The 71,518-nt window shown below is 47.1% G+C and overlaps 2 protein-coding genes across 4 annotated transcripts in view; one reads left to right on the forward strand and one right to left on the reverse strand.

The window, feature by feature from the left end:
- Positions 1 to 7,754: 7,754 nt before the first annotated feature.
- Positions 7,755 to 60,326, reverse strand: LOC113626158 (nodal modulator 1). 3 transcript variants are annotated; one of them, XM_027117279.1, is made up of 31 exons: positions 60,056 to 60,326; positions 56,894 to 56,983; positions 55,127 to 55,172; positions 52,119 to 52,219; positions 51,320 to 51,426; positions 49,082 to 49,154; positions 47,094 to 47,246; positions 45,847 to 45,984; positions 45,428 to 45,517; positions 42,827 to 42,932; positions 42,485 to 42,635; positions 37,858 to 38,032; positions 36,367 to 36,508; positions 35,213 to 35,344; positions 34,011 to 34,147; positions 32,392 to 32,479; positions 29,304 to 29,367; positions 28,643 to 28,738; positions 25,341 to 25,559; positions 25,160 to 25,242; positions 24,156 to 24,315; positions 23,887 to 24,013; positions 21,996 to 22,109; positions 20,976 to 21,103; positions 19,759 to 19,900; positions 15,710 to 15,793; positions 14,405 to 14,515; positions 12,968 to 13,069; positions 11,290 to 11,409; positions 8,694 to 8,786; positions 7,755 to 8,313 (listed from the first exon to the last, which is right to left on the reverse strand). In XM_027117279.1, exons 1-31 carry the CDS (start codon positions 60,218 to 60,220, stop codon positions 8,182 to 8,184), a joined length of 3,669 nt encoding a protein of 1,222 aa, XP_026973080.1. In that variant the 5' UTR covers positions 60,221 to 60,326; the 3' UTR covers positions 7,755 to 8,181. The 3 variants fall into 3 exon arrangements, with proteins under 3 accessions (XP_026973080.1, XP_026973081.1, XP_026973082.1); XM_027117281.1 differs by lacking the exon at positions 7,755 to 8,313 and adding an exon at positions 12,281 to 12,360 and having other exon boundaries at positions 8,693 to 8,786; positions 60,056 to 60,297; XM_027117280.1 differs by lacking the exon at positions 11,290 to 11,409 and having other exon boundaries at positions 60,056 to 60,297.
- A 2,754-nt stretch (positions 60,327 to 63,080) lies between these two features.
- The window catches only part of ABCC6 (ATP binding cassette subfamily C member 6), a 55,790-nt gene continuing 47,352 nt past the window's right edge, over positions 63,081 to 71,518 (forward strand). Inside the window, exons 1-6 of the mRNA XM_027117285.1 lie at positions 63,081 to 63,120; positions 63,992 to 64,174; positions 65,611 to 65,736; positions 65,890 to 66,018; positions 69,114 to 69,239; positions 70,478 to 70,539. Of these exons, the coding sequence (XP_026973086.1) occupies positions 63,085 to 63,120; positions 63,992 to 64,174; positions 65,611 to 65,736; positions 65,890 to 66,018; positions 69,114 to 69,239; positions 70,478 to 70,539 (662 nt within the window). The 5' untranslated portion in view covers positions 63,081 to 63,084. The remainder of the gene's footprint in view (positions 63,121 to 63,991; positions 64,175 to 65,610; positions 65,737 to 65,889; positions 66,019 to 69,113; positions 69,240 to 70,477; positions 70,540 to 71,518) is intronic.

Raw genomic sequence — 71,518 nt, forward strand, 5'->3', positions numbered from 1 at the left:
CCACCCCCATCAATGGGGTGATTTGTCTTGTTTTGCTTAGTGCTTCTGAGACAGGCTGGGACCCTTTGCTGCAGTGCTTGTACCTGGACAATCCTCCAGCAACAAAATACAAAGAAACTATGAGGGACTAAAAATAGATGTGTGCACGCACAGTTGGGGCAAATTATGGACAACAAGATACAAAAAGACCAAAAACCCAACTGCCACTTCTGAAGAGCCAGAGGCAAAAACAGGGTGTCGGGAGCAAAAGCAGGGTACTGCACATGCCCCCTGCACACACCACCAAAGGGGTGGGCAAAACACCTAAGCCAGCCCTCCTGCCCAATCCCTGGACACACCCCCACCCTCACCCCATATAAGGAACCAGCTCCCCCCACCTCAGAGAGCAAGTAAGGGAAACTGTTACTTGTTTTCGCTCTCCAGCTGCTGCAGCAGGGGCCCCAGTAAAGCTCCGCCTGAATTTCTTGTCTGGGCTTTTATCAATTTCTATTGATTAAGGAAGGCCAAGAACCCTGGTCGGTATCACTTCCTTACTTTCTGACACTATACGATGTTCCCAGCTCATCTTTTATATTTCCCACCCGAGTCCTAGAATCAGACATTTCTCCACCGAGCCCGGGTGCCTTTTATTGGAGAGGGGTGTTATTAGAGAATGGAGATCTAGGCACTGGGTGTTTGTTGCTACTAAGCTCTCATTGCTTCTAGCCCTGCTCCGCTGGCAGAGCAAGGAAGCATATGTGTGTTACTAGCCTGTGTGTATGCACATATGTATAAATATTTCCATATGCAGCCATCTGTGTCTATATGAAATGTGAGTTCATACTGATGTCTCCAACTCTAATCTATCACCACAGGGATCATTCTAGTCTTCCCTCCTTTGCTTACTTGTATCCTTCCACTCCAACAATGAGAAACCTGGCTCCCATATCCACTATCCATTTACTTGTTTAATTTCAGTACGCATGTGTAATGGTTGGTTAGTCAATCATTTTGACCTATAAAAATGGCAGTTTCATACGGTTCATCCTAAACAGAAGACAAGTGTGAATTGGTGACGTGGTCTCCATATGAGTCATGGGATGGATCATGACCAACATTATTTCTAATGACCAGTCATTCATTCATCCATCAATGAATGGGTAGAGCGTTGACAACTGTTTACCCAACCACCCTATCCTGGGTTCCCCCACCTCACTGGCCATTTCCGCTCAGTCTCTCTGGCAGCTACCCCACACCGTCCAGGGCTTGACCTCCTGGCTCTTCCTCAGACCTGTGAAGCTCATTTCCTCCTCAGGGTCTTTCTAATTATTGTCCCCTCCACCCGGGCAGCTCTGCCTCCCGACCTCTGCCGAACAGGGCCCTTCTCTAATTCGGGTCTCAGCTCAAACGGCACCTCCTCAGAGTGGCCTTCCCTGACACCAATCACCCTCTTCCCCGTCGCCCTCTTCCCCTCTTTTTTTTACAACACGTTCTCATCCAGGAAGTTCTCACTCACCCCTTTCATGTCCCTCTCCTCCGTCAGCATTTTGCTTCCGGAGAGTTGAGGCCCGGCCGCATGTTCTCACCACTAACACCCAGTACACAGAGCAGGGCCTGGCACAGCACAGATGCTCAACTAATGCTTGTTGAATGAACTAATGACTCTCCCCAAAATCAAACTTTACAAAGTACCCAGTAGACTAGAGGTCAGCAGACCTTTTCTATAAAGGGGCAGATAGTAAATAGTTTAGGCTTTGTGGGGCATTACAGTCTTTGCCACAGCTACTCGTCTCCACTGTTGTAGGATGAAAATAGCCACGGACAATTTGCAGATGAATGGGTGTGGCTGTGTTCCCATAACGCTTTATATACAAACACAGTGGCAGACCAGATTTGGCAGGGGTGGGGGAGGCATAGTTTTGGGGTTTGTTTTTTTTTTTGGCAATTTGTAATTTTTTTTAATTGAAGTATAGTTGATTTACAACGTTGTGTTAGTTTCATGTGTACAGCAAAGTGATTCAGTTATATATATATTTTTTCACTATAGGTTATTACAAGATATGGAATATGGTTCCCTGTGCTATATAGTAGGTCCCTGTTTATCTGTTTTTTATATAGTAGTGTGTACCTGTTAATCCCAAACTTCTAATTTATCCTTCCCCCACCCCCCCTTCCCCTTTGGTAACCATAAGTTTGTTTTCCATGTCTGTGAGCAGCTACTATGGAGAACAGTATGGAGGTTCGTTAAAAAACTAAAAATAGAGCTACTGTATGATCCAGCAATCCCAATCCTGGGAATATATCCAGAAAAGATGAAAACTTTTCAAAAAGATACATGCAACCCAGTGTTCATAGCACCACTGTTTACAATAACCAGGACATGGAAGCAATCTGAGGGTCCATCAACAGATGAATGGATAAAGAAGACGTGGTATATATGCACAATGGAATATTACTCGGCCATAAAAAAGAATGAGATAATGCCATTTGCAGCAACATGGATGGACATAAGAGATTATCATGCTAAATGAAGTCAGACAGAGAAAGGCAAATATTATATGACATCACTTATATGTGGAATCTAAAAAAAAATGATACAAGTGAACTTATTTACAAAACAGAAATAGACTCTGGGGGCCAGAGTTTGCTGACCCCTGCCATCAACCAGTGTCAGTCTTAGACCTCATCTTCATATGTGATCAGTTCTTTGCCATCATTAACTGAGTATCAGTCATCACTTAGGTGAGGCATTCTCGAAACTGTACAAGGGAAGAAGCATTTTTAGTAGGCAACAAAATGTTCTTTCTCTGTATTCCCGCCCACCCCAGCCCATGAAAAGGAAGCAAGAGAGGCCCATCTCGAGTTTGATCACTCAGCGGCGGTTAGCCATCTCTCCTCTCGGCTCTAAGAGCAGTAACAGGATAAAAATGCAGCAGCTGTCAGCTTCCCTCCTCTTGCCAGCCACCTCCCCTGCAGAGACTAGGCAGGGAGGGGTAGCCATCAGTCCTCAGAGGAATGGATTCCACACAGACTTGGGGACCACTTGTTCCAATGCATTCATCTATTTTACAGAATCTTCAAATTCCAAAAAGCAAATGCAAGATGGGCTGCTGTTTCATCCACAGGGTGGAACAGTGAAACAGTCACTCATCCGAAAGGGTATGTAAGCGGGCAGCATCGTAAACAACCCCAGGTGTGGGGACAGCAGGGCTGTAGTGACAATGGTCGTTATCCATCCAAAATCCTACCACTGTATCATGAAGCATAAACGCTCCCACTGAGAAGGGGGGAGGGAGGGGGTCCCCTCACACCTTCCCCCACTCCACACAGTAGGCCCACAAGAAGATGAGTTTCTCCCCTCCCCTAGGCATGTCATGATAAGGTCACAGTTATTTGCTAATGAAAAAATAAAGCCAAAAATGGTGGGTGACTTCGACCAGGCCCTGTCATCAAGTTTTGAAGGGAGTGGAGCTGACTTCTATTGGTTTTGCCCACCCGGGATCCCTTGTTTCTCTGGGAAACACAGCGACCCCCTGCAGGAGCTTCATATGGCATGGACGGAGGTGTGGCTCAGGGCTGGCCAGGGCCCCATGAGCAGTTTGCCCATCACTCCTTCACCTTCCCCAGATGGACACAGGGTCTGTGAGATGGAAGTTCTCTTTCTGTTCGGTCTGCAAATTGGGATGACACAGGCCCAACGCTGCTGGGTGACCATCTTCCACAGAAGCAGAAAAATCAGAAGTCAAAAGTCAGTTTTCCCAAATTCTACTCACAGTGGAATCCATTCCACATCTGCCCCTGCCACTGCCTCAGGCAGAGCAGTGACTGAACAAATAGAAAAGGACCGGGTTTCAATGTCTGTCAGTTTCCAGCAAAGGGGTCTTTAAGAGGTAATCACTGAGAGGTAGCATAGAGCCTTGATGGGCGGAAGAGCATAGTCAACACACAAAGGGAAGCAGAGCCGGGAGGCTAAGACATGCCCTAGATCCAGCCATGCACGGAGCCAGACACTCCTGGGTTTCTCAACTACATGGGCAGTGAAATGCCCCATTTTGCTTAAGCTAGTTGGAGTTGGGTTCCTGTCACTTGAACCAAAAGAGCCTTGACTAATACAAGTAGAAATGCATCGATTTACTGGGAGTCTCTCAGTCACTGTCCATTCATGACAGACCTTTAGTGAGTACTGTTCCTGTTACCTAATGTCCCATACCTAATGTTACCTAATGTTGCATAACCCCAAAACTTAGAGGCCTAATACAGTCATATATCATGTTCCCAGATTCTGTGAGTCAGGAATTTGGGGAGAGCTCAGCCAGGCAGTGTCACCTGGGGGGTCTCTGAAGCAGCTGCAGTTAGACGTCAGCTGGGGCTGCAGTCAACCAAAGGCTTGACTGGGGCTGGAGGATCCACGTCCAGGGCTCCTGAAGCGCATGGCTCTCAAGCTGGACTGCCTGCTGTCCAGGGACCTCAGCTCTCCGAAGGCTGTCTGCGTACCCTCACGCAAGGCGGCTGGCTTCCCCCAGGGCCAAAGTGGGAAGTGCAGTGCCCTTGAATTTTTTTTAATTGAAGTAGAGTTGATTTACAATGCTGTGCCAATCTCTGCTGTACAGCAAAGTGACTCAGTTATACACATACACTACATACATTCTTTTTTTTATATGCTTTTCCATTATGGTTTACCACAGGATATTGAGTATAGCTCCCTATGCTACACAGTAGGACCTTGTTGTTCATCCATTCTAAATGGAATAGTTTGCATCTACCAACCCCAAACTCCCAGTGCATCTGTCTCCGCCCCCCCCCATGGCAACCACCAGTCTGTTCTCTACGTCCGTGATTCTGTTTGTTTCATAGATAGGTTCATTTGTGTCATATTTTAGATTCCACACATAGTGATATCATATGGTATTTGTCTTTCTCTTTCTGACTTACTTAGTATGATAATCTCTACTTGCAGCGGTGTTGCTACAAATGGCATAATTTTGTTCTTTTTTATGGCTGAGTGGTATTCCATTGTATATATACACCACATCTTCTCTATGACCTGTTGATGGACATTTAGGTTGTTTTCATGTTTGTGCAATGCCCTTTATGACCCCGCCTGAGAAGGCACACATCATCACTCACATCTGAGTGCCAGCCCTGACTCAGCACGCGAGGGGACCACACACAAAGGCAGTGGGGATCATCAGGGGGATGATCTTGAGGCTGGCTCCCTACCTCAGGCACCCGCCACGTGTGAGGGACTGGAAATGCAGATGATTGAGACACAGTCCTCACTCCCAGTGAACACTCAGCCTAGACAGAACGGAATGCAACTATGCAAACTTTGTCCGAAAAATCCTTCCCAACTCTCCTCATCAGGTTGCTCCAGCTTTTGAGGAAAGGGGAATCTCACCCACTGGATTTGGATTTGTGTTTAGGGAATTGGATTTAAGCATTTAGTCACATAACTCTGGCTCTGGAAACAATGCTGACGGAACAGTTAAAAGGTCCTATGGCCCGATGCTCCATTGCACACATGGCTGCATGTCACTGTGCCTTGACTAAATTTATCACAGCTTATGCCCACATCTCTGGCAGATGACATTCACTTTCTAAACCCCTGAATTATTCCCAGACAACCTGGCACACAAATGCACCGACTCATTTTGTGCAGCAGGAGTGAGCAGAGCACAGTGGTCAAGAACTCTTGCACCTGGGTTCAAATCCCACCTCTGCTACTTGGTAGCTGCCAGATATTTAAGTCTCAGTTTCCTCCTCTGTAAAGCAGGGTTGAAAACATACCTGTGTCATAAGGTCATGTGGACAAAGCAGTTCATGCATGAAACGACTCAGCATGGCACCTGGCACATGGTCACCACTTGAGAAAGGCTAGTCTTTCCGCGAGTGCTCTTAACTCAGGGAGGTAGTCATTCACTTTTCCCTACTTTCACAAATCTTCTTTCCTTACAGACCACTGAGAGTTGGGCACAAGGACCACCTCTTCCCTCCACCTCTCTTGCAGCCACCAGCTCCTCCCCACTACACATTCCTCACACCCACCCCTTCCCAACCCCTACTTCAACCATCCTTGCTGGTTGGTTGATAACATTCCAAACAAGTAAACCAGGAAAGACTGAGGTGAAGCCAGCACCTTGGAAGGGCACTTCCCTGTCGGTCTGTGGGGTGTCCTCACTGAGGTTGGGGCTACTTTAATAAGCAAAAAAATGTGCAAGCAATGGAGGTCTTCAGGGACCCGCCATTTTAGACATTTTTCTCAGGGAAAAAAAAATCTGTCTCATATAACTTTTGCCCCGTTCAAAAGCCTCTAACTATTCATACTTACACCTCACAGGGGAATCAGGGGAGCTGTCCTGAGATTGCCAGCAAATGAAGACAACTACAGGCAACAGAGTAGGCCCAACTTCCAAATGGACCGAGAAAGACAGCAGCCTTTTCCAGGAACGGAGCCCTTTAGAAGACCCACCACCACCAAGGGTGACATGTAGCAGTGACAGGGGTAGACTGCCACTTAATGGCAGCGCCTGGAACTGGATGGAACATATTGACATTTAGTCGTATCTTTCACGAGCTCTTAACCTTTACACTGTGTCAATAAAAAGCCCCATTAACATTTAAAAGGGATGTTTCTGGGTGTCCATTTGGAATAAGAGTTAGAACACACTCCAAGAAATGGATTATGTATCTCAACTGTCCCAGATCTCTAAGAGTTTATTTCCTTTCATGGTGAAAAAGTAACACCCGTGAAATGGCCAACAGCTCAACAGCCGCTGGCTGGAAACACAGCAGCTCTTCGGGTGGCCACCAAGGGGCCGGGAACCCTCCAGCTGACTGTCTGCACTGGTCGTGGCACCCAACAAGACCTTCTGCCTTATTTTTCCTCTTTCCGTTCTGGGTCCTTCCAGAGTTGGCCTAAACATCATGCCTGGGAAGCTTCCCTAAGCTCTCAGGTGGGATCGGACCTCTGCTCTGTGACCCCTCGGCCATGTGAGCCTCCTCCACCAGGAGGCCTTCAGCTCTCCACACGGCCCTCGTCCACCTGCTGGCTTGTCTTCCACCCAACGATGGCTGGGTCGTGCGCTTGGGGGGGCGGGGCCCCGTGCCCTGTGCTTGTTCATTCCTGCAAGCACGCATGCATTCACTCATTCATTCCTTCTAGAATGCCTACTCCACACCAAGCGCTGGGGACACGATGAGGAACAAAGCAGAGGGGCCCTGTCCTCGTCCAGCTCCGTTTATACCGTCGTCTACTCTGCTCATCGCATACCCCGGTGCCTGTCACACATGGGACTCAATAAACATTGGATGGATGGATGTCCCCGCTTCCAATATAACTTATTAACTTAATTACTTCCTATAAGAATTAAACTAATGCTGTTCAAATGGTGAGCATTCCTGTGGATCCCTTATGCAAACCCGCAGCCTTCAAGCTTCACACATCCTACGTATGCATTTTGTTTGTCTCTAACATTTAAAACGTGGAAGAGTTCACATAAAACTGTCTTCCTGGCTTCTCTAGAAAAATGAACGCATGTTCCCGCAGGGCACCGGGGAGCCAGAGCCCCTGAGAACCTCAGGCTCCTTTAGATCAGGTGGGGGTGGGGCTCTTCGCTGTGCCACAACCCCTCCTCCCCTGTCTTCCTACCACCGCTGAGGCCAAAAGCCAGCTGCCGTGTGTCCTCTCGCCTTCACTCAGGACTCACGTGCCCCTCCAGGCGGCTTAGTCGGTGACCCCAGCATTAGCCCATGTCATCCAAGGACTACACCTGAGATGACCTACAACACAAACAAACGGGCAACTTTATTGAGTTTTACCTCCTAACACACCCTCCCAGTAGTAGACACGGGCTGTGTGGTTTCTAGCAGGGACCTCAACTGCACAGGGAAGTTAAGGGGAAGGTCAATCCAACAGGTGCTTGATTAGGGGGCCAGAGCCCCCATTTACTAGAACTCTTCTTGAAAATGAAGCAGAAGACTGAGGATTACATTCGCACACCACCGGCACAGCTTAAATACTTCTTTGACAAAAATAATAATAATAAATTATCTTCAACTCAGAAAATCAATTGTGCTCAGCAGAGTGACAGGAGGGTCCATTCACGGTATAGCACCGGGGCTGGGCGAGGGGCGGGTGGGGACAGGCAGCATGTCCTCCACGCCAGGGGCCTGTCCCAAGGGAGACTTCCTGGCCTCTTCCCCTCACGTCCGCCTCGTCTTCTGTTTCTTGGCTTGTCTCTTAGCGTCTTCCGGGCCACTACTGTCAGAGGCTGCCTGGCCGAGAGCTCGGACTCCCTGCAGGCGACTTGTCAGCTGCAACAGCAAGGGAATGAGCTGGAAAGAGAGAGAGTATGAGAGAGGGGGACGCCAGGAGAAGACTTCCGTCCAGTGGGACATCAGAGACCCTCCCCCATGCCGCTCCCTCCCAGGCCCCGTCACCACCTGCTCTGTGCTCTCAGGCAGATCTCAGTTCAGACCAGGGAAGGTCTTTGTACTAGAGACGGCCACCAGAGACCCAGAGGTACTCCAGGTTTAAAGGTTAGGAGAGCTGTTACAAGAGGGTTATGGCCTTGCAAGGAGGCCTTAGGAATTGGACATGACCTAAAATGCTGTAAACTCTGTAACAGTGGACGTTCTTCCACTGCCACGTCCCAGTCATGAAGGATCCCTCCCCCCGACACATCTGCTGCCCATGAGGTCTCGGGACCCCCTACCTTGTCGTGGTTGTAGCCAGCCAGCAGGATGAGCAGCGTCAGAGGCAGGGCGATGTAGGATCCCTGCGCGATGTCCTGCTCGGGCAGCTTCCTCTGCAAACATCGAGAGCACCGTCACCCCCAGACACCAGTGCTCCATCCACAGCCCTGATGTGCCCGACTTCTGAGCCGGCCCCCCCCCGGGACCCCCGGCACACTCAGTACCCAAAGTAAGGAACCGAAGCGACGCAGATAAATCTCAAGTGAATCCTCTGCTGCACAAACCCTCCTCACTTGCTCTCTGAAGCTCCGGAATAACCAGATTCCGATAAAAAGGTGCTACTCAGCCCCGCACCCTTCACTGTCTAAACTGACAGGACAAACAGCTGCGGGCCGCAGGGGACCCCTGTGGTTGAAAAGTAGAAGGGTCTCATTTTGTTGGGTCCCAGCCGCACACATGGACTCTTTCCTACAAGGAGGCATCGAGAACCCACTGTTCCAGGCTTAGGGACACAGTGAGCAGCAAGCTAGTCCCAGAGGTCATACCCATTGAGGAGGAGAGGCAGCGCTTGGGTCCCAGGGGCCATTCACGCTTCCTTCCAGTGGAAGGACTGACTTTCATCTGGGCCAGTCAGAACAGACCACATTCCCCAGCCTCCCTCGCAGCCAGGTGGGGCCCTGGAACCAGTTCTGGCCAACGGTACAGGAAGAGAAGTGACGGTGCAACACCCAGGCTGTACTCTCGGAGAGAAATGGTGGGCCCTCCCTCCTTGCTGGCCAGACAGCCTCCAGCCAAGTGCGCCATTTCGGAAGGTTGGAGACGTGCTGGAGGATGGCAGAGCCACGGGAGAGAAGGAGCTGCAGGCCCCGGCACCTTGGAGCTGCCATATGACCCCTGGACTGCTCACTCCTGGTGCTGACATAAGACAGAAACTTCCCTCTTGCTAAAGCCCCTGAAATGCTGGGTCTCTGTAACAGCAAATGAACCTATATCCTAACTAGCCCACTCCACCCTGACAACAGAAACAAATAAATTAAAAGATAACTTTCGGTTGACGATGAAACAGGTTAACGGGCCAGAGCACTGGTTCTCAAGATACAGCCCAGGGGCCTCCCTTTCAGGAGATCTGCACGGTCCAAACTATTCTCATAATAATACTAAGATATTACGTGCCATTTTCATGCTCTTACAAGTGTACAGTGGACTTCCCCAGAGGCTGCAAATGTGATGATGTCATGACTGTAACAGGTAATGGGACGTGTGACTTATGGATTCTTGTGTTTTCAGCATTTCTCAGTTTTAATTTCTAATATGATAAATATATATATAACCCATATAAATCACAGCTCTTTGAGATTCGCAACAATTTTTAACAGTGTAAAGGGGTCCCAAGACCAAAATATCTGAGAACACATAGGCTGGAGAATGACTGAGGGGCCTTTTGACCTGAGATGAGTGAGGCAGAGTGACATGGTCCCTTAATAAACAGAAGGGTAGGAACAGATTTCCATCCCTAACTGCCTACTTCAACATTTTTTGACATGTCTTAGATCCCAAACCATTTTCCATTAAAGTAAATCCTTAAGGAGAAGTTGAAGTCAGTGGGAAGTTACAGAGCGATTATGAGAAGAAGACTTGAGGACCGCGGTCCAGGCTCCAGGCCAGGTCTTCCCGTGTAATCTCGGGCAGTCACTTTAAGACTAAGTTGATTCAACTATAAAATGGGGATAATACAGACAACACCTACTGCAGGCGAATGTTGTGAAAGTTCAACAAGATGAGGTGTGTGGGGCGGTCAGCAGTGCGTGAAATACTGGGTCAAGCATCAACAACGTGGCTGTCGGTACTGACATTCAACACGGGATAAAGCAAAGCGCCCTTACGGCCCTCATAAGCGTATAGCAATGAGCTGTCCAGCAGACGGCTGGAACGCGGTAAAACCCGGATCTGCTGACCACTCCCAGGTAAGTCACTCAGCCTCTCTGAGCCTCCATAAAAAATGGAAGAATGGTACCTCCCCATGGAAGGATTGTCGTGAGGACCAGCAGGACACCCCGCCAGGCCATCCCTTCCCTGGCACATGGCCCTACTCTCACCGTCTCAGATGTGGGACCACACTCCTGGCAGCAGCTACGAGGCCTGGCTGCTCAGCCCCCACCAAGTGGCACCTCTGTTCTGCCCAGGCCGCCTACGTGGCTCCCTGCACCGAGGGAGTGTCCTGGCGAGCCCTGGTAGGTGTCCCAGGCTGCAGCCCTAGCGCCGTCCATAGAGGCTCTCTCCCTCCCCTAGGGTCACCATGCACCTCCACTCGGAGACAAATAGTTCCCCTACGTGCTCATCTATTTGGCACTTTGTGACCGAGTCTCCGCTGAGCGGAACTGGGAGGAACCCTCTATTCAGGTAAGATCATGGGCCAGGTCATCGAGCACGAGCCAGAAACCAGCAGAGGAGCCACGTTCGAGTCCAGGCTCTGCCACGCACGAGCCCCCAGCCTTCTCTCTACATCAGGGATGATGACTCCCACCAACTTCCTACACGGGATGGGCTCTGAAAAGCACTCAGTGGTACCTGGAAGCATTCTTCACACCCTACACCCAGAAACTCCTTCCTCCTTACCGTGGGATTAAAGATCAAGGTGATGTGTTTATGATAGCCCACTGCCGTGAAGGACACTTGCGGCAGGACGTAGTCATACTGGGACCTGGGCAGCGTGGAGTCCAGAAGCACCACGTAATTCTGTGCACAGGGAAGAAGTTGTTGTTTTCATAAAGGACAGCTGGGGCAAAGCAAAAGAAAACTAACTCCTAACGTATGACTGTGATGTAAAGGACTTTATATTTCTAAAGAAATCCCCAAGTTTACACTTCCAAGCCTAGGTTGCTAACTCCCAAGGGGCGGCCTCAGCAGGCTATTCCAGCACTGACAGCCGTGCGTCCCTGACATCTCTGAAGAGGCGCTCAGAGCTTGTTTTTACAAGCGTATCCAACCACTGCACCTACGGTGGTCCTTGGAGAATCTGACTTTATGAAACACATACAGTTCTGATGAGTCAGTTCTGATGAGGGGGGCACATGATCAAACTGAGGAAGACTGTTTTTAATCTAAAACGAGGTTGACTTTCAAGGGACGATACTTAAGTGGCTCATTAGCTGGCGAGTTCTAAGACGCAGCGTCTCTGCAGTGGTTCCAGTGACGGTCATGGTCCTGGTGTGCTGAGCCCCGACCAGGGGCCCGGTGCCATGAGCACATTAGGCAAATGCCTGTTCTGCTCTCAACCACTGACAAGATCAGGATTATTGCCCCCATTTCACAGATGGGGAGAGCGAGGCCTGAAGAAGTGAAGCATGACGTGCCCAGGGTCTCTCAGCTGTAGGGTACCGAGCAGGCTGTGAGCCCAGGGGAGTCTGTGTCCATGGTGTTGTGCTGCCGAAAGTGGCTTGATTACAAAGGGCACCTGGAGAAGTGGGGAGGAGGCCCCAAACTCCATCACAACCTGCTTCGTTATTTCACAGCCATTTCATGCTGAAAAAGGCCATAGAGTATCATCCCCGTGGCAAATGGTAAGAAGCCGGGGGAGGGACCACACACACACAGGCTCGCTACTCACACCCTCAGGCTAAGTCCCCCGGAAAGGGACCAAGTTCTCTGCAAAGTTTGCTGCCACCGCGCCAGCCACGATAGCTTGCTCTGCCCAATTAAAATGGATAGGAAACATCCTATAATCAGTAAGTGATGAACATTAAGGCCTCGGTTAAATAGATTATGGTATTTCCTCTATCATGGACTACTGTGCAACCGTTAAATATCATGCTATGGAAGATTTAACGATGGGGAAATTATTTGTGATATAGTTTTCATTGAAAAGCAAAGACTACAAAACAATGTACAAGCAAAGACTACAAAACAATGTACGAAAAAGTCCCAGCTTTCCATTATCAAAATAAATATATATGTGTATTTATATTTATACACACATGTGCACATGAATCAAAAAAAGACCAAAAGGAAACCTACCAGCACATTAACAGTGGTTACTTCTGGATGACGGGATTATGTCTGATTTCCACCCCCCTCCCCAATCTCCTGCCATGAATGTGTATTATTTTTGTAAATAGAAAAAGAGCTAATTCCAAAAAAATAATCCTTAGAGAGCCCCACCTCCTCTGATTCAGAAAGCACGACATCAACTGTGCCAGCAAGGTGGTATGAGGGGGAAATGGGAGAACTGTGTTTCCTTAGCTGAAAAGTGCAACCACTATGACAAAGACGGAAAGCAGAGTGGAGCGGGCATCACCTGGCCGTCTCTGAGCAGGGGCGGGAAGTGGAAGAAGAGGGATTGGCCCAGGGAGACCGTCTGGATCGGGTTGTCCAGGTTGTCACTTTTGTAAAGCTTTACCTGGAGAGCAGAGACAAAGAGGGCGTGCTTTTAAAACTGAAAACACGATAAACATTGCATTTCAGACACCCTCGGGTCAGCTTATCTCTTGTGGGGAGAGGATCTCTGGAAACATGGATCTTTGAAAGAGCAACCGTCCACCCCTGACAGGCCATTCCTAACGCATCTGAGATGCCAGTGACGTGACACGTGTCGAAATGTTAAGATTTTAAAATAGATTCTGATAACTTATGTTAACACTCAAAATAGTGTAGTGATACTATTGAAGAGAATAGCTTCTAACATGTCTATAACATGCCAGGCCTGCTACAGGCACTTCACATACATCGTCACCAACCTTGGCTATTAAACAGGCATGGTAGTCATCCCCATGGAGACTCAGAGAGCCTGCGTCACCTAAGGTCGCACAGTTATCGCCTGGTAGAGCCTGGGACCCAGCCCTCCTCACTGCTGGCCTCGCCCACCTGGCGTGGCCTCCCACATGCTGTATCCTCAACCCCACAGGTATTCCTTAAACTTGAAATGCATTCCCATTTTGCGTTTGGTTCTCTGGCTGCTTCCAGAAGCAATTCAGTGCTTTGTTGGTGGCCCTTCTTTCTCTCCAGCCCAGGTTCGCTGCCTGTTCCCACTACCATCTGCAATGGGGCGTGAGGCACGGGAGGTACAGCCCTGGCACCATACCCTCCCTCCAGTTTCCCCATCCCTGCCCAGGCCTCTTCACACTTGGGCATCACCCACCAGGCCCACAGACAACATGCCCGCAGCCCCTGAAGGGCAGCTGAGGTGAGTTAACCTAAGCACATGTTCTCACTCAAGTCAAATGCTTCATTGTATATATTACATGTGCCTCTGAAAAATACTTCCCCATGGCGATTCATTAACATCGTTCCAGGCATCACAGGGCACTGTACAGACACTTCTTCCTTAACTGCAGACATGCGGGTTCTGTTAGAGCTCCAGCAGGCCTTAAGAGGCCACTGAGTCCAACTCCGTGGTATCACAGAGCAGGGGACAGAATCTAGAAAGTGACGAGGTGCTTTGCCCTAAAACCATCTTTCCGTTTTAGACTCCAGATTGTATTGCTCGTTCATTAGGTTTCTACTGTGATGCTTCCAAAGACACACACGGCTGGCAAAACAGTGATCTGAAACTGGACCACGTGTCTCTCCAGCAATCAGGAATCATTCCCCCAGAGGCATGCTGGGATTGAAGATTCTTAAATCTCAACCTCAACCCTCAGCTAAAGCAAGCGCTAGACAGGCCCGGATATCCTGCTCCCTCTCATCTTGAAGCCGGAAAGAACAGAGCACTTGAACCTTAAAAATCTGGCCTTACCCATAATGTAGGAAGATACTCGGATGAAGTGATCACATTTCCACTCAAGTCAAACTGATTTATCTGCCGGAAAACTATGATGTTCACATCATCAATGTCGTTATTCCCAACCTGAGAAGAGAGAAGGAAGACTGGGGTTGAGGACGCTGGAAGGGGGACCTCTACTCCAGCCGGGGGATCTCCTAGGAGCTATTTCCTAGCTGACTTCACTTTGTATTCAGGGAGCAAAGCTTGCCGTTCCAGCAGCCTGAGTCTATGGTCCCAAACTGACAGGAGATGGGCGACACCTGGCCCATGGGCACGCTTTGTTTGACAAGCACAGTTTTTTTCTTTTTCTAACTTTTAATGACTTGTCAACATTCAAAAAAAGCAATTTCATTTTAAAAAAGCCAGATTTCCCAGCTTTTCTTGAAAAAAGGGAAAGATGTTCTTGCCTGGCAGGGATTGGCAGGAGCCAAGCTCCAGCTGCCCCCCCGGGTGGGTGGGTGCCCCCGTTTGTGACCTTTTCATATGTGGGACCATAGTCCACATGGCTGCCTGTGATCCTGGTCTGAGTCCCCATGGCAGGGAAATACAAAATTATAAGACATAGCCATCACAACCATTTAAAATGCCAGATGCCATAAAGACATGAAGAAAACTCACTTTCTAGGCCAAAAAGTCCTAAATGGCCCATTGGCCTCCTAACCCCTCATAATCTTTATGCTTAATGCCACCTAATAAAGCCAGCAAGAGGCAGGCCCTCTCGTCCACCCAAGCCCTCTACTCTAGCGAACAAGACTTATTCTATGGAAGAAAACCTCACTGAAAATGATTCCAAGGCCACTTCCTGGGACCTGGAAGGCTGCCTCTTTAGGGATCAATTAGCTAAGTTGTGATCCTAAAGATCAAGAGGCTCTCCTTGGTGGGAAAACAAGGTCATCTAAATATAAGAAAAGTGGGCAGCCCCATCACCAATTAAGCCCATGTTCTCTTTATTACCCTCCCTTGATTTGAAATGCTACTTAGCCCTTAAGATCCTTAACTTGCAGAATAATGATGGGAACTTGCAGGGGAAGTGGGGAAACAACAGCTGGGATTTCTTCTCTGTACGCACGACAGCGATGCTATTCATTAAAAGCCCAAGAAAATGCTGCTTGTGAAAATGACACTATTCCAAGAGGGCCCTTAATTAGGATTTAAAGCGCCCCCCGCACCCCGCCCCAGCCAAAACAGATGAAAGGCAGACAGCCACAGGAGTGCTGAAGGATTTTTGATCAGGGAAGCAATCATGCCACGATTCCACTGAAGAATTTCATGTCATACCGCAATGACCCGGTGGTGAGGCAGGGCCCGTTCAATGTGGTCGTTGCCTTCTGCCTTGAGCTGAACGTGGTATACACATCCCGGCTGCAAACAAAAGCAGGAGTCACTTCTTTGGAAAGGGGCTTGTCACGAGACCTGATCTGAGCCTGCTCTGCCTGCAGGCCCCCATCAGAAGGGTGCCTTCCTGTTCCACCTCAGTTCCTAAGATGTGGCCTGTTAACCTTCTTAAGAGTTCCTTGAAAAAGCACCCTGATGCAGAAACATTTTCCTGAAGTTCTACAATTCCTTCAAACCCCATTCAGTTTCTCCTACCCAACGGAAATTAAATGTGGTTTCTGATTCCAAAACTGCAAGCATGATATGCTTATTCTGATAAAATTATTCTTCCCTTGCTGCCCAGCCCGCCCCTCTAGCTGTGTATGTGCACTGAATGGTATCTGGAATGACATTCCCAAAGGGGTATTATTTCTGGGGAGTGGGATTTGAGGTTTTCCCTTTTTTAAAACAAATTTCTTCTTTATACATTTTATTCTATTCCTCAAATGTATAGGCATATATGATGTTTACCAAAAAAAAAAACCCACACTTTTCTAAAAAAACTTTTTTTGTTGACACTGCACACATGAAGGATGTATATTATTTACTTAGATAATTTTTTGGCAGATAGCAGTAAAGTACTTTGTTCTAATAAAGCCAGCAGATTATGACAATTTTCCAATAGAGGGAAGTAAACTGCCTTAAAGAAATGAAGTTTTTTGTTTGTTTCTCACATTGCTGTATGGGCTAGTTGCAACTCTTAATAAAGAAAGATATGAGTTCAAGATATGAGCCTTCTCGGAAGGCTGCAAATCAGACAAAATTAGCTTTACGCAAGGCTTTAAGAGTATAAAAGAACCCACTGTTTGTCAACTTCTGAACTACTTTTTTTCTTACACACTTATTAAAAGAAAAGATCTGCATCTTTCTGCAAAGGATGACAGATCACTTATACTAGCGGGGTTTTAAAAACTTTTAAAACAACCAATTGCTGATCATCAACTGCACACTGGACCCGATGACACATTAGGATCTAGAGCCGGGGCCAAGTTCAAAGTTGACCGTGTGCATCCAAAAGGGGACAACCCTGAGATCGTAACTGTTGATCTATACGTTAGCAAGGATAACACGGCCCTGGTCTCCTAAAATCGTGTGCACTGTTACCTTCTTCTCTGTGTGCGGGCAGAGCAGTGTCCGAAACGGCATTCGCTCTACATTAACCAGGGGCCCTTCCAGGTGGTAGCTTAAGGGTGATTTTTTTTTTCCCTTTCAAAATTTTATCCTTTTTGATATGTTGCTTGAACTATTTTATAATGAGCACACGGGTACCTTTTCAGAGACAATAAAGCTATTATTAAAAAAACAAGAACAATCAAATTTATGATCACCAATGGTGATTGCATTAATTCACTTTATAGCTCAGTGAGGACTAGCAGCATTGGGTCTGGTTCAAAATATCTACCTGCACCTCAGAAAGGAAAGACATGCATAGCGATTTGTAAAGAAAAGAAGGGACGGGCACTGCTGAAGATGGGAACAATGGGCACTGCCCTCTCATGCCCATGCCCAGCCGGGCAGGAGCCCATCGGGCAGCTGCTCCCATCCTAACCGGCCCGACTCCTCGCTCCTGGCCGGCTGACTCTGGGATTCACCTTCAGCCTCTGGCAGCAACACCTAGGGATGCAGCTTCTCACCCAAGATGCCTTGACAAGTACACTGACCGGAAAGATCAACTGGGGAAATGAATTCTAACGGGGGTTGAAATCTTTGGGAAATGTTCAACAAGGGCTCTCCAGCCCGGCATCCTCTGGGAGACTGGAAAACTCAAATCTAAACCCTAGATGGGAAACGTCTAGCCTTAGGCTATTCCTCCAGAATCTGAGGCCTGGCACGTGAAAAAGGCGTGGGCTGCCACAAGGGGGCGACTCTAAACAACACTGAAACCACTAATGAATTAACACCTATTACAAGGAGGGTGTGGGGCAGCATCATTTAAAACGGAAATCTATTGTCGTGGAGAAGAAAACGATATTCGGTTTAGTTAAATAAAATGTGTTAAGTTGGTGAGTTTAGAGAAACATGTCTGGGCCACTAAGACCCTTGGAAGAACCAACACGGTGATGCGGAATCTGCATTCCTACAACCATAAGAGGGAGGTGAGCCTGAAACACCGAGTCCCCCCAGCCCCGGCCAGGGGAAGGCAGACTGAAGTGCACAGGCTCCTGCGAGGCCATCCACCTGCTGCTAACTTAGACCAAGAAAAGCTGCAAGCAAACACCTAAGCTGGCAGTTCTGGTGAGGACCACCTCAGGGGAAGGTGCTGTCTGTTCTTGCTTTTACCACTTACGGAGTCAGTGTATCACACACTGCTCCATGTGTTTTACGTGTATTAACTCACTTAATACTCACAGCCATCCTGGAAGGTAGACATTATTCTCATCCTCACTTTACAGATGATGAAACACATAAAAAGCATGAGACACTTGCCTGAACTTACACAGCTAAGAAATGACGGAGGCAGGGAGAAAGGCATTAGTGCAGCCCACGAAGGACTAAATTTCAAAGGCTGGGCCTGCACTGAAGGCAGGAGACAGAGAAGCTGGCTCTAAGGACCCGTCGCCCCTCCCGGGGCCCTGGCTACAGCCGGCCTGGGGGGCGGGGGACATCCATGCTGCCGCCACCACTCTGTGCTCTCTGGAACCACTGCTACGAGGAAGGAAAGCAGGCCTGGGGGACAGCAGGGAGCAGTGTCCCGGTGGCAGCATGCTCCACAGAGGGTGGGCCTCTCCAAGGGCAGAGGAGAGCGAGAAGGGAGCGTCGTGGTCAGGCCATCCAGACTCCTGCGGGAGCAAGAGCGCCGCTGTCTCGCCGAGTCTGAGGAGAAGATACTGAAGACGGGGAGTGGTGGGCAGAGGGCACAGGGAGCCCACCTGTGGGTGTGCATCCGGCTGGGCCATCAGAGCATACGTTCTCCAGTCCTCCCCAAGCCCATCTTCCTCCTTCAGCTTTTTGAACCCTCCTCACTCACCAAGCAACCTCCTGACCTGACTTCCCCATATCTGCGGGTGGGGATGGGCAGACAATGGACATGGATGTTCTTACCTTTGGGAAAGGACAGCATCGCCCCAACATACCTAAGTAAACTGGCAAACGGATTTGCACCTCAGCTCATGCGATTCAGGCAAACATCAGTCAGTTGCCAAGAGGTGTACGACTATCCCTGGGGTCAACTAAGAACATCCAGTTTGTGAATCTGAAAGGCTGAGGACCAAACCCTGGATCCAAGTGGCCCTGTCCAGTGGGTGCCATCAACCCACATTCTGGTTTGGTGACTCCTACTTAGTGTCTGCTGAATGAGCAAATGAATGCATGGATGTGCAAGTAAAAGTGAGGAAAAAGGCACCATAAATTCTGAACCAAATGTTGCAATTGAGCAGCCAAAAGGACAAATAAGTCAGTTATTTGGCCTGCACAGAGTTGTGGGTTGTTTTTTTTTTTTAATTGGTTGTTAACCTTCTAAAAATCAGAAGTTTTCACATTTTTACAAACTCAAAACGATCTGGCAACCCTGAGTCTGTCTTCCCACACAGCTGTGTAGAGCTGGAGCTGAGTGGCAGCTGCCCCCTTCTCGTGGGCCAGGCCCTCTCCAGGGCCCCGCAGTCCACACCACTCCCTACCAGGCACCCAGCATCCTCCAGCCTTTCACACTTGTCTTCTGGCGCCACAGGCATCTGGTTTGAGAGCCCTGGCCTGAGCCACACTACCCATGCTAGGCAAAAGGTGCCCCAAACCCATGGTTTTCCACCTTTATTTCACTACAAAACCCCCAACCCAGTACATCAGCTACATAAAAGGTAAGTATGTCAGCTACAATAGGGATTGGGAAGAGTTCCAGAACCTACGCCGCCCTGGCAATGCTCTCGACCCCATTCCTAGTAGTCTTGGGGGTACCACAAGGCACTGCTGAACCCGGTATGCAAAAATCCACTAATGAAACACGTCCAAAGGCTCACCAGCAATCCACGTAACCTGAACTTCCCTTCTTCGTCTGTCACGGTGTCTTCTCCATAAATACTGCAGTCGTTCTGGCCCACTGCTTCCACGGCAACACCCTGTTCTGGTTCTCCATTTAAGGAAGAAACTGTACCATAGCAACTAGAGGGACGAGAGAAGAAACAGAACATGACATTCTTGGGGTTTTCTGAAGCACACAAAAGATTTCAGGGGAAGTGTCCTGCATTTACTAACAATTTACAGTGCAAAATAGCTCAGTGGAGAACTGCCCCAAACGACCCAGACGACTCAGTTCTAGCTGTGTCACTTGCAAATCGAGCCTTCTTGCCGGAGGGCTCAGGCCAGCCAGAAGGCTGTCATCAATTTCTCTTCTCGTACATTCTAAAGGATGCTCCAGAAAATTGTAATTAAAAAAGGATAAGCTTTATTTTATTCCACTTTATTGTATTTTGTTAAGCTTTAATTTAAATAATGAAGCATCCAATAAAATGAAAATAAGTCACTTCCCCTTTCATTCCATTTTTATATTCGATTGAAAATGGTCCGTTTTTCTAAACCCACTCTTTCTGATTAATCGATCTTTGCCTCGAGTGCTTTTGTAAATGTGTATAAATATATTTATTAATATTTGTATAAACTGTCTCTGAAAGTATTCAGAAACACTGGAAAACCTAGGTAGCTCAGAGACCAGGATAGGAGGGAAACTTCACATTGTACAGACTCTTTCCAGCATTTCCAAGTTTCACTCAAGTGAATGCATTTCCTCCTTTTCAAAATGTAACTCCCTCAAGTTTCAGACTTTTTTAAAAAATGAAAATTTTTAGGAACTAAATAGGGTCTTTCAGGCCAATTTCAAAATAGGAACTTTGTGACTGAATCATTCGTTTGAAGGGAGTTCCCTGTTGGCCTAGTTGTTAGGATTCAGCACTGTCACTGCTGTGGCCTGGGCTCGATCCCTAGTCAGGGAACTGAGATCCTGCAAGCTGCCCGGCATGGCCAAAATTAAAATTAAGAAAAAAAAAGGGGGGGTGTACACTTGTTGGAGATATTAGAAGAAAACGGCAGCAGTCAGGAGCCTGTGGACCTCATATCTTATATCCCTTGTCTTCCAAATAAAATCAGTATGAAGACTGGGATGAGTTTCTAGAGAATAGAAGCGTGAGTGTGATCCCACAGCCCAGGCTTGGGAGAGGGGGGTGCAGGTGGGGCTGCCTACCTGTAGGCTGTGCGGTAGCCGGTGATGGTGATCTTCAAGTTCTGCCCCTCCTGCACCTCGATCATCTGCGAGGATGGCTCAAACCGGAATTCTTTCATCATGGGCTTGAAGTAATACTGGCCGGGGCTCTGCCGAGAGACAACCACAAACTGAGCCTCTGCTGCAAATCTAGGTATGGCTTCAAAGGGGGCGGCTGAAGTCATGATGGACCAGAATTAGGCCCAAGAGCTCCATGGCTTCCTAGACACCCAGAAATGGTAACTCTAACTCTACAATAAATCATTACAGTGACAGCAATTACAAGTCTAACAGCAGCTGTCATCATGGTGTGCCTACAAGAACGCTGTGGGGTAGAAATCATATGTGAATTTTATGAAGGAAGCAACTGAGGCTCAGAGAGGTCAAGTAACTTGCCTGAGATGACCCAGCAAGTAAGTAGCAGATGGAAGATTTGAAGCTGGGTGCGCATCACTGCACAGCATGTGATCTTTCGGATACACCCCACTGCCTGTTTGCCACATCCCTGTAACAGTCACTTTATTCCCAGGACTGACAAGATGGCCAATTGACGTGCACTCCTGAGTGCCCACCACTCAGGGCCTCATTGTACATCCCCAGTGAAAAATGGGTGCTATCCTCCCACCATGGGGCGTGTGCTTTGCAGAAGAAACACAAGCTCAACCCCCAAACGAGACTCGGCATTATAAACAGCACGATCCTGTGGTGAAATAAAGGGATGCCTGAGACAGGAGCCGCTGTGGCCGGGGTAATTAATTACACTGTCTCAGTGACAAGGGGGTGACCAGAAAACAAGAAGTCTGTGCAGAAGGGAACACGAATCAGCAGCATTAAGTTCTAGTGAGAGCAATCCTCTAATTACGTCTGGTCCCCGAAGAAACGTAAAACACTCCAGGCTGGTTTTCTGTTCTCACGTTGTCAAGCAACACACAAGTCACGGCCGCCGTGTCCCGGCACTCTCACGGGGGAGTCAGGCAGGCAGTAAACTACCAGACACCTTACCAGGTTTGAGAAGGTCAGAATGCCGTTGTCCTGAGTCAAGAGGTTGGAACGAAACACACCACCGCTGAGGGATAAGAGGACCCCAGGGAGGGGCTGGTCGTCTTCAGCTTTTATCTGGGGGTGGAAAAAGGAACCCCAGAGCAAGGTTAATTCATATTAACCATGAACAAGTCAAGAGGTAATCCTTAATGGGTTGTTTTTCTTTTACCGTTATTCACTGGGGGAGACAAAAGGTCTCCTCTTCATCCCCAGGGTAACCAATGTTAATAGTTTGGTGTGCAGCCTTCCAGAACTCTCTGTGCCCACACAAATCTTATCAGCATTATGGCTGCTGTTGACGGACTTCATAAGTGATCTGGTGGGGCTGGGGGAGGCCCCCTAAACTGTACGGTTCTGTAACTGCAAGTTGCTTTCTCTGCCCTCAGCCACTTTCCCGGCTGCCCTCGTCCACCAGTCCCCACCGATCAGCCTCGCTGCTTCGGAACAGCTGCACATCATTCTAAAGCAGAGGTCAGCCAACAATGGCACACAGGCTAGCCATCGAGTTTAGTGATGGAAAAGGAGAGACGATCTGAATGTCCCTGAGCGTGTGTATCCTTGTGCACTTAAGTTTTTCTTTTTCCGAACAGTCAATTCCTAGGAGTAGAATTGTCGGAAGTGTGCACTCGAAATTCAGAAAGAAACCCCCAAACTGCCCTCCATGGTGGCTGTAACCATTTCCAGCTCCAACAAATTACCTATGTGTGGGAAAATGCGTGCTCGCCAAGAAGATGGATATTGTCTTGATTACTGCAAATCTCACCCCAGACCCAGTGTTCCTTTGCATTTCCCCAGTGACTACCGAAGTCGAGTGTTTCCTGTATGTTTATGAGTGACTTGGATGATTTCCGTGAACTGCCTTTCATATCCTTGGTTCATCTTTTCTCTGTTGGGTTGTCTTTTTTTTTTTTTAATTTAATTATTTATTTATTTTTGGCTGCATTGGGTCTTTGTTTCTATGCACGGGCTTTCTCTAGTTGCGGCGAGCATGGGCTTTCTCTTGTTGAAGAGCACAGGCTCTAGGCACACAGGGTTCATTACCTGTGGCACACGGGCTCTAGAACGCAGGCTCAGTAGTTGTGGAGCACGGGCTTAGTTGCTCCACAGCGTGTGGGATCTTCCTGGACCAGGGCTCAAACCCGTGTCCCCTGCATTGGCAGGCAGATTCTGAACCCACTGCGCCACCAGGGGAGTCCCATGTTGGGCTATCTTTTTCTTATAGATTTTAGGAGACCCTGGTAAACAGGGAATGTTATTTATGGTACAGATATTTCTTCCCAGTTTGACTATCTTTCAGTTTGGTTTAAAATGCATTCTGCAATATAGAATTTTAATTTATTTGGCCTCTATGTTGAAAATATTCAGCCTCAAGATCTCCAGACTCACTCTGTCCATTAAACAGCATGCTTCTTCCCAAGAAGGACTGAGGCAAGAGAGAAAGACATTCTGCATCCTTCAACAGAGAACAGAGTCAAGGATGAAAGCTTAAAATACTTCCCAAAAGGTATGCACACAAGCTTAAGTCAACAGATCTCCTAATTACAAGTGAAAGAAGCCAGACCAAAAAAAGAGTACATCCTGAATGATTCCATTTATATAAAACTCTAGGAAATGCGAAATGATCCAAAGTGAAAGAAGGCAGATCAGAGCAGTGGGGAGGGGCAGGAGAGACGGGTTGCCAAGGGTATGAGGAAATTTTGGAGGGTGACGGATGTGGCCACCATTTTGACTGTGGTAGTGTTTTCATGGGGGTCATCATATGTCAAAACTGTCAAATTATACACTTTATGTGCAGCTTACTGTATGTCTATTATACCCCATAAAGCTGCTTTTTAAAAGCACACAGTGTTACCTCAAAGCTCACGCCTGCCAAGGCATAAGCCTTAAAGTCTCCTATGGTTCCTTCCACCGCAGTCAAAACGTAGCCCTCCTTCTGCGAAGACACGGTATACTCCAGGTCACTGTGCAGTGGCCCAACGCTGAGTAAAAAAGAAACACTGGAGATGGCTTTGCTTCAAATCCTGGAAGAAGCATCACCTGCCCCAAGGAAACCTGGCTCCCCAGTTTCTTTCTAGGCTCCCCGACTGATCCCAAGCAAATGTTTCTTAGTCACGGCCTTACCTATAGGCACCTTTGTCGTCAGTAAAGACTGTGATCAGGGGTGAACTCGCCCCCTTTTCACTGATGACAATCTCCACTCCTTCCAACTCTGGGTGGATCTGGCCTTCCAGAAATAAGCCTGCTTTCCCTTGTATCTCAATCAACTTCCCTGGGCAGCTTTCTAAAAAGGGAAGAGATAAACAGAAGACTAGGTTGGGGCTTCCCATTAAAGAAGGGCCTAAAACGGAGATATTGGAAGCCAGCTCCAATGAGGCTGCTGTCTGTACCAGAATCCTCAGTGACTACAAGTGGCCCAAGCCTCTCACCATTGACGAATGGCCTTGTTCAACTGCCAGGAATGTTAGCAGGTACAGCCTACAAAGCTGGCTTTCCCCTGCTCCTCTCCCTTGGCTCTCACAGGCCACAGGTGAGGAGAGAAGCCGTTACTGCAGGTCAGAGCCTGTGCGGCTGGACCTCAGAGGACCAGTATGGAAGGCTGCCCCGGACAGGCTGCCTGCTGGACAGCCACGCCCTTCAATACTCTCCTTCCAAACACAGAAACGTCCAGGGTTTAATGAACCCACGATGCTGGGAAAAGCTATTGGTAGCCTAAATATTCCACCAGCAATCACTTCTGGTTATCCAGTCCCCAAAAGACCCTCCCATAACCCCGACCAAAAAACATAAACATCACAAACAGTTCCGACACACGAAGACATTTCAGACGTTTCAACAACTGATGCTTTTGCTTTTTATCTCCCTTCTGGTGTCAACCTGATAACATCAAGGAAAACTGAGTCCTTTTCCAAAAAGATCCCCCAATTCTAATAGTGAAAGTTACGTTTACTGATTTAGACCTTTTGTTCATCCACTCACTCATCAAGTAGTAAGATCTATGTGGCAAAGGGGACTGAAGTGCCTTACAAAGATGGTTTCACTATAACAGCAGCACAGAATAAAATTTTAATTGCAGGGAAAGAAACACTTGCAAAGGTGTGTCATCGGCTCACTGAACTGACATTTACCTCCACTGACGGTGGCTTCCATGGAAGGAGGATAAAAGAGCAGCTCTTTAGACGAGGGTGTGACAGTGATTTTCTCCCCAGACCTAAAATAAGTAAGATACTTCAATGTGGCTGGTCTGTCCCCCCATGAGGAAGGACATCAGAACAGACGACCCTGCAGGGAAAGCCGGAGAGCGCTTACCGTGCCCAGTAGGAGAAGTCGTAGGAGAAGGGGCCCTGTAACTCGTCCACCATCTCCTGCACAGGGGGCTTGGTCCTTCCCTCAACCCCCTCCTCTCCACCGGTCTTCTCCCTCTCCTGCCTGCGGCTCTCGATCTCGGCCAGCTGCTGCTCCCTCCGCAGCTCCTGCATGGACCTCAGAGGGCCGAGGACCAGGGCAGGTTCGCTGTCGATGGAAGATCTGGAAGAAAGGAAGGAGCGGTCCAGAAGACGAAGTCACGTATCCCTGTAGTCAGTGGGAATCAGACATTTCTGCAAGCAGAGATCCAGCAGTAAAAAAAACCCAAGCACCTCATAAAGCCACCAACACATTCTTCTCCTGTTTTGAATAAACTAATAGCTTTTTAAAAACAAAAAACTGAACTTCTTTGCCATGGTGGACGTATCTGATAGATCTGGGCTGGGATGAAATACCACTGACTTTATGACTTGAAGGAAACATCAGATTTCCCGTAGGACATGGAGTCCTTCCCACACCACACCACCATCTTCTGTCTCTCTTTCAACCTTTATTGAGAACATACTCTGCAAGAGAACCAGGCACTGGGGAGACTGTACACAGGACAGACAACATTCCCCAACCTCATGGAATCCACATTCTAGTGGGAAGAGGCAGACAATCAACAGAAAAACGTTGTCAGGTGATAAGTACAATAAGGAAAAATAAAGCAGCGTGGAAAGATAAAAGAGCTGGTGGGAGGCAAGGGGCACTACTTTTTATTAGGGGCTGAGCCAAGTCCCTTCTGATAAGGTGACACCACTGCCACCTGAAGGAAGGGCGACAGAGAGCAAACCACTTGGCTCTGGGTGAGGCCTCAGGCAAGAAGGTGCCGAGTGCAAAGTCTCTCTAAGCCTTGGAGGCAGCTCCCTGCCATGCTCAAGGGACAGCAAGGAGGAGAACAGGGAGGCCTGGGCAGAGGGACCCAGGCAGAGCCAGATCAGGTAGAGCCAGATCAGGTGTCAGACTAGGGCTTGGAAAACCTTGGTGTGGACCCTGAGGGGATGGAGTTTTAAACAGAGGAATGACAGGGTCTCCACTTTTAAAGATCACTTGGACTTCCCCATGAACAACACACTGTTATAAAGCAACAGCCAAAACTCGGACGCCAGACAGGAAGCTGCGGCAACAATCCCAGCAAGAGACAAGGGTGGGTGGAACCAAAGTATAGAGGCCAGGTGCTAAGAAAGGACTGGATGACGGATATACAGTTGGCCCTCCATTTCCGCAGGTTCCACATCCGAGGATTCAACCAACCGCAGATGGAAAATATTTGGGGGAAAAGATATTCCAGAAAGTTCCATAAAGTAAACCTTGATTTTGCCACATGCTGGCAACTATTTACATAGCATTTACATTGTATTTACAACTATTTACATTGCATTTACATCGCGTTGGATATTATAAGTAATCTAGAGATGACTTAAAGTATATTTAAACTATACAGGAGAATGTGCATAGATTATATGCAAATACGACTCCATTTTATAAGGGACTTGAGCATCTGTGGATTTTGGTAACCACGGGGGGTCCTGGAACCAAACCCCATGGATAACGAGGATTGTACAGTTGAGGATTTGCAGATGGATCGGTTGGGTATGGGATGCAAGAGAAAGAAGAATCAAGGACCAACGAGAAAGATGGAGCTGCCATTTCTGAAACAGGGAAGGCTACAGAGGAGGTCTGTGGAGGGCGACCACCAGGAATCTGGTTTTGGATCCGGGAAGTACAAGATCCCCATTAGGGACCCCACCCCCGGCCATGTCCAGCTGGAAGATGCATTTCACATAATTTTCAGCAAAACCAAACCAAACAAAAACTCTTCTGAGGTTACAAAAATAAAGTTAATAAAGACTGAAAACAACGTAACACGGAGTCACTACTGGTAAAAATATGACTTTCTAGTCATACCAGTAATTCATACTTTCCAAGCAGGAAAATACTAAAAGACATTGCTCCAGCACCAGGCAAAGTGCCAGGCCCACAAGACAAACGCAGCAAGTCCTTCTCCTAGAAACCATGTCACCCTGGTGAATAGGTATCCCATCAATTCAGTCAGAGACCACGGGCTGCCCCTGACACTCCTCCCTCCCTGACCCCACGTGGTCAGACTGCTGCCGCGTCCCTTCAACTCAATCTCCCTGACAACTCTCCAACCCGTCCGCTTCTCTCCATCCCCACCGCCATCCGCCTGGCTGAAGCCCCATCCTCCCTCACCTGGACTCCTACAAGAGCCTCTGCCCCCACCTCGATCGACTTCCACTCTTGCGCCTCTTCTATCTGTTCTCCACTCAGCAGCCAGGGGGACCTTCTTGAAACAAAGAGAAAGTGATCCCTCTACTTGAAATATGTCAGAGTGTCCACGGGACACAGCTAAGACCCTTAACGTGGCTGGCCCCCAGAAGCCCACCTCTCCTGCATGGACCTCAACCCCCTGACAAGGTCAAAGTCAAAGCACTTATGACAGCTTTTATTTTACAGTTCTGTATGTGACTCTTGGACTACTGTCCGCTGCCCCCATGAGACTCTAAGTTCCACGAGGGCAGGGGCTATCACCTACGCCCAGTGCCTAACCACTGAGGATTCTCCATCCATATTTTCTTCACGGAAGGACGGGTGGACAGAAAGATGGAGACACTGCTGGAAAGGCAACTTCAAATAAGGTAAGCTGGGAGAAAGTTACTCAGATTTCCATTCTATTTGACAAAGATGGTCATATTGTCAAAATTCTTTCCTTTCTTGAGAAAATTAGGGTATCAGATGCACCCATCACACAGCAAAAATTCCTCTCAAAGGTGACATTCACACAAACCTGACCCTCAGTGAGGGACTGCCTTTCATACACTTTCTCTCATGACCCTTCTCATATAAGGTGTCATCTCTATTTCCCAAGCCTTCGAGAAAGGCTCTAAAGAAAAATAGGCAATTTTTTTTGAATTTGCTAAAACGCTTGAAATACAGTGAACAAACCAGAGATTCTTTTTTTCCTTAGCAAAGACAGGAAGTGTAACGAGTTCAAACAGAAATTTAAGACGCTGAAACGAGCTGTCAGGAGACTCTTCCTCATCCACAGTTAATTCCTGAGTCATAAAAGGAAAGGAACAGGCTGTTGTGAATTTACAGCTATGTCACATAAGTATAAGAGCGAAGACTGTTTGTACTACGCCTAGAGATAAGAAATCAAGAATAATTTTCAGAGCGTCCATTAGAGAAGGTCTGGTCCACCACCCTCCCGTGCTCAGCCCACCATGGAACACTAGCCTTACTTGATAGTCACGGTAACATCCATCATTTTGTCAGTGGTGATAGTTCCAAGGACGTGGTGGCGAATGGCTGTCAACGTCAAGATACTGGGTGAAGACCTATAAATTAGAGAAGTGGAAAGAAAACACCACATCACCTCATGGTTCTCAAAGGATCACAAACAACATCACTTATGGGCGACCTTCCTGACCCTGAAATATACTATGTGACACTGCTCTTAGCACTTCAGAACTCCTGAAATACATACAAGTGTCTTTAAGAGTAAACTGATTCTCCACACCAAAACTTTACACCTCCAATTCCCTGTGAAACCCACAAGCATTTGTAAAAATAGAAAAATGGTAGACTTGAGCTTGAGAAATTCTCATCAGTGAGGCTGGAAGATTCAACAAACATTGTATTTAAGCCACTTCCAAACCACAGCCTTCCGTCCTGGGTTTACAGAATTCTTGGGAAAGAGAGCTTTACCTTCATTTCCTCAGTAATTTACCCAACTGTCTTAAAATCCTTGTCTAGAAATTCTTTTCCATGCCTAACCTTACCGCTTCCAGAAAAAATACAAAAAACTCCCGTGTTCTCAGCAATGAGTGAAGAAGAGAGTCACGCTCACTCTCCTCCACAGGAGACACACAGACACCCCGGAGCAGTCGGCGCCCGGCTTACGTGTCATAGGTGTAGAACGCTTGCTCGAACCGGTGGCAGGAGCGAGGGGTCACCTTGTACACGCCTGCAGCCAGGAAATCAAAAGTAATTTTCAGAGAAGAGCGTCTATTATGCTGAGCAATTCCAACATCCGAAATCCAAAGGTGGTGCCTCTCACTTACAACCTATCATGGATGTGCAACACGGGATCAGAAATGCCTTTTCCGCTGCCTACGATGGCTTCTTACCAATGACCTGATCCACTTAAAGGCCCACTCACAAAGCAAGGATTTTCATTTTGCATAATTTAACAAGTCACAGCACTTGAGTCTACACAGACCAAGCTAACGGACACGTGCACGAGGAGGAACAGGAAGTACATTTCTACTGCGAATCAGACTGAGAATCTTCTACCTAATAGATTCTGTTAAAGATCCAAAAGACAGCCACAGCCTGGACTCCTTCCTATAAATATTCCTAAGAGGGGGCATGGGGCAGGGGAAGGCCCAGAAAATTATGCAACAACTGCAAAAACACTTTCATGCCATGAGCTCACGTGGGGTACACTCAGATTAGGGGCATATGATGTCATTTGCCAGAAGAATAGTTTCAGGAAGGAGCAAAGTGTAACAGTGGATTCTCCCAAATGGTCTTTAACCAACATTTTGGCCATATGACCGACCAAAACATGAAATTAGTTCAAATCACCTCTGCTGTTTCTGTCACACTGATCAAGCCTCAATGCAGTTACGAGTAGAAAAAAAATTACTAGGTTTCTTCATTCATTTTGTTTGTTCTTTCATTTGACGAACACTGACAGGGCAACACTCGGGCCGGGTATTGTGCCAGGTGTTGGTACACGGCGGGGACAGATACGGTCCCTGCCTTCGCGGGGCTTGCCATCTACAGAGAGAGCATTCGACAGCCACGTGCACACCAGGTGTGACGGGTATGGGCAGGGGAGGAACTGGGCACTGTGGACACGAGCACAGCAGGGAGCTCTCAACGACACTGTGGGGCCAGTCTCCCTGGGGAGTAACATTGGAACCGAGAAGTGATGAGCAGGCAGGCAGAGCTGGGTGAAGAGGGGGTGGGGCAGGGAAAGCACTGAGGTAGAGCACAGCATCTGAACCACAGGCTTGCTGGCTGTCTCCCTAACAGCTGTCCTTCCTGCTTACGTTTAGGGTGAAAATGCGCCCAGCCTCAGGCAGCAAATCCAACCTCCCCAGGCTCCCTTTCAGCTAAAAGTGGCCTTGTGACACGGTTCTTGCCGGTAAGACATGAAGTTTCCTGGAGGATGCGGCACGGAAAATGTTTGCCCGCCCCTCTCCTCATCTTCCTGCCTTAAACATAAGTTTTCTGGGGCAACAGTAGGCACTTTGAAAACACAAGGTAAGAAATACCAGGGAAAGAGCTAAAAGAATCACAAAGACACCAACCTAACATCTACCAGCTGCTGAACCCATGCCTGGTGCTGCCAGACTTTGCTACTGAGCCAAATTAACTCCGCTTGTTGGGGGCTGTCGTATAGATTTTGTTACCTGCAGCCAATGGCATCCTGATTAAGACACAGGACAGAGTGGCTGGAGCAGAGTGTGACAGGTAGAGCCAGATTATACAGGAGCTCAAGGTCTGATGAAGGGTTTTGTATAAGAGTACCCCCTATCTGTGGGGTATACGTTCTAAGACCCCAGTGGATGCCTGAAACCACAGGTAGTACCAAACCCTGTACATATTATGTTTTCACGTACACTAATAGGTGGGTAATGTATACAGCGTGGACGTGCCAGACAAAGGGACGATTCACATCTCCGGGCTGGACGGGAGCAGGATGGTGAGAGATTTCATCACGCTACTCAGAATGGCATGCAATTTAAAACTTATGAACTGTTTATTTCTGGAATTTCCCATTTAATATTTTTGGACCACAGTTGACCACAGGTACCTGACACTGTGGAAAGTGAAACCATGGGTGAGTGGGGATTACTGTATCTTATCTTGAGAACCAAGAGAAGTCACTGAATTGTTCATTAGGAAAATGCAAAATAAAACCACAATGAGATACTACTTTACACCCACCAGGATGGCTAAAAATCAAAAAGAGAGCAACAAATATTGGTAAAGATGTGGAAAAACATGAACCCTCAGGCATGGCCAGGAGGAACAGCAAATGGCAAATACAGCCTTTTCAGAAAACAATTTGGCAGCTTCTTTAAAAATTAAACATAAATTTATTATATGATTCCATTCCTAGGTATCTACCCAACAAATGTCCAAACCAAGACTAGTACACAAATGTTCACAGCAACGTTATTCCTAATAGCCCCAAGCTGGAAACAGCTCACATACCCACCGACCAGGGAACAGATACACAAACTGTAATATAGCCATGCAATGGGCTACTATTCAGCAATAAAAAGGAACCAATTATTAATACCTGCTACAACCTGGGTGAACTTCAAAAACATTACGCTAAGTGAAAGAAGCCTAAAAAATAACAGTATTGTATGATTTCATTATATGAAATGTCCAAAAAAAGGCAAATCCATAGAGACAGAAAATAAATTAGTGGCTGCCTAGAGCTGGGAATAGAGATCAAATGTAAACATGCAGGAAGGATATTACTGGGGTGATGCAAATGTTCTGAACTGGATTATAATGATGGTTGTAAAGCTAGGTATAGTTACTCAACATCACTGTACTGAACACATTTTAAATGGGTGAATTTTATGGTCTGCAAATTGCATCTCAATAAAGTCATTGACAGAGAAGCCACTGAAGGACTTTAAGCAAGGCGGGAGATGATCCAATCTTTATCTTAAAAAGATCACTCGTCAGGAGAGGTCATGGGCTGATGGTGCAATCCTTTTAGAAGTGAAAAGGGCCCAGTGGTCTGGCCCCAACTCCAACCCGAGAGCCTGCGAACACATGCCAGCCCCCACCTCTATTTCTTTGGGTAAAAACGCTGCTCCCTCCAGAGGAGCTAACCACGGCCAAAGTTGACAGCTTGATGCAAACTGAACCGAGATAGGGAAAAATGCCTTTAAAACCACCCTCTGGTGCCTTTCCATTTCTCTCACTCGTAGCACATCAATCCTTCCAGACTCACCGGGCTTGGACAGGCAGAATCGGTTGACGCCTTTGGAGAGGTTATAAATCCCCACGTTCTCAGGTCCATTTCCATCCTGATAAAATTCCTAAGGGACCAAAGCCAATACAATGACTTACTAGGGGACATGGAGACACAGCGATGATTAATAATATTTCTGTTTCTGAACCAGTCATCTGTTTTGCCCATTAATCATGTGAGCAGCTGGGTGCCACAGGAAAATCAAAAAGCTTCCAAAACTTCCAACAAAAACGTGATCTTTTTCATTCAATCAACTAATATTTATTGAGCACCTGCTATGCGGCAGGCTCAAGGCTGGGCCTTGGTTGCTGCCGTGGCTCTTATTTTCAGGGAGGCTTACATTCTAATATAGGAAGAGAGAAAACCCAGGTAGTCAACAAAGAAGTCAGTAGATTTCAGCTAGGAAGTAACAGAGCTTACAGAGAAATAAACAGGGAGCAGGATAGAGAGGGACCACCACAGAGGCCTGTTCAGCCTGGGCTCAGAACAGACCCCTCCTGAGCAGGTAACATTGGGGCTGCAGCCTGAGTAATGAGAAAAAGCAAATACACTCAGCTGTGCAGAAGACACGTCATTCCAGGCAGAGAAGAGTATGTGCAAAGGCCCAGAGAAGGGACCGAGCTTGGTGTGGAACTGGCCGAGGCGGCCAGTATGCCACGGCCCAGTGAGTGAAGAGGAGAGGGGTAAGGGGTAAGGTACGAGTTAACGAAGGGCTGGCCACTGTTAAGGAAGATGGATCTCCGTCTAAGGGAAATGGAAATCCACTGGAGGGTTTAAGGGAAGGAATGGTTTCCTAAATGTCTATTACTTATTCTCAACTGGATATTAATCAACCCATCTCTCGTAACAAAGCTGTTTGTTGAGCACTTGTAGTTAAGCGGTTAGAGCATTCAACTGGTGTTGGAGACACCAGTCTCACTGCCTCTGGTGTCTAATGTAAGTGGCCACTTAATTGCCATTTGCCTCTGTTTCTCCACTGGGACCTTACAGTGACATCTGCCATTGCTGGAAGTCAAAAAATTATATAAAGTTCATGACTGGGTCTACATAGGTGTACACAGGTGCTCCCTTTCCTGAAATCCACAGCGTACACTGCCAATCCAGCTTCAGTGACTACAAGAGAATAACCAACTCTGTCCTCAGCTGCACCTGTTCATAAACAATAGCAGTGTATGGCCAGGAAAACTTCAAATACGTAAGAGGGTTACTTAAACCTTACCATGCCCCTGGGGAGTGAGTATTATGATCTCAATTTTAGAGGAGAAAACTGAGGCTCACAAACACTAAATGAACTTGCCCGATGCTACAGAGCCCACGTGCTTTGCACTACGGCAACAGCTTCCCCAAATCACTAGTCAAAGTTAAAATTTAATGTGGAGCCAGGACAAGGAAATCTCCCAAACAAAGGCATCTTTCCAATAAGGGACTTAAAATGCTTCCTCATGGTGCTTTCCATAATAGGTGGGTGAGTCGAGGGGCAGAAAAGGGAATCCGCCTTGACTATCTATGCTGATAACACTCTTAGCATGCTAGTTCTTCTCGCTCTCCAAAAGGCGAGTGTCATTCCACATAAGAGAATCCTCAGAAGCTCCGCTTACCAGAGTGATGGCGTGAGACAGGGAGCATCTCAGCATATAGCCCGTCTGCCTGAACTCAATCGCTGACACATCGTCCTCCAGAACCTCCACCTCTAGACTCTTGTTCTTCCAGCACCAATCTTCATGCAGGATGCTGACTGCAAAGGACACAACACACACCCCCGTGGGAACAGAGCACACCGCCTCCCTGAATGCCCCCAGAAAAACAGTGCTAATGAATCCTATGTGTGGGCCTCTATACACATACATACCAACAAATATGTATGTGTGTGTGTGTGTGTGTGTGTGTGTCAGTATACACATAGAGCTAATCACACTGGGAATAAGTAACTGCTAAAGAAAAACTGAAACCAGTGGCCATTAAAATCACCAAGAAAGAAATTCAACTGGGCCTAAGAGCAGACTACAAGTAAGACATTCAGGGATTGGCAAACTTTTTCTGTAAGGTGCGAAAGAGTAAATATTTTCACCTTTGTGGGCCACATGGTCTCAACTATTCAACTCTGCATCTGCAGCACACAAGCAGCCACAGACGATAAACAAACAAGTGGGCGTGGCTGTGTTCCAATAAAACTTTATTCATAAGAACAGGCAGTCGCCCTCGGCTCATAGTTTGCCAAAACCTGACATAATAGAAAATATAATTCCCCAGAAAAATCAGCCTACTTTATAAGCCATTCACTGCCAGCAGCTCCCAGCTAAACTCTGACATAGCAAAAATACAAGCAATGGGAGCTTCTCAAGAAAGGCGGAGAAAAGAGACACAACATTCGCCAGCACCTTCTGCTTCCCAGGCCCTGTGCAAGGGGCTTCACATACTGGATTTCATGAGTCCTACATTCTGCAGAAAGGTTCTATGACTCCTATTTCAAAAGGGGAAACTGAGTCTCAGGGAGATCAAGTAAGCTGCCTCGCTCACACAGCTGCTAAGTGGTAGAACACTTCCGTGTAATTATTTCACACTCTTTTCCGGCATTTAGAAATAAAATGGCATGAGAAGAAGTGTGTGGGTCATCCTGATGAGGCGGCAGTTAGCTCATAAAGCCTCAACTTCTGCATTACTGCCCGAGGCTAAATAATGCACATTCAAGGTCAAGGGGTAAAGAAGAGTTAAACAAGTACAACTGTACAGCTGGGATGCAACTTAAGAGCAGGTTTCTAGAAAGTTTAGAAAGACAGGAAGTGCTGCCTTCGGTTCTTACTTTTGTATTTTCCGGGCAGCACGTTGTCAAACGTGAAAGTCATTGAGTTGACCTTGCCGGAGAGCTGGAGGCTCCGCTTCTCGCCCTGGCGGCTCAGGGACTGCAGGGTCACCAGCAGGTCACCGCAGGTGTCTGCAGAGAAAAGATGCGGGGGCCTCACTTGACTGCCTTGTGAACCATAGCACCCGTTCGAACCCTCAATCTCTGTGTGCTGCTTCCCACCCCTTAGCTCCTGAAGGACAGTGCCAGGAGGTTCCCTCAAAGCTAACATGCATCTACTTGATTCTAGGAAGTCTCCCCCTATGCTTGTCATCGGTACCAAACAATGAAGCCACCCAGCAATTATTGCATTAGGGGAAGTAATATCTATGGAGCATCAACAGGAGCAAGAGAAAAATAGACAGAGGTGATGAAACTTTATTGAAAATCCACTTCATACCAGGTATAGAACTGGGCCCTTTATCATCATCATAATAATATTACTAATAATGGCAAAGATTTATATGGCTCTTGCTGTGTTCCAGGTACTTCCAACGGCTATACATACAGTAACTCATTTGATCCTCACAACTACCCTGTGAGGTAGGTACCATTAACATCTCTACATTACAGATGAGGGACTCAAAGCACAGAGAGGTTAAGTAACTTACCCCAGGTCACACAGCGAATGTTCAAGCCCATGCGGTCTGGTTCCAGAGTCTAACATCTTAACCACTGTGCTACACTGCCTCTTGACATGACCGCATTTAAGCCTCATTAAAACCCCGAGAGCAGGAGTATTCCCATTTTACAGAAGAAAAACCTAGGCTGGGCAAGTACATGCTTACAGTCTCACAGTGGTAAGTGACAGAGCTAGGATGGAAACCTGGGCCCAACTACCATCTTCCTTTCAGAGTCAGAGGGCAATAAAAAGAAACCCACATGTTCTTCTGGGAGCCAAGGCAGCATTACTCAAAGAGAAATGTTATGGTGTTTGTGGCAATTATTCAGAAAGAACTGCACACGACACAGACTCTCAGACAGACACCACTCCCCTGGAGCAGCTTCTGCTTTTACCTTCAATGCCGCCCAGTGAGGAAAAGCTCACCAAAATCCCACCTCTCCCCACTTACTTCTTTGAACCTATCTGTTCTTGCTTTCAGTTGACATCTTACCCAAACAAGAGACTTTCCCCGAAACCGATGCCAAAAACTGCACGAAGGCCACGTCCATCACAGGCCTGTCAGTCACAGCCAGAAGCAGCATCTGAGGCTTCAACATCAGCCCCGCTCTGGTCTCCGCCTCAGGAACCATCACCTGTGGGACACACAGAACAAGGTCAGCGGCTGCATCAGGGCCGCTGCTCCCTGGCCGACGTGGCACCAGAACATCCACCTGGGCCCAAGGCTAAACGGATTCTGTAGGACGAAGGTTCATTCCTAGGCCTAGTTTTATAATCACAACAAATCTGCATACAGCCGGTGTGAAGAAAACGTATTTCTAGGCAGACATAAAGCACTAGCCTTCAGCAGCGCCAGGTGTACACAGAAGCCTATCAGGGCACGCAAAGCTGTCATTGATCATGTGCACCCAGGTGGAAACCATACGAAATCCCAGAACCTGATCCTGGCTTGAGGTCACTCGTGACACAAGCTGTGAACTTGTGGAGGCCACGTGGATGACCAACAGTGGAACTGGGCCATTTCTTCTTCCCTCATTTCTGTGTGCCTTTGTCAAGCTCACAAGAGGGACTGGGAGAGGAGGCGGTGCTCGCCTTCTTCATCCCTGGTAGAGATCACATTCTGGAATTGCCCTTCCCTGGAAAAGGGCCTGATTATGCCTCTGAAAGGGCCTCTAAAGGCTTGTCCGTGTGGCCAACGTCACAAGACACTGGCTGGCTGGTAAAGGAGCTGCCCACCCACACAGTATGCTGTTCGTGGAAGCAGGGGCAAGGCTGTGCGCCCACCCCATCTGCTTAGCGGGGGCAGGGGGGATCCCACTGGCCCTACAGGAGAGCAAAGTCTTAGAAGGACCCTTCCCAGTCCCCTCCCCTGCTCTTCCCCAGGGAGCAGCTGACTTGACGGGTGAGAGCCTGAGACCCCAAGGGGCCGGTGGCCTGACCTCCGCTTCTGTCTCATCTCTTGCCCACTGCCTCCACCAGTGCTCAGGCTTTCACCCTGGCGGTGAGACTACAAGCCAGGGTCTCCCCTGCTTCTCCACCTGCCTGGATGGAGAAATTAGGTGGTGCCTGCCCAGCGTCTTCAATTTACAGCAAGGCAGGAAAAGGGAAGCTCTGTTTGGCCTCAGGGTCCAGAAGCCATGCTCTGTGGATGTTACTGAGCTGCCATGGATAAAGAGTTCACTGCGATCTCCTTTGGGGACCCGTGGATATTCAACAGCAGCCAGAAGCCTGAGAAGGTGGAGGCATGACTGGCAGCCTGATACTAACCCCTAATAAACATCAGGACTGGAAAAGAGAAAGGCCTGTTGCATCACCTTCAAACCAGCTGCCTGTCTGCTCTAACTGTGACATGCAGGAATGTAAAGATTTCAAAATAAGAAGTTGGGAATGGAAATGCTCCTTCTCTAACCCCATTTTAAAATAACCCTTTTTAAATCATTGGTGTTTTTTTCAAATATCTTAAATAGAACAAAACTCGTCATACCTGGACTTTGTAGGTCCCTGGTTTTGCTTTAAAACAGAATGATCCCTGAGCATCCATCTCCACGGTGACCAAAGACTTGTCCTTGTCTTGAGAGGACAGGACAACTTTGTATTTACTCATCTGCTTGATAGTGTCGGGGAAGCGAATGATTGATATCTGGCCACAGACACTGAACCTGCAACAAGGGGACCGTTCATTCCAGCATGAGAACTCAATTATCACAGGAAAGGTGCTTAGCAACCCAAACTATGCATCCCTCTTTCAGCCCTCGTCCCTAAGACTAGTATGATCTTAATGAAGAGACAGGAATGTAGCCAAAATGACTCCAGTTTTAAAAGCAACCTTTAGAAAGAAGATTGGACCTCTTTCTGCATAAGGAAAAGGCAGAGCGAGGGCCCGGGGCAGGGCTGTTTGTATGTTCTGGGTGATATCTGGCCATCTCCCACTGCAGAGGCAATTTTCAAACAATCTGTGGATGATAAAAATGCTTCAGATAATTGGGTCGTGGATGGTGGAGCAGCCTCGAACTGAGAATGTGGACTAGTCCTTAAAAGCAAGAGCTGGGCTTCCCTGGTGGCGCAGTGGTTGAGAGTCCGCCTGCCGATGCAGGGGACACGGGTTCGTGCCCCGGTCCGGGAAGATCCCACATGCCGCGGAGCTGCTAGGCCTGTGAGCCTGGCCGCTGAGCCTGTGCGTCTGGAGCCTGTGCTCTGCAATGGGAGAGGCCACAACAGTGAGAGGTCCGCGTACGGCAAAAAAATAAAAAATAAAAAAAAGCAAGAGCTGTAAGCTGCCTATGAAAGTGTGGTACTACCCAGGGGATAAAACAAGGCAGGGTTATCAAAGACGCCTTCCTTGCCTGTGATTATATATAATGCACAGATAAAAGCAATCTGAGAGATCTGAATAGTAAAGGTAATTAAGTTAAACAAAAATGCAGAGCTAAAACTGAACTCTAGGAGCTAGGAGCCACAGAAGCAACTTATAAGTGAAAAGCCCTATTAAGGTAATGGCTCAGACTGGAGACTGCAATGAGCAGTGTGTAAAGTGCTACAAGGCACACCTCCAGAAGCACATGAAAGGCACATCTGCTCACTAATAAACACCAATGAAGTCCGGCGTCCGTGGAGTGACCGTCTTCATTTTTAGACAGTTGGTGCGTTTAAGTGTAATAATGTCCCACAGCTGGAGGCCACAATCGCTTCTTCAACTGCCTAAAGATAATATTTTCTAATCTTAAAGAGAATCACTTTAGATAAAAAATCAGTTGTGCCTTTTGACAGAAGGAGAATAAAAAATGCCGGATTTAGCGCTGGATAATTATGGGGTGCACTAAATGCTGGCACACCCACTATGCTGCAAAGAAAAAACAGCAGAAGGAACAAGAAGGCGGTGGTACGCTGTGTGTGTGAAGTCTGGGAGCGAAGGAGAGCACAGCTGTCTCCCTAAAGGGATGTGACCAGCCTGGCCATGGGGGCTCAGGCTGGACAGTGAGGGGCAAGACGCCACAGCCCACAGGCCAAGTCACACCAGCCACCTGTTTCGGGAGAGACCGTGAGCTAAGATGGTTTTCACACTTTTAAAGGGGAAAAAAAAAAATCAAAAGATTATTTCATGACATAATAAACGACATGCTACTATGACGTCAGTGTCCACACATAAAGTTTTCCTGGAACACAGCCAAGCCCGTTCATTTATGAACTGTCTGTAGCGGGTTTCGTCACAGAGACCTTATCAGCCCATGAAGTCTGAAATATTTATTCTCTGGTCCTTGACAAAGTGTGCCAGCCCCTGATCTAGATTCAAAGGTTTGCCTTTTGGTTCCCTACTGTGTACTATCAGAGAAAATGGATAGGAAGGGACTACTGACGGAATTATTCTCAAGGACCTTCCATATTCCCTTCATTTGTGCCCACGTCGGGGGGCAAGTCCCCTTATTCATTCCAAGTTGAACCTCTTTGCCTAAGTTTTAAATATTTTAACCATACAATCAGTTTTAGCTCGTACTCTCAATTAAAGATAAGTGTCCAATTACCCTAAACCTTAAATATATATTGTTTTAGTTTAGAAAAAGAACTAAAAAGCCAGTAAGACAATGTTTTGTTATACTGAAGCTCTTAAAAATTGATGTGTCAATAAATTATTTCATCAGCATTTAATACATTAATGAAGAGAAATCAGTAATTTTGGTGCATCGTAAGACAACTATATTCTCGTTGCCATTTAGACAGAAGCCAGAGTTTGATTTTCAAATAAATTAGCAAATAATTTTTTTAAAAGGGAAAAACAGAAAGAGTAAGAAATATCAATGAATTAAAAGGCAAACGGACCAAAAGGAAAATGATGAATTTTTCCAATTATGCTCAACAAATGTTGTTTCTCTTTCTTTGACCCAAATATTCCACTTTAAAGAAGAAAATAAATATAAAATTAAATTATGTTTCCTCATCTCCATGAATGGCACCTCCTCAATCTACCCTGATGCTCAAATAGGAAACCTGGGCTCTGATGCACAAAGCCTCCACATCACTCATCGAATCCACCGACGTCTCCTCCTTCCCCCACCAGCAGGGTCCCAGGTCCCACCGGTCACCAGCTCCTCCAGACAACTGTCACACCTCCCATCTACGCCCTCCACTTATACTCGGGCTTTCCTCCAATCCACTCTTCACACAGCAGTCGGGAGAAAAAAAAGACAAAAGAACCCCAAAACTTTCCAAAATGCCCTGATCCACGCGGCTCCCTTGATGAAAACTCATCAATGGTTTCCCACTTCACTTGGGGAGAAGCCCATCCCCACAAGATGGCTACAAGGCCACGTGGCCCTCCAGCCTCACCATCGCCCCCAGCCATGCTGGCTGTCCCCACCCCGACCCCAGAGCTCCTCTGTCCCCTCCAGGCCCTGGCACACGCTGTCCCCTCTGCCTGCCAAGCCCTCCACTCGGCTACCTTTCGGTCCTCCCAAAGGTCTCGGCTTCCACAGCGCCCCACCTAAACGAAGTCCCCTCGGAGTCCCCGAGCTCTTCCTGCACACCCACCCCAACTTACCGTCACTGACTCCTTGTCTTCAGTCTGCCTCCTGGACCCCTGCCTTTGTGACGTTAGCCTGGTTCCCTGTACACACCCAGCACTTATCATGGTGGCTCACCTGGAGTCGCTGCTCAGAACTGTTTATGAGGGAAGCAGGGAGAACTGCAGCCCAGGAGTCACTTCCTGAGGCTCCACCACGGCACACACGGCAGCAGGCTCCACGGGTGCTCTGCTTCCTCACCTGCCTTTCAACACTGAACCCCGGACCCGGACCCCCCGCCTGCCTACAGACAATGGTCACCTCCTCAGCGACCAAGCCAATAAAGCATGCCTTCAGGGCTCAGCTCCTGGACCTCCGAGACCGTCGGGAGGTCACACCTAAACCCCCGCCCCAGGTTCTCCTAAGGCCACCCCTCGAAGGCTGACATTCTATTTCCGGTCCACTGATCCACTTCTACCTGCTCTTACACATTCGAGGTTCTGGCTGCCACCTGCGGCCGCCGGCCGAGTCTTCCCGATTTACAATCTATCCAAGCACGTGGTGGAGAGCGCCACCTAGTGGGCCTATGGACCGCCACGGCCAAAACTGAAGCTTCATCCCCAACAGGCTCCTCTCCCCGTCCACAGCCATCCTGCCTCTCAGGCTGGGAACCCTGAGACATCTTCCCGATCTGTCCCTGACTTCCCCATAAGACAGGCCCTCGTCAACTCTGCTTTCAGGCCTCCCGCACCCTCTCCTGTCCCCTTCGAGGCCTTCCCCGCAGCCGTGGCACCACAGTGTCTCACTGAAGACAAAAATCTAACCACGTTACCTCCGTGCTCACACCGTTCACCGGCCCCTTGACTTTTCTCCCTGGTGGAGAAAATCCCCGTCTTCCAACAGGGAGTGAGGAGCCCCTCTGACATCTGCCCCCTTCATCCACCCAGCACTTTACACTCCAGCAACACCAAGTGCTATGCCCCCATCTGCACCGCGCTGCTCTGAGAGGCCTCTCTCCACGCAGACCCTGCTCACCAATCCCCACTCCGTTAAGTTACTGTTTAGTGAGCACCTATTGCCAAGGAGGGATAGCAGCCTCCCCATTCTATAGGTGACACACGGATAAGAGAAAGACCCAAACTCTGACTCCAAGGCCAGGGTTCTCTGCACTAGGCACTGTCACTACTTGGTAAAACTACAGGAATTCAACCACAGGATATCCCCTCACAACTCACAATAAGTACAAAGTGGGAAGAACTGTGACAACGACCCGAAGCATCTTACAGCAAACGTTCTCAACCAACTACATTATCTTCCAGTGAAGCCAAGGCAGGCCTCACAGATGTGAAGTCAGGCGTAACAGATCTTCTCCTAACTTGAACCCATTTTAACTTTGGAGCAAGATGACTTTCTTGAAGCAGCTAACAGTTAAGCACCTTCAGTTTATAACACTTCGCTCTGATCTTTCTAAAGAAGCCAGCCTGAGTTTCTCCATAGGTGTCTGAGACTGGATGTGGACCCTTGGCAGAAACGCACGGTCAGATAGAAGGTGGGCTTGTCCTCCGCTGGCCGCCAACGTAAGCACCAGCGCTTCCAGGCCCCGCACGCCCGCCTTACCCTGTGGCGATGATGTCAGCCAGCTGAGGCGTGTTGGGTGCGATTTTGATTGAGACGGTTTCAAAGTAGAGGTGCTCCTTCTGGGCGTGGATGGTGTACGTCCCGGTTGTTATGTTCTCCAGACGGAACGAGCCATCGGCTTTTGTTTTGACTGTAAAACAAAAACAGGCCAACAAAGGATGAGACAAAAACAACTGTGTAGCCCTCATCTACACAGGGATACTCGAGACCAAAAGCTGGCATGTTTTCATAGAGTCGTTAAGATTTTCTTTCCTTTCCATTCCTCTCTGTGAGCAAAACCCAGCCCAGACAAACAGGCCAGGGCCCAACGTGTCTGCCCACCTTTGATCTGGTTGTTCAGGGTGACCACCGCGTCTGGGACACCCTCTCCTTCAGGTCCGTTCAAGACCCTCCCAGTGACAGAGAATCCCATGACGTGGAACACAGGCTAGAAGATGAAGAACAGGGAGGAGGCTGTCATGTGCTTGAGCTGCAGAAGCCCCCCTCATGCCCCTCACGCCACCACTCAGCACCCCTGCCTACGCTGTCTTCTCCTGGTGCCCCATGCCAGCCAGCTCCCTCCCAGCTCACCCACCCGCAGCCCCTTCCCACGTCTTGTCTTCCGCTTGGTTTATGTGTCTGGGTCCTCCTCACTTGTGAGGGCCAGGGCTTGGCTCTCTGCACTCAGCTGGGCTCCAGCCACCCTGATCTTGGGTTCCTGCATGCTTTCCCCACGAGGGGCTTTCACACCAGCTGCTCCCTCAGCCTGGATCTCCTCCCACACCTGCAGAGGACTGGGGAGAGGCCGCCCCTTCTCGTCCTTCAGGTTTAGCTCAAACTGTCACCACCTCTGAGATGCTCTAACTACCCTTTCTCAGGAGCCCCTGCCTCACGCCCCAGCCAGTTACTGTCCATCACACTAACCTACTTTCTAGGCTTCAGCAAAAACCTCCCCAATATCTGGTATGTCCTTGTTTGATTTCTTCTAGTTTGTCTACCTCCCACTAGAATGTGAGCTTCATGAAGATAGGGACCTGTTCTGACTCAGTCACCTGCTACACAGTAGGCACTCAATAAATGACTCCTGAATGAATGGATGGATGCATGCATGCACACATATATGCAAGAGCATTTGACCTCTAAGAAAATAAAATGGCTTCCTCTTTAGCCAGGTAGCTCTTCTCCTTTTTTTTTTTTTTTTTTTTGTGGTACACAGGCCTCTCACCGCTGTAGCCTCTCCCGCTGCGGAGCACAGGCTCCGGATGCGCAGGCTCAGCGGCCATGGCTCACAGGCCCAGCCGCTCTGCGGCATGTGGGATCCTCCCGGACCGGGGCACGAACCCGTGTCCCCTGCATCGGCAGGCGGACTCTCAACCACTGCGCCACCAGGGAAGCCCAGGTAGCTCTTCTTCATCCTTCTAAAAAGGCGTGGTTAACCCACCTATTAAATTATATATTCACTCAACAATCACTTTTATTAGGCACCTACCACGTACCTGGCACTAAATCACGTGTTAGGAATACAGTAAGGAATAAGACTCAACGGTCCCGACCTCATACAGCTTACAAGCCACTCCCTGAAATTCCATTCATGTCTGTTTAAAACCTTGCATTTGGTTGTGATCTGGGAAATGTCTTTCCCCACTCACCTGCCCCCATCCTTCTGTGCAAGCCCCTTGAAGCACGAAGGACTTGACCTTCACCCTTCCATCCCCCCTCCAGGGCACAGCGCTACAGTCAAATGCTTTACTGAATCTTAAAAGGCAGAGTGAGAACCCCACTGAGAATGTGACCTAAAAGCTAGCTCCCACCAGTTTAAGCTACTTTAACACAGTACTTTCTAATGTAACATTAAAATAAAACGATTAAATTTAATTTTTTCAATAACTGTAACACTGGGTGGTCCACTTATGAAAGACTGCTGTTTTCTTTGGGGATCTGCTCTATCTAGCAAATTTTCTACAGTAACCATTTTCTACGTCTGTAATTAAAGATAGAACTATGATGAAAAACACATTTACCATCTATTTTAGGGCCTGTATCACCCCATCCATCACCCCACCTGTCATTCCACTGCGGGCTCTATCAGCTCTCACCTATTCAACTGGTCCCTCACTTCCACCTTGCCCCCTGCAGACTCTTCTCAACATGGCAGCTGGAGGGGACACACCTCTTCTTCTGCTCAGAACCTTTCAGTGGTGCCAACTGTTACCCAGAATGGCCCACCAGGACCTGCACAACCTACCCGACCATCTCTCTGACACTCTCTCCTCTTCCTCCCTTCTTCACTTGCTCCATTCCAGCCACCCTGGCCTTTCTGGGGTTCCCTAAACCTTCTGGCCACACTCCTGCCTCAGGACCTTTGCACCTGCCATTCCCTGTCTTAAACACTCTTCCCACAGATGTAAGTACAGTTCGTTGCCTCTTCCCCTTCAGGTTGTTACTCAAAAGTCACCTTCACCCTAAGGCCTTCCCAAGAACAACCTATGAGACCTCAACCCTATCTTAACCTTGAAACTATATAATCTCCTTTCTTGCTTTATGTTTCTAAAGAACAAAGACTTTCTCATATACTTTCTTATTTACTTATTTGTAAGTATATTGTCTCTTTCTGCCATTAGAACATGAATTCCACAAAAACAGGAACTTTTGCCTCTTTGGGTCACTGCTATATGCCCAGCGCTAGAATAGTACCTAAAATATATGTCATTGACACTTGGTAAATATATTTCATTGAATGAAGTAGATGTAAATAGGGCTCTGATTCTCTAAGATAAAGACATTATGTGAGAGAGGTGAAGGATCTAGTGGATCCCAGAATGAAGTGGAAGAGAGTACAACATTCTGTTTTTTCCAACAGTACTTCTAGATAAACTGATTTTTTTTTTAACACATTTGCAACACCTGTGCCCAGGGATGGGAACTCCAACAGAGAGGCCTTACCTCAATTTTCAGGCTGTCATGTTCCACTGTAAAGTCAAGTCTAGAAGGAGCAACGTCAAAGGTAATCCTCTCCCCTCTATAGAATGGAATCTGGAAGAAAAAGTCGGTTAATTACCAAGAGCCAATAACATGATTCAACCATCAATATTAACACTCAATCCAGCAGCCCACAAATAACTAGGGGTTCAAAGCAGGCAAAGAGACACTATTAATCATAACTGTTTCAGATTTGTGCAAGAGAAAGACTTGCACTATTCCCAGCTGTTACTGAGGGGACAGTTACATCTTCAGTAACTGCTAAATAAAATGTTTATGGAACTGCAGGCCAACCATTCAGTCCTTTGATATCCAAATGGCACTGACTTTTCCCGTTGATATGTGTCCCAAACATAAGCAGAACGGAAGTCGGCTTCACTCACCACAGTATAGCCTCCACTCGGCAACGAAGAGAAGGAGAAGGAGCCGTCTTCTTTGGAGACCGTGTGGCACAAATACACCAGACTCTCGTCTTGGGGTTGGAATCCAGGCACTGGGGAGATGTTGCAGCCCAGGACATCCTAGGCCAGGAGAAAAAACTCAAAATGACTTCCTTTTCCACTTACATGTTCTGATTATTATCAAATAGCCATGCTTTAAAAATACTTGTAGGGGCTTCCCTGGTGGCCCAGTGGTTGAGAATCTGTCTGCCAATGCAGGTGACACAGGTTTGAGCCCTGGTCTGGGAAGATCCCACATGCCACGGAGCAACTGGGCCCGTGAGCCACAATTACTGAGCCTGCGCATCTGGAGCCTGTGCTCTGCAACAAGAGAGGCCGCGATAGTGAGAAGCCCGCGCATCGCGATGAAGAGTGGCCCCCACTTGCCACAACTAGAGAAAGCCCTCGCACAGAAACGAAGACCCAACACAGCCATAAATAAATAAATTAATTTAAAAAAATACTTGTATAAGTTTTATTTCACAAAATATATGTTTCTGAAACCTAGGACAGAGCAGAGGACATAGTAGATTATAAAATCTTTACATTCAAGTTTGAAAAGTTAAAAATGGTCACCATCCTCCAGGTAAGAAACCGGAGTGGCCCAAGTTCACACAGCTGGTCAGCGGCAGAGCTGGGATTTGTCTGAACTTGGGTCTGTTTGATTTCAAAGCCAGTGCACTTTCCACTGAATTCCACTGCCTCCCAGTGCAGACATTCAATTTCTTGTGAGTCAACAGAGAAACACAAGGTTCTTAAATGCTGAAACTATAAATCAACCTTGACCTGCATTTTATTTTTTATTTAATTTTTTTTAAATTGAAGTATAGTTGGTTTACAATGTTGAGTTAGTTTCTGGTGTACAGCAAAGTGATTCAGTTACACATATATATATTCTTTTTCAGATTCTTTCACCATTATAGCTTATTACAAGATATTGAATATAGTGCCCTGTGCTACACAGTAGAACCTTGCTGTTTATCTATTTTATATGTAGTGGTGTGTTTATCTGTTAATCCCAAGCTCCTAATTTATCCCTCCCCACCTCCTGCTTTCCCCTTTGGTAACCGTACGTTTGTCTTCTAGTCTGAAACTGACCTGCATTTGAAACCGTGTATTCTTAGTCTGTGATCCCCCGTGCCCCCAGCCCTGCCCACAATCTCTCTTGTTCTTCACTCTTCTTTGCTTACCTCTTTGGTTACTAAAGAAGAGAAGAGAAGAAACTTCACCCCTTTCATGGGTTCCCCGTCACTGCGGACAGAGCCAGACACGTTGTAGCCAGCCACTATGAGGGGGCCCGCGGCATTGGCGTTGGAGGTCGTTACTCGTACAGTGGTGCTCGCCTACAAGAGAAGATGTCAACTTCCAAAAGAATAAACACAAAGCGTTTAACAACACGAGGACATGCTGACACTAAAATATTAACTGGGGGGAAGCAACATACAAAATTGCACGTGTAGTACCATAACAACTGTTTTTTAATTCGCAAAATGAAGTGAAGGGAACTGTGGCAAAATGGAGATGATGGTGATTTCGTCTAGATGGTAACAATTTACCTCTTTTACAGTTTTCCACCTTCCAGATTTTCCACTTCCGCTCCTTTATGCTCTTCTGTATGTTCCAATTTTTTTAATGAACATGCTTTATTTTTTTCCATGTTTAATGGTATGTATGTGTGTATTTTTAAGCTCTTTGTCAAAGTATAATTCACATGGGGAACACTGCACACAGTCTCAGCGTCCAGCACAGTGATTTTCCCAAACTCACCATGCATCCAACACCCAGACACAGAACAGAACCAGCACCCTAGAAGCTCCCCTCATGCTCATTTCCAGTCACTACCCCCCCAAAGGGCAGCCATTATCCTGACTTTTAACAGCCTGCTTTACTTTAAAACACAATTTTACATGAATAAACTCAAATTCCTTTATGTATAAAATTAACAGACAATGCAAACCTTAAAATGTATTCTATTTATAATGTGTAAGCTATGGAGTTTCAAATGAAACATTTTTCAATGTTGCCCAGAAGAGAAAAATCCTGAAAACAAAGTCATAAAAAGAATACAGACATATCTAGGTGTGAAACTATATCATCAATTATAAATGCGTAAAACTTACAAGGTAAAAACTGAAATATTGATGCTTCTTTAGCAAAAAAAGGAGACGCAGCCTCAAAACTAATATAAAAACTAAGCCTGTCAAAATGTTCTTTAAGTCTTAACTTCAATTTGTTTCTTCACAGTTATTACAGAACCTCGCTTAGTATTTTTCTTCCTTTTTTGATCTTTTGTTATAAACTATTTCAGTCAAACAAAAAATAGATATAGGGATCTATACCAAAGAACACCTATATAAGCTCCAACCAGCTAAAGAATAAAAGAGAAGAAACACAATTCTAGACCCTTGCAGATGCCCACGTCCCCTTCCTCCCTCCCTCTACAAACATCAGTACCATAATGAATATACTGTTTGCCATTCCCACTCACGTCTTTACAATTTTCTACATGTGAATGTATCCATAAGTGGTATTATCATAAGTGTTTTTAATGACTATATAAATGGTATCATATTTCCTTATCCTTCAGCAATTTGCCTTTTCCCTTCAACTTTATGTTTTTAAGCACAGTCATATTGATATGCATAGCTCTAGTTCATTCATTATTGCTGACATACAGAATTCTGCTGTGTGATGAAACCACAATCCATTCTCCTCTTAATGGACATTTAGGTTGTTTATAGTATTCTGTTACTACAAACAAAGCTGCAATAAACATTCTTATACATTCTCCTTGGGCACATGTACAAGAGTTTCTAAATTGTTAAGTATATTTATAGATTGCTATTACAGACTAAAAAAAGAACAATAAAATAATCTCATTGGGTCCTTCTGGTGTTGACTTGGCTTAAAATAGCTACAGTTAATAACAGACCAATTTCACAGCAGGATGACAATGTTGTTACCTAAAACTGAAACCAATATAAGCAACATCTGCTACATGGAGGGAGTTTTCCTGTATAAGTACCACCAAACTAATCAGCAGCACCATTGTTTTTTTCCATCGACTTCTAGAAGAACCATAAAATCATTTCATACCTAGAATTGAAAACCTCTACATTTGTCCCCAAACCAGCACACTGTTGGCATGGCCATCGGCATAACTGAAATAAATGCTCACCTCTTTCAATGGCCAGGTTGGATGAGTTGCAAGGATTTCATAATCTCCAGGAAGAACTTTAAAAAACGCAAACCTGAGAAATACAAAATACCACTTCACTTTCTGCCAACAACTCGAGCACTTATAATTTTAGGACAACTACTGGAAGCATAAGAAAATAATGTTTGAGTTATCACGAACTTGCCCTTAGCCAGTTAAATGAGCATAAATGAAATTCAATCCTTCACTGTACAAATCCTCATCAGACAACACTTATTGGGCACTGGCTGTGTGCAAGGAGAGGGGTTTGTGTGCTAATGGGAAGGAAGGCTCATGCTTCCCTTAACCCCAGAAATTTCTGGCCTAAAAACCAGTCCCTGTGGTTCAGCAAGGATCAGTCACAGAACATTCAAGTGTGTGTTGACAGAGTGAGAGGCATGAACAGGAGAGAAGGGAAGCATCCAAAGCAGAAGAAGTGGGAATGGACGAGAGGTGGATAAAGAACAGAGGACAGACCCAATAAGCTGAGACGGACGCTTACACAAGATGACACTAAGCATTAGGGGAGGGCAGGTGAAAATGAGCTTGACTCCTACCCCAGAGTTTATTAAGACCTGTTATCAGACACGAATAGAAGCCAATCTGGGTTCTTGCACAAAGCAACTGTGATGAAACCAGAAGCTGACAAAGATTATTCTAGCAGCTGTGAACACACCAAGACCAGAGTGGGATGAGCTGAGGATGCAAGCACCACTACCAGGATTCTGACACATTTAGCCCTTTAGATTTGCAAAGCATCAGACCATGAAAGGGCTAATTCCAGCAATATGAACTCCAAAAATTTCATGCAATTTCTTCTTCTGTGGTGGTATTTTATTACATCCAATGTTGCCTGTAATAACTGGATAGAGCTTGGAAATCAATTTGCTACAAAAGAGTTGACACTGCCACTGGATTTTGGCCTGGGTAAGATTCAGCCTCTACCTCACGTTCATAGCATCCCGGTTCTGCACGTTACTGTCAGTTTAGTTAGCGCACAGGAAAGAGATTTGGAAAGTGATTTGGAAAGTTCAAGTCACTTTTCCCAGCACGGTCAGCAGCAAATTACTGAAACTAGAAAAAATGCAAGTCCCACATTCAACCCCCTCCTCTGATCCTCTACAGATCAGGGGAGGGGGTTGGAGAGGCATCAATAAGTATTTTTCAAAACTGAAATATAATTTCAACAATCATCATTTAAAAATTGGATGATGTACTTGACAGACTCATTACAAACTTCTATTCTGCAGTTTAGTCATATTTGTGTATTGAAGTAGTCAGTGGTGATTTGCATGCTTCCAACATTATCAGGTGGAACTATTCTGATATTAATCTTGGCATATCTATTAACATTTACAACTCAACGATATAAATCCATTACATAAATGCTTTAAATATGACTCAGCAAGGTTAATTAAATAGTCATTAGTTCCAACTACAAAATGACTGTGATGTAATAGTGATAAAATGATTTTTTTTTTTTTGCGGTACGCGGGCCTCTCACTGCTGCAGCCTCTCCCGTCGCGGAGCACAGGCTCTGGACGCGCTCTGGACGCGCAGGCTCAGCAGCCATGGCTCACGGGCCCAGCCGCTCCGCGGCATGTGGGATCTTCCCGGACCAGGGTACGAACCCGTGTCCCCTGCATCGGCAGGCGGACTCTCAACCACTGCGCCACCAGGGAAGCCCGATAAAATGATTTTTAAAAATTGTAATTGAGCTAATCTGTATTGAGCTAAGTTCTTAAGCACATATTCTATGCCAGACAGTTTGAAGCGATAATATCGTAATTTAATCTTCTCAATAACCTTAAGAGGTAGGTTCCATGATTATCCTCATTTATAAATGAGGAAACCAAGGCACAGAGGCGTTAAGTAACTTGCTCCGGGGCAGACAGCTAGCAAATGGGGGAACCAGGATTCAAACCCAGGCTGTCGGGCTCCAGAGCCAGTCCCAACCAGTAAATGAAGGGCTACCATGTGCCAGGCCCTGCAGCAGGTGCTTTATTTATCTCACATTTAATCATTGCATCAACGCTAGATGTAATGGGTCAAATGACTTCCATTTTACAGATGAGGAACTTGAGGCCCTGAGGGGCAGGAACCCGACTGAAGTTAAGAGGCCGAAACAGGATTTGAACGCAGGTCTCCCTAAATCCAAAGCTCCCCCCACATCAGGGCCCGGCTCTAGCCTCGGGGCAGGGCGTAACATGCATGACTCACTTTCCGCCAGGCTGTGTGACTGTGGACTGGATCTTTGCTTCTGTGCCTGTGTTTCTCAGAGACACCTGAACTCCTGCGGGCCCCAGGGGCTGCCCTTTGCTGAGAACCTGCCGTGGAGACGGAGGAGTTAGGAGCCACCCAGCAGCAACGTCCTCCTCCCAGCCGCACGGTCCATCCTGCTCCCCACACGAAGCCCATGACCTTCTTTGGGTCAAGTTTCCTTGGAAAAGATGGTAGAGATTGTGGATACCCTTCCCAGGGAGGCTTGGGGACAGGGAGAGGGAACAGCAACAGTAAAATGACACTTTGTTTCATTGGCTCTAAGACACCTTCAATTAAAGATGCACAATTATTTTACAAACCACTGCGAAAGAATAAATACCCAGGGTCCCCATCTCTAACAAGAAACCCACACAAAAAGCCGAGACCAAAGGCCCTCACTCTCAGGGTCAAGGGAAAGGAGAATAAACCCACCATGAAGAAAAGGAAGGCAATAAATATGCACATCTCAGCCACGGTGCTGGGTGCAGGGAGGGGGAACTCTCCCCCGAGAACCTGTCCCTCTAAAAAGCCATCCTGGTATCTATACTCGGACAGGGGAGTGACCAGCAACCTAGACCCGGCCCCTAAAAACACCCGCTATGTTTTACATGCAATTTCATTGAGCTCCCAGGCCCTCTTGAAGCTTATCTGTGGGTCCCTTGTGGGCTCAAAGCCCCCAGTTTAAAAACATCTTGCTTTTTTAAAGGTAAGAGAAGACCCAGTATGTACCACAGAGCAAATGTGACAAATGCCAAACCTTTCCATTCACGGAGAAGCCCGTGAACACGAAGTTGACGTCCCCGCCCTTCGTGCAGATGTCGCTCACACCATCCACGTAGAGCTCCACGGTGGTTGGCTCTGCCCAATGACAGGGGGAGGGGGGAACAGGGTACAGGACACAAGAGCAAGCTGAGTTCTGCGACAGGATGAAACTGTCTGCGTAAAACACATTGAACTGTTTAACTGTATGCACTTTTGAGCCACTTACATGGCTTGAAATCCGAAGGCACAAGGAGGTACACAGGGAAAAGTCTCCTTCCCACCCCTACATCCTGACACCCACTCCCCCACCCCAAAGGGAACCAGAGTTTACGGTGTAATATACTTTTGTAACAGTCTTGCAGCTGAGCTGTATCTCAGAGTCCCATGGAAAATCCAGTGAGTGCCAAAGAGTTTTATTACTGAACGCCCACCAGAGACCAGGCGCTGAGCTAAGTACACTTAATCCTGACAACTATCTTAGAGGTAGGTAGTAACATCTGCAGCCGATTGAGGGGTAAAGTGGGGCACAGGAAGGTTAAAGAATCTCCTAAAATCACAGAGCTTGTGAGGGACAGAGCCCAAATTCAACCCCAAAAGTCTGGCTCCGCATCTGTCTCCTGACCAAGTACAGGAGTTCGGCCACATTATACCAGGACTGTAAACTCCAATGTCCATAGTAACCCGGTGGATTAGAAGTCAGCAGACTGGCCAAGTGCGGACTGCAGCAAATGGAAAAAGGGGGACAGCTTCTACCAACTACTGCCACGTGACCCAGCGCTGCCCAAGCTTCCACCTTCTCAAGAACAACTGGAAATCTGGATTTTATGTGCCGTGTCCTGATTTTTCAATATTAGCAACTAAGTCAAATTTAAAAAAAAACTGAAGAGTTCATTATAATAGGGGTTAAAGTTGAGTTTTTAAAAGGTTCGGAAGACTGTGAAGTGAGAAGCAGAGGAAAAACTGAACCAGTCAAGAGAATTTCTGGTAAAATGAAGAATGACGCACATACACAGGGGAAAGCACCAGTGAAAAATGGACAAAACCTTGAACAGGCAGCTCACAAAAAGACGATATCCAAATGGCCAGGAAACATATGAAAAAGTGCTCAATCTCATGGACCATCAGGAAATGCAAATCAAAAGCACAGTGCGAGGCCACCACTCCACCACCAGGACAGCTAAGATGAAAGAGACTGACAGCCAGAGGATGTGGAGGTCTGAACTCTTACACACGGCTGGTAGAGCAAAGTTCTGCGACATCAACCTTGGCTGTCCGGCAATCTCTACTAGGGCTGAACATGTAAAAAGTCTATCGCCCAGCAATTCCACCCGGGTATATACTCAACAGAAATGTAGACATGTGTGCACCACAAGATATGTACAAGGATGTTCACAGGAGCACTGCTCCTAGTGGCCAAAACTGGGGCTCAACCCAAATGTCCACCAACAGTAGAGGGGGTAAATCATTTGATATTCACACAGCAGTAGAATGAACTAATATACTAACACATAACAACACATAATAAGGACGAATTCTGTGAAAATTGTCAAGAGAGAGAAACCAGGCACAAATATGTACCCTGTGCGATTCTATTTACATGAAGTTCAAAACAGACAAAATAATCTATAATTTTAGGTCGGGTGGCGCGATTAGCAAGTGCCTGGGATGGGGCACTTCTGGGTGCTGGTCAGGTTCTGTCTTGTCATCTAAGTGGTGGTTACGTGAGTGTGTTCGTTTTGTGAAAATTCATCGCCTGATATCCCTGTGATGAGTACAATTTTCGGAAAGTATGCTATAATTTAATTTAAAAACTTATTAAAGAAAAAGAACTGACAAGAAGGGAGGGGATTCAAACAAAACACTCGTGCAAACCACCGATCTGTGACCTCTCTGGCCTATTTGTCGTCTCTCTGGCCGTGGGTTGGCTTTGACTCCCCTCCACTTTTCTGGACCGCACCAGCCAGGCACCCCCGGCCGTGAACTGAGAAAGAGCTTGTCGCCCAGATGCGAGTTGGCTGTCGCTGCCACTGTGACAGCAGGGACTCAGTTCTTCCCCCTCTAACTCACAGGCAGGCCTGGTAGGAACAACTGGGCCCTCCACGTCTCCCCACAAGCTACAGAACTGGGGTCACACACCCTCTACCGAAACGTCAAGGCTCTGCTCTCCAAAAACAACAGCCACGTCACAGCAGGACCCCTTCTTCTGATCCAGCCCACTCCCACTCCTCTGACTTTGCTAAAAGACAGTCACCTCAGGAAAGTCTGGAGCTTTTGTTTGTATGTGTGCGGAAAGACTGCTTTTAAGTGTTTACTAATTAATTGCCAATTATGTGCCAGCGATTCTGAACACATAACTACACTGGTCCATTAATCCTCCAGTAGCCTGTAAGGCGGGTACTACTACTCTCCTGACCCCTAGTGAGAAGACGGACGCCAACCCAGCGGAAGTAACTCGTCCAAGGTCGTCACAGAGCTGGTAAGGCCCAAGGTTGTCAGATCTTCTGATCTCTTAAGAGAAGTAAATCTGGATTTTTATGTCAAGTCTCACAATGTTTAATGTTGCCATTAATTCACTGAAAAAAATTTTTTTAAAACACTGAGGGGGAAAAAAAAAACAACAAAAAACAAAACAAAACACTGAGGGGGCTAAGAAAGAAGCTGTCCTGGAAGAGGAACCAAGTCCCCACTCCTGACCTCTATATTCATCAAGTTCTACTGACACTTAATGAACGAAGCTGCTAAGGTGGAGTTTTCTGAGGGGTACAAGAAAAGATGCCAACTGTAAGAAACGTGACAGAAAATCTTAAAGTAGGTCTAAAGTAAATCCAATCTACTCTAAAGTAATAGGGGCAAGGCGGTTAAAAAAAAACACAAAAAAACCCTCTTCCACACTAGAAAGGAATCCTTAATATTTTAACAATCTATGCATTCTGTCAATTTAAATTAATATTCAGCATATAACCTAATCCTTTACAGAGTATACCTGGTTATTTGTTAACTTACCAAAACTCCACCCTAGAGGAGGCTCAATCTTCAGAATGAAATCTCCCTACAAGGAGAAAAAAAAAAATCACTGCAAAGGACTAAGAACTGATGACTATTCAACTAGTTTAATTTAGTTCAGTGCTAGCCTATTATCTAGAATTTTCACACCTGAAATGGAATTCCAATCATAAACTTTGTACTTGTAAATGGTAGTGAGCTCTTGATTCCCTTCATGTGCTGCAATCTCAGCCCCCGAATCTCCCATTTAACCCATCAAACAGTTACAAAGACTCTGTATTCAGTGCTCTTGGTCTTCTGATTACATTCTATTAATCCAGTCTCCTGTTAACCCCTCATATGACTAAGGTTGCCAGTGCCAGCCAGATCTTCAGGAACTAAAGTCATTTCTTAAAACTAGATTTTACATACACCCTTGAGTGAAGGGTTCCTTGAGAATGTTTTAACAGTTTAAAAAGAAAAACAAAAACAGATTTCAAGACCCAACTAGTCTACCTCTAGAAATCAGTCTTATGTATTGTGCATAAAGATGTAAGTTCAAGAATATTTATTGCTGTGTGGTTAGTAATAATTTTAAAAACTGGGAAAAAGCCTCTGTGTCTATAGAGAAATTGGGAATAAATTAGTTTGGCCTGCCTCTGACATGCGTGCAGCCGTTAAAAGGAAGGTCCAGGGCTTCCCTGGTGGCGCAGTGGCTGAGAGTCTGCCTGCCAATGCCAGGGACATGGGTTCGTGCCCCCGTCTGGAAAGATCCCACATGCCGCGGAGCAGCTGGGCCCGTGAGCCATGGCCGCTGAGCCTGCGCGTCCGGAGCCTGTGCTCCGCAACGGGAGAGGCCACAACAGTGAGGGGCCTGCGTACTGCAAAAAAAAAAGAAGGTCCATACATGCTGATGTCCAAAGTGTGCCAAAACATCACCACAGGGAAAAAAAAATCACATTGCAGAACAATGCCTAGTGTTTGAGTCCATTTGTACTGTTTTTTAATCAAAAGCAAAACTACACAGTATATTAACTACTTTTGCAACTTCCTGTGAATCTATGTTTCCAAATAAAAAGTTGAAATGTGGGGAGAATGAGGGGTGGGAGAATGGGTATGCATGGATACCCATATATGTGCACATGTGTTTGTGTATCTGCATATATGTCCATGCATGTATATTCATGGATATCTGTATAACTCTAAATACAGAGAAAGCCATCTGCTAGGATACACACTGAAACTTTTATCAGAGGTTATCACTACAGAGGGAGGGGGTTTTGAGGGATAAAAGATAAAATTTACTTCATATACTTCTAAACACCTTGATTTTTTTCACAAAGCTCATGAATTCACATATTACTTATATAACTCTTTTTAACAATATTTTAAGCTGCTTGCAAGTAAAGGGTTCTATTAGATCAGGGTTTCTCAGCCTTGGCACTGGTGACATTTGGTCTGTCCCATATGGCATGGCAGGATGTTTAGCTCCATTCCTGGCCTCCACTGACGAGATAACTGCACCACTCTCCCTCCCTTACGGTTGTAACGACCAAAAATGTCTCCAGAGGTTGCCAAATGTCCCTGGAGACATTGAGAATCACTGCATTCAATCAAACCAGTTCATAAGCTTGGCCAGAATTTGGCCAGAATTACCATACTCCACTTACAACTTACAAAACATGAATATTTGCACATGTAGGAAAGCCACTCTCCTAGTTAGCGCAGCCCTGTGGGTCACACTGACAACTTCCCATCATAAAAGACTAAAGTACTCTCCCCTCTTACCTTATCATACAAGGGGATCATAAAGTAACCATTGTTAGGGGCACAGTCTGTCTGGTATTTCAAAGTCCCATGCTTGGTGTACAACTTTATCTAGAAAGGAAGGAAAGAAAAGAGAAGTCATAATATCACTGTTGAGAATTAGCTACATATAATGCACCTGAATGCATTCAGTCAAAATGCATTTGCTGAGGACCCACCATATGAAGCTACTAACACTAGGCATTAGGACAGAGGGAAATAAGACAAGTATCCCCAAAATAATGTGATTTGATATTTTTCAGGTTAGAAACTATCTCCCAAAGTCATTTTTTTCAATGTTTTTCAGTTTATTTTAGTGTCTGTCTCTACGTTGTTTCTGGGTCTAAAACAAATTTTCAAAGTTTGCTGTTAATAAGGGGCTTGTTAAAATGCAATTCCTGGGGCGGGTTGGATTGGAAGTTTGGGGCTAGCAGATGCAAGCTATTATATATAGAATGGATAAAAAACAGGTCCTACTGTATAGCACAGGGATCTATTTTCAATATCCTGTAATAAACCTTAATGGAAAAGAATATGAAAAAGAATATATATATATGTATAACTGAATCACTTTGTTGTACACCAGGAACTAAACACAACACTGTAAATCAACTATACTTCAATTTTTTGTAAAGTACCTTAAAAAAAATGCAATTTCTGAGCCCCACGTCTGTTTCTAAAATAGAAGGTCTGAGGTGAGGGCCAGGGATCTGTATTATTTACCCCAAAGAGTCCCAATGCTTGGAGTAACATCCATCTAGAAACTTTTAATGTTAATAATCTGTAACTATGATAACAGAATTGGGTCACACCAGCTAAGAAGATGTATAAAGCAGCAGACTCAGAACGTGCGCACTTAGGAAAGGAACACAGTGAAATTACGTACAGACTGCAAGCTCCCCGTGGGCGGTGACCACGGCTAACATTCCATGGCGCCTGGGTCAGTGTCTTATTTAGTGTAAGTACTCAATAAATACTCAAACTTGTTCACAGGCCATAAAGAAATTCAGATGCATGCACTGAAAGCAGGGACTGAAAATCCAGCTGTCCAGAGGGGCCATGGAAGTCCTATCAAGGGGCATTCACCTAAAGAGAGACAGATCGCTACTTAACCCAAGCCAAGTTTTGCAGCCCAAAGATCAGCTGGTTTTCCAGAGAAATCAGGAATGCAGTTTTTAATGTGAAATCTCCTGATTGTTAAAGAATTAGCAACCAATATAGTTTTTCTTTTTTAGGGATTTCTGTCGGCTCTTTTCACTGAACTGAATATCCCCACCAGACACAAGGCTTCTGCACATGCTGGGGCTCACTCAACAGTTACTGACTGAATGAATATGATGGAAAAACACCCAGAAGGGAAGAGAGCTGGAGAAGAGTGAAGGTAGTTTTACTGGGACACAGAAAACACAATCAAGAAATGATTGTGAAATATCTTACTTACATTTCTTTCATAAAGCACAGGTCAGGGTACAGAATGGCAATATACATTACACGTATGAAACACCTCATTTCACAATCGGAAATTAAGAAAGAATGAGTGTCTCAGACCACCTGGACAGGCAGCCCTAGGGCTCAGGGAACACATTTCATACCAGGTCACAAAACCTGCCCTCTGCTCTCAAGGTCACTATTAGTGTGTGGGGTGGGAGTGCCCCTTACTGCCTTCACTTCCCTCCTGGAGCCCCAGGAAACTACAAGTTGCAAAGCCTTTCCAGGCGGCTTCTGGAATGTCCTGCGCCCACAACCCAGGAGGTGGCATGGGCACCCAGAGATCCTAGGAGCCCTGCCACTGTCAGTGGGTAGATTCATTAAACGCCTGACTTCTTAAGACCAATCGTCTTGAAGGTGACGACTGATTAACTTCTTTAGAAAATACATGATGCTGGGTTCTGCTGCCTCTCACCCAACACCATCTTACAGGAATAAAAATTGGGACTTGGAGCAAGGTCAGGTCAAAGAGCTAGTGGGATGGGAATCTACTTCCTACCCCTCCCCCAATCCTCAGTAACCTACTTTGTAGAACACAATAGTCCAACCCTTGCAGCCATCCAGCTACCAGCACAGAAGCAGCTCAATGTGCTTTCAGACAGACAGCCTTTGGGGTCTTAGTCCCCTCTCCCTTCTCTTTTTCAGCCACTTCCTTTTTTCTCTCTCAAATTCCCTTTTCTGCCCCATCATCAGTAACCTCCTGAAACAGAGGCCAGCCCTCCCTCGGGTCCCTTCCCATCTGTCCTGCAAGTGACTTTCTATCCCTACCTCTATCTATCTCCCTTCTTCTCACAAGCTTTCTGGGTCATAATTCCACTAGGCTAATAATCATCTAACTGAACAGGGCTTTGCAACTTAATAAAAAGACTTCTGCACAAATCTCTAGCGTAATTCCAATAACTACCCAGTACAGGCAGCTGACAACTCTCCATTTTCAGAGGAAAAGGGGTCCCATGGGAGAAACCAGGGAAATTAAAAATACAGTTTCCCAGCCCCAGAGATGCCAAGAGAGATCTACTGGGTCAGGATCTCTGGGATGGGAATCCATGCTCTTTAAAAGCTCCCCAGGGTGGTTGGAGGAGCAGTGGATTAGAACTTTGCAGGGACTCTCTGTTGTGTGGGTAAGACTTGCTGTCTCTAGGTTCTGGAATATAGGTTTCAGAAATCTGAGTTTCAGGAAGTCTGGGTTCCTGGGAGTTTGAGCATCTGGGGTATCAGTCCTAAGGGGTCTAGGTCCTGCTGAGACTGGGTTTTAAGAGATCTGGGGCCTGGATTCTGCGGATCTGGAGTTTAGGTTTTGAAGAATCTGGGGTCTTGATTTGCAGGATCCTTAGTTTTGCGTGACCTAATAAAAGTTTTAGACCACCATCATCGTCACCAAAAATGTCCCTCACACCCATGTGCACATACCTTCGGGGCCCCGACCCCGCCCCACTCCGTAGCTGACCCCAAGATAAGAACCCCCACTCCAGCGCGCCTGGGGAGGAGATAGTGGAGATCCGCGGAGAGCGGCGCCTTTAAAAAGGAAAGGACTCCCAGAGTGGGGGGCTGGTGGCAACTGCCTGGTGTCAGAAGCGAGGCCACCGCGGCTCAGAGAGGTTGAGCGATTGGCCCGGGGTCACACAGCGAGCTCCGGGCCGCGGAGCGGGCGCTCACCTCGATGAGCGAGTAGTTGATCTCCACGTCCGACTTGACGAAGCCCCCGCAGCCCACCACGATGTCCTCGGAGCCGCGCGCCGGCCCCACGCCGCTCAGCAGCAGCATCACGGTGGCGACCACCACCACCGACCCCGGCGGCCCCACGCGCCGGCGCTCCCGCATGGCCCTGCCTCTGCTGCCAGACCCTCCGCAGGCCTCCAGGTCCCGCCCCTCAAACCGCACGCGGACCGCGGCTTCCTCCTCCGCCGGCGGCTGACAGCCCAGTCCCCGCCCCGACTCGGCCGCGCGTGCGCGATCCGGCCCCACGCCCACTCCCCCAGGCAAAAGAATTATGGCGCATGCTCAGCAACAAAACGAGACCATTTGTGCCCTCTGGAGGCCTGGAGGACTCCGCGCACCGTCTGGCAGGTGCAGTTGCAAGGTGTGTGCATACAGTCACAAACTACAAAGCTAAACCCTACTTTGGAATTCAGTAGCACTGAAACTGGAAAGGACGAGAGACTGTTGATCGAAGTATCCAACAACTTTCCCAAATCTTTTTGACGGTAAATTTCACAAGTATAATCTCAAACCCCTTTTAGGGATTTGTGTCAACTGATGTATTTTTCCGTGATAAATGATGAATTAGTTTTTTTTTTTAAAAGAAAAATATGTCATTTAAGTTCAGCATAATAGTTAAAAGGTATTTAAATTTTATTTAATCCCAGCTCTAATTACATTTGTATAGAAACAAACTTTGAGGGTTTTCCCCCAGTAAGCAAGAGATGCATGCAGTTTGATTTACTTTGAACTAGCTCCGTGAGACGATGCATGATTTGTCTGCAAATAAGTTCAAAAATCAGCACGTTATATTTTGTCCTAAGACTGAGTGTATAACATAGTGTAGATGAACTACAAGTCACCACATCAAAATAGACAAAAATTGCTTTTCTGACCTGATATTTGAAAGTCTTCCATTTTATTCCTGAAAACATCAAGTGCTTTATTTTGATAGTTTTTAATACTTTGTTTCTAAATGATGAGGTAAGAGAGAAGATTTCCCACTGAAATTTGCCATTGTGGCTAAAACTCAAGCAATATAATACAATTATGAATCACAATGATTTTAAACTACACAATCGTCAAAACCTTCACATTGGCTACAATGCAACGATACACCCAGTGAGGATTTCAATCATGAGCGCATCAGATTTCTGCTTCTCACTCTGCATTCTCACTACAAATACAGTGAGATTCTCAACTGTTCAATTATAAAGAGAAACTATTTAAATAATGGTTTTATTTTCTGAGGTTCATTATTTATCATTACAATGGAAACAGATGCCCTTTACTGTCCCTAACATAAATCCCTGGTTTGTCTTAGCAAATTACCAGGCGGGTGAAAGCCATCGATTAGGAAATGCTGGCCTATGGAATCCTCTTATCTTACAGAATGGTAAACCAAGGCCCAGAGAGGGAAAGGGACTTATCTAGGGCTCGGCACACAGCCATGTGTTGTTCAGAGAGCTGGAAAGCAGGCTTTGGGATGCCCGAGTTCTGTTCTTGGCTCACCTACTGATTTCCTCTGTGTTCTTCCTGCCTTCCTAACCATTCTCCCTCAAACTTTCACCATTCCCCTCAAATTCATCTTCAGGTATACAAAGAAATAAAGCACTAGGACTGTGGCAATGCCAACTGCAGCGGGGGTTTCAGGGAGAGGGGGCTCAAGCCTCCCCATAATTTCCATCAGCCTCCACCAAAACCACCTCAAATAAACAGACGTGATCTGAATGTAAACAGCAGACCATCCACACTCAGCCTCAAGACAGATCCTTGAGTTTCTGTGTCCCTGCTCTTCCAGAACTCCCAGGCAGGAGGACAGCTGAAGGCATACTGCCTAGGCCCCAGGCCAGGGCTGGAGAAACTCAGAAAAGGAAAGGGGAAAAGGCCAGGGAACCCATGCTGTGGAAGCCCTGCCGGAGGCACAAAAAAGAAGACAAGAAGTAACAGGGCAGCATGGAGAGCGCAAAGGATTTGAATTCTTCACTCAAACTGAGCACCTGTGCTTGTCGGTCTGAAAAAGCTGAGTCTTTCCTTCCTATTTTGAAAGGAATACATGCTCATTGCAGAAGGAAAGAAAATAGAAAAGAGAATGCAAGGAAAAAGGAAAATTAGGATTCCCATGACCACTGCTTTAGAGCATTTCCATCTTTTCATCTATGCATATATGTTACATAGAGTCATCTCTCAAAAGAACTCGTGGCTGGGGACACACCTTGCTTTAAGACCCAGAGGAAGAAGGTAAATGACTTGACTTCCTTCCCCACTTTCCCCAACTTAAGCATATACTTCTTTCCTTTGGAAACATATCACAGGCTATTTTGTATTATAATCTCTTTTTTTCACTTAGCATTCAGCAACCATATTTCCGTATTAAATATATTTCTGCAATGGCGCTTTGAACCACAGCTTAGTAACCTAGGGATGAAATAATACTACTAATGCTAATAAGAGCTAACTCCGCTTGCGCGTTTACTGTGTGCCTGGCACTGTGCTAGACGCTGTTAGTCATCTTAAAATCTTCCCCCCACCGTAGAGGCAGACAATGTCCATCCCACAGGTGAGGAGACTGCGGCTCTAACTAACCAGGCAGTGCCCCCATCCCCCGTGCCGGTTGTTGGACATGTGCACACCTGTTGGGTTCACTTATCAGGATAAATTCCTGGAATTGTTAGTCCACAGTATTCGGGAAGCTTGCGATGACATTTGTTCCAGGGAGAAGGGGGGTCATATGGGGATGCCGCTGCACTTTCTGGGGCTCCGGGAACCCCTCCCCCGCTGCCTGCTGGGGCCTCCCTTAGCGCCCCTCCACCTCGCCTCCTTTCACCCCTTTGCGCCCCACCCCCGCCGCGCCGCCGGACCTTGCCCGAGGCCTTGCAATCCCGGCGCTCGAATCCCCGCCCCTTGCACGGCGGAGCGCGGCCAAGGAAGCTGTCCAGGGACCCACCGACAGTCTGACAGACGGACTGACGGACGCACGGCGCCGGATGGCCGCGCCTGGCGAGCCCTGCGCGGGCCCGGAGGTGAGTGTCTCCATCCCGCCCCACTCTCCTTTTCGGGCTCGAGAGATCTCTTGGGCAGGGGAGGGGAGAGACCTCCAAACTCCCGGCCGGGAGGGGAAGAGACCTGCCAGTCTAACCGCAGGGCGGGGCGACCCCCTCAACCAAGCTGGTCCCCCGAAGAACCCAGCCCTGTTAAAGGGGCCTACAAGACCCCACCCCCCACCCCTCTCTGGTTCCTGTCTCATCAAAGGGTTTTAGTGGGAGGGTGGCAGTGATGCAGTAGGGGGAGAATTAAAGCAGCGTCTTCTAAACTCACATTCACACTTCTCAGATAAGGAAAGGCCAGCAGAAGGTCTGAGTTAAGAATTACAGATGGCGATCTCCAGTAGAACAAGCTGCGGGCTCAGACAGGCCAGCATGGACTCAGCTCTGCCACTTCTATTTGTGTGAGCCTGAAGGAGTCTGTTCCCCTACCCCCCAAGCCCGTGCCTCAGTTTCTGGTCTATGAAATGGGGACAGTAATACCCACCTCCTACAGTGGTTATGAGTCTGTGCCCAACACTCATCAGAGAGCCCAGGTCTCCCAGATTCTAGGACCGGACTGCCTTTGTTCAGATCCCAGCACCACCACTGTCCAACTGGGTGACATCAACCAACTTACTCAGCCTCTCTGGGCCTCAGCTGCCTCATCTGCAAAATCAGTATGACTGCATCTACTTCATAAGATTGGGGTTAGGGCTAAAGAAGTTGAGAATTATGAAGTACTCTAAAGAGTGCTTAGCACATTTTCATGTAAATGTTAGGGGTCCAAAGAGTTGCCTGGCCCCCTAAGCAGGTGAGTTTGGGATCCCTGTGTTGTACCATCATAAGAGTCACCCTGGTGTTCCCTCAGGTCTGGAACCAGACGGAGCCCCAGCCCGCCGCTGACCGCCTGCTGAGCCTGTGCTTCCTGAAAACAGCAGGGGTCTGGGTGCCCCCCATGTACCTCTGGGTCCTTGGCCCCATCTACCTCCTCTACATCCACCGCCATGACAAGGGCTACCTCCAGATGTCCCGCCTCTTCAAGGCCAAAATGGTAGCCACTGCCCCTGGGAGCCTGTAACCAGACAATGGTAGGGGGTCGGGGGAAACAGGCTGGAACCTGGCAGAGACCCCAAAGTAGGCACTTCTTCTATCAAGGAGCACACAGTGTGGGGACAAGAAGGGACCCTGTTAATCAAACAGAGCAATACTCCAGAGGCTACAGAGGGAAACTCAGTGGAATAGATTCTCCCAAACAGATCTGGTAATAATAAAAACCATATATCCACAAACACAGCCCCGGACACCCACACATCCAGTTTATGGCCATCACAGCCCAGCATTCCCCAAAGTGTGCAGTGTACACTCCTGGGATACACAAGGTGATTCTAGGGCCATGCTAGGATGAACCTTTTAAATGTTTAACAGCTATGCATTGATTTTTGTGTTTCCCCACTGGCGGTACTAAAGAACAGTTCTTAAAATTGTTATGTATTTATTTGACAGTGTTAGAAAAACACTGGCATTGCAAGTGTGAGCTTTTCTGCTCATCCTCCTGTTTTCCAGACTTCTACAAGAATGCCCTCCAAGGTTCATTTATTCCCATACCACCTTGTAAATTTTTGACCTGTTGCCCACCACCTATCCAGGGTTGGCACACTCTTCCTTAAAGGGCCAGATAGTACATGTCTGAGGCTTTGAGGATCATGTGGTCTCTGTCCCCACTACTCAATTCTGTTCTTGCAGCAGCCACAGACAACGGTAAACAAATAGATGTGACCGTGTTTCAATAAAAGTTTATTTATAGTCACTAAAATTTGCATTTCATATAATTTTCACATGTCATGACATATTAGACTTTTTAAAGTCTTGTTCAGTGATTGAAAAATGTCAAAACCATTCTTAGCTCAGAGGTGATACAAAAACAGGCAGGAGGCCAAACTCAGCCTGCAGGTGGTAGTTTGACCCCTGCTTGAGACTAACTGAAATGTTCAATAGTTTCTCCAGTGTGCCCAGGTCTGCCCACTTTCTTGATTTCTCTTGTTCAAAAGAGAGACCAATGTGTCTTAGAGCAGGCCTGGAGACATATCAGTCCCAACAGAGAGTTCCTCCTTGATTTAATAGTAGGGAGGGAAAGAGACTTAAAGAGGGTATAACTTTTTCACCTAGAGAGTAAATTTCATTTCATGCTGTTCCTTCATCCCTAAAGCATCCTCCCGTGCATTATGGGAGCGCCGCTGGCATTTTGGAAACCACTGAGTTGGCTTGGGCCCTTGTGGTGCATTATTTATATGACAGTTACAGGTCAAGATTGAACTGCATCACCCCTTACAACTTTTTCTTTCACGTCAGCACTGTTTAATGATCACATTGGTACGTTACAGTGCCCCATCCAGAGCCACTGTCCAATTGGATGTGGGGACACTGTCCAGTTGGCTGCCATCTTTCTTCCCAGCCTCCCACCAGCCTTATCCAAATTTGTTTCCCCAGGTGCTTGGCTTCGCCCTCATAATCCTGTGCACCTCCAGCGTGTCTGTGACTCTTTGGAGAATCCAGCAGGGAACACCCCAGGCCCTAGAGTTCCTCATACACCCCACCGTGTGGCTCACCACAATGGTAAATGACATCCCCAGACATGCTGGCTTGTCCCTAGCTGCTGCTTTTCGTGCCCTGGTGGAGGGCATGGGGCAAAGCGGGGCTCCTTCTCTACCCTCTCTTCCCCCACCCTTCCCTGCCTCTGTCCACCTCCCACCTGACTCTCTGATCCAGAGCTTCGCCGTGTTCCTGATCCACACTGAGAGGAAGAAGGGGGTCCAGGCGTCCGGGGTGCTCTTTGGGTACTGGCTGCTCTGCTTTCTCTTCCCAGCCACCAGCACCGCCCAGCAGGCCTCACAAGGGGTAAGTGGGGGCCTGGGCCACCTGGGAACCAGTAGGGCAGTTTCAGGCCTTGGGTCCCATCCTTCCTCCTCACCTTTCCACCCATGGCTTACTCTCTACACAGAGACACACACACCACAAGTGCTTAAAGTCAAGTGACACACAAACACATTTCACATCGAAGTTCCCATCATCCCATACCTTTTTAGCAACACAAATTCCCATTGTCTTACACACTCAAGTCACACACTTCACTTGCACACACTTGTATGAACCCATTCACGCATCACACAACCACAGACTCTGAAACATCACACACAAACGCACAGACACACACACACTTGCCTGCACACGTCCACTCACACTTACTGCCACCCAGGTGTGGCTATGCCTTCAAGCTCCTACAGGACTCAGGCACAAATGTCCCACATGCACACACTCACACACACTGCGTAGGCATTGAAACACTGTTGGTTTGAAACCTCAGGGGTTCCCGGGTGAAATTAGAAGCCGGCCCCATACACGGAGGGCCTGGAGAGACCAAAGAAAGAGGCAGCCACTGCAGATCAGTAGGTGACGATTTTAACGATCAAGGGAACTTACCTACGAGGCTTGTCTTGGGTGATGCAAGAGAAGTTGATCTCTGCACCCACCTGCCAGAATCTTAACAGTTTTTAGAAGATTTAACAGGGTTCAGTCACATGTACTGTCCAGAGGGTCTCATCAACACATTGCTCTTTCAAGGAAAGGCTGCATCCTTGAAGTAGTTCCTAGTGCAGGAACAGTGTGGCCACAATGCACATTTCAAGGACAGGGGAGGGGGGAGGAGCCTCCAATTGCTGGGTCCAGCTCACAGGTCAGCCAGCGGTCACGACCTCTGGATGGCCTCCTCCAGCACACACCTGCACTCACTCTGACTCCATGTACCTGCACGTTTCCCCTCATTCTCACCTATTCTCACCCTCACCCATGCTCCCATGCACCCATATTTACACACTCATTTTGCACACTCACCCATATTTGTTTCCCTACCTGGGAGGCAGCATTTCCATGTTAGGGGGCATGATCTGCACAGAGAAAAATATATAACCTCAACAAGGGTTTCTCAACCTCAGCACCCTTTACGTAATTCTCTTTTGGGTGGGGGCGGGGGGAGGTGTCCTGTGCACTGTAGGATGTTGCACAGCATCCCTGGCCTCCACCCACTAGATGCCAGTAGTACCACCCCATTATGGTAACCTGTGTCTACAGACAATGGCAAATGTCCCCTGGGGGCAAAATCTCCCCAATTGACAACCACTTGCATAGCTGGCGCACTCACCCAGGACGTCGGATAAGGAAACCAATCAGAGGCTGCTGGTCATCATTTCAAGAGCCAAATGGTTACTCTGTCCTGCTCATCAAAGTAGAAGGCAGAGGGCTTCCCTGGTGGCGCAGTGGTTGAGAGTCTGCCTGCCGATGCAGGGGACATGGGTTCGTGCCCCGGTCTGGGAAGATCCCACATGCCGCGGAGTGGCTGGGCCCGTGAGCCATGGCTGTTGAGCCTGCGTGTCCGGAGCCTGTGCTCCGCAACAGGAGAGGCCACAACAGTGAGAGCCCCGCGTACCGCGAAAAAAAAAAAAAAAAAGTAGAAGGCAGAGAAACACCTTCTGTCCTTAAGGACAGATTTCTTTACAAAGCAATTTTTGTAACTAATGGGAAAATTCCACAGGCCATCCACTGATTTATGAAAGGATGGGTTTCCACAGTTGACTTATCAGTTAGCTGTTTGGAACACAGCATAGAAATAATACTATTGGGACCACCTATGCTCTGGAGCTCCATGTGCCAGGCCCTGTGGCAAGCACTTGACATCAGGAATCCAGTGAAGACTCTAATCGTCCTGTTTTAAAGATGAGGAGACTAAGGCTGAGAGAAGTGAGTGAATTCCTCAAGGTCATGCAGCTCAGGTCTGCAGAGCCAAGTCCATCTCACCCAAATTCAGAACAAACTTTCCAATAGAAACGATGGTAAAAATGACACTATGGGGAATAATGTAGTTGGAATATCAAACTGTCTACTATCTGCCCCCAAAAAACAAAAATAAAAACAAAGAAGTATAAAAAATTTAGTAGAAAAATTGTGATTTGAAGCTAGGGCTCTTGTTTTAAGCCACAAAAACTCAACTCACACTAGCTTAAGCAAAAAAGTCCAAGGGAATCTATTAGCTCATAGATGTGGGACCTGCCAGGCATAGAGGGTCCAGACCTTTAGATAACACCACCAGATCTCCATTTCTCTCTGTCCCTTGGTTCTGCTTCATTTTCCACTGGGATGGCAAGAAGAGCCCCAATTGCTCCAGACTTATGTTCCATCAGTAGCCAGGGGACTAGATGGTACTCATTAGTCAGGCCTCCATCACCTGCCCACCCCCTGGGATGGAATCAGTTCTGCATAAACCCCATACCTGAGCATGGGGAAAAAAATTAGGGTCCTCTGGCCAGAAGGGGCAAGGGATGCGAAAGCAATCATGGCACGGCAGCAAAAGCTCATGATCTAGATCAGATCATCTGTGTGACCTTGATCAAGGTGCTATCACTCCCCTGAGCTTTGGTTTCCCAACGAGTAACACAGAGCAGGTAAACCCCAGCTGGGGTCAGGGTCGGGAGGAACTTGACGAGACAGTGCATGTAAAGACTCCAGCATGTGCCCGAGGCAGAGTAAATGCTCCATGAAACCAGCTCCCTTCTTAAACCAGAGAACACTAGCCACAAGGGAGTGGGACCGGAGATTGTGGGGGGAGGGGAAGGGGGTCCTTTATTGCACAAGGAGAAAGTCAAAGTGTCCCTTCAACTCATGTCCGGGTACCTAAAGCCAGCTGTCACCTGGCTAAGGGCAAACACCCCACCTGCCATTTGTATGGACAGAATATGCATAAGCCAGGTGTTTTCGAGAAGGCCAGGAACGCTGGGGGTTCTGACTTTCAAAACTGGCGGCTCCGGCCCCCTGCCTGGTCACTGCTCCCAGCATCAGAAACCCTGTTCAGCCTCCACCCCTTCTCCCCTTCCCCACACCCTCCCCAATCTCTGTTCCTCAAGAGCTCAGACTCAGTGGGTCTTCTGCTTTCTCTCCCACAGGATTTCCAGAGTGACCCCTTCCGCCACCTGTCAACCTACCTATACTTGTCTCTGGTGGTGGCAGAGTTTGTGCTGTCTTGCTTCGCCGATCAACCCCCCTTCTTCCCTAAAAGTCCCCCGCAGCCTGTAAGTCACCACACCTCCAACCCAGTGCCTTGCTTGTCCCTGTTCCTCTTCTGTTCCATCTCAGCGCCCCCAAGTGATGGAAGGAAGTTAAACTAGAGCACAGGCCTTTAATTTTTTTATTCATTCAGCCAAAAGCATGTTACATGTCTACCCTATTCCATGGGTTGGCCAACTCTTTCTGTCCAAGATAGAGAATATTTTAGGCTTTGTGGGCCATATAGTGTCTGTATGGCAACTACTCAAGCCTGCTTTCATAGCACAAAAGCAGACACAGACACTATGTCAACAAAGGAGCATGGCTGTGTTCCAATAAAATGTTATTCACAGAGACAGGCAGTGGGCCGGATTTGGCCTGGGCGCTGCAGTTTGCCAACATGCTCTATGCCCCAGCTCGGTACTGAGGATCTATGGTGAACAAGCGATGTCTCTGTCCTCATGCAGCTAACACCCAAGTAGGGGAACTAGACATTAATCACACAATTACACAAACGTGTGGAAAACTGCAACTGGGACTGGTTGTAAAGATTCAAGATTAAAGTGACTTGCCCAATAGAAATGCTCTGCAGGAGAAGTCCATGGTCTATGAGAGTTTACAACAGGTAACCCTGAATAAGTCTGTGAAATCAGGAAAGAATTCTCTGAGAAAAAGACAGCTGAGCTGAGAAATCATCTAAAAGGATGCTCAACGATTTGAATAATTAAGTTAAAACTGTAATAGGACTTTTTCCAATGAGAGTAGCAGGAAAAAAATTAAAAATTGGTAACAAGCTGCGATGGCAAAGACGTGGTAAAATGGGCACTCTCAGGCCCTATTGGTGAAAAGTGTAATCTGTGCAGTCTTCCTGGAGGTGCTGGTAAAATCTCACTTCCTCTTCACCTCCTTCCCACATTCACTGAAGGATATTGTTGAGGACATTCTTGTCTGTGTCATGCATGGTCCTTGCTTTGAGAACTTCTTGGTCTCAGTATTATTAAAGTTGTTCTGAGCAACTGTTCGTTCTTACCTTGTAGGCACTTTCAGTCCTGTGGCCAAATCCCTTTTTTGCCTTGCCTGCTAGGAAGCACCATGCCCTTTGGTATCTACTGTAGATAAGTAGGCAGGACATCTCAGTCTGTGCTTTCAGTATTAAGCTCATGGCCAGTTCATCCTGTCTTCCTGCCCTTGGTTCTCCTTACCACATACTGGCCATGGATTATGAGACCAAGTCCTCCCCCTTCTAAATCATTTGTCTTTGCAGAATCCATGTCCAAAGGCTGGGGCCTCCTTCCCCTCCAAGGCCATGTTCTGGTGGGTTTCTGGGTAAGTAAAGTAGCAGGGAAGGGGCTGGGGTGGTGCTCCCACCCACCTGCATTTGCTCCTCTTATTTGTCATCACAGCTTTTCCCCCAGGAGGTTTCCTCCGAAGCCTACCAAGGTCAGCCTGGCTTTCTCCATCCCAGACTCCATGCTTCCTTCTCAGATTTTAGTGTGTCCACCATCCACATCCCATTCCCACTCACTCACTGGGGTGAGATCTGAGTTTGAATCCTGGCTCTGTCTCTTAGATGGCCATATCACAAGCATTTGGAGTCTCAGTTTTCCCCTCTGTAAAATGGGAACATCACTGCCTTCATTAAATGTAAAGTGCTTAGTGCCTGTACATGGAAGGCACTCAATAAAATCATATCTCTATCTATTTAGTCATTCCACCAACATTTAATAAGCACCTATTATGTGCTAAGCACCGAGGATGAGGATGTAAAACACCAATTCTTTATTCACTAGAGGCTTCCAGGCTGGTGGAGAAGACAGATGTTTCCCCAGGGTCAGCACACCAGGTACTGAGGATGCACCCACCTACTGGGCCCTCTCCTGACCACACCACAGTCAGATCACAGTCGCACCCAGATTTGAATCCAAGCCCCACCACTTCCTGGCTGTGTGTCCTTGGGCAAGCTACTTAACCTCTCTGTGCCTCAGTCTCTGCACTAGTAGAATGAGGATCATAATAGCATCTACCTCATAGGGTTTTGAGGATTAAATGAGATAAGGTTTATGAAACACTTAGAACAGGATGTGGCCCATAATGAGTATTATATAAAGTGGTTGTTAAATAAATGAAGAATAGGATACTCTGAGGGTGTGGAATTGGTGAAAAGAGCATAGAAATCTGCTAAACATCTCTAGAGAGAATCTAGCCCTCTGTTTCCCAAATGTAGGCACTTATGGACCATTCTTCAAGCTTTTTGCCTTATTGGGGTATCGCTCAAACTCTATTTACTTAATGAATTTTCTTTGAA

Source organism: Aethalodelphis obliquidens, unplaced genomic scaffold, assembly GCF_003676395.1.
Source record: "Aethalodelphis obliquidens isolate GAN/ISIS:26980383/991018 unplaced genomic scaffold, ASM367639v1 scaffold18, whole genome shotgun sequence".
NCBI lineage: Eukaryota > Metazoa > Chordata > Mammalia > Artiodactyla > Delphinidae > Aethalodelphis > Aethalodelphis obliquidens.

Coding starts and splice junctions, on each gene's coding strand:
- LOC113626158 (XM_027117279.1), bottom strand. CDS start 60,220: ATGCGGGAGCGCCGGCGCGTGGGGCCGCCGGGGTCGGTGGTGGTGGTC. Junction 29,368..32,391: donor ATTCTGCCTGTCCAAGCCCG/GTGAGTCTGGAA, acceptor TCCTGGCTGCAG/GCGTGTACAAGGTGACCCCT. Junction 24,316..25,159: donor GGAAGCCACCGTCAGTGGAG/GTAAATGTCAGT, acceptor TTCCCTTTTTAG/AAAGCTGCCCAGGGAAGTTG.